Raw genomic sequence first — 72,089 nt, forward strand, 5'->3', positions numbered from 1 at the left:
AGCCACTAAAGAGATGGAAAGTGAACCACCAAGTCCTAAGTCATCCAAAGGCTCTCCACGTAAAGCTTCAACGTTCCAGGGGGAGATCTCAACCACTCCAAAGACAGCTGAAGTTTCTGTTGAGGGGGAGAATCCAAGTTCATCCCCAACATCTAAAAGTGTAGATGATAAAGATACAACTGATCCAAAAAGCACAAGTCAAAATCCAATCGAGGGGGAGACACCCACTTCAACAACCAATACAAAATCTGATGATGACAGAGACTTCACTTCGTCAGTCGAGGGGGAGAATGAAAAAGTAAGTGATAGTTCTACTGAAAAAGGCGAAGGTGATCCGTCAGATGTTGAAATAGAAGTAGAAGCTAAATTGCATCCGGAATATGATCCAAGCTATCCTCCATTAGTAAAATGGACAAATGACCATCCCAAAGAGCAAATTATTGGTGAAACTTCCGAAAATGTTCTTACTCGGTCTCAATTGAAGGCGAAACAAACTGCATTATTCTCTAAAATGGAATTTTGTATGTTTAATTCGTTTATCTCCAAGATAGAGCCGAAAATTGTAAATGCTGCACTTGATCATTCTGATTGGGTTCAAGCAATGCAGGATGAGCTCAATGAGTTCGAACGCAACAAAGTTTGGAGGTTGATTCCCACACCGAAAGATGCCTCTATTGTCGGCCTAAAATGGGTGTTTAGAAATAAGCTGGACAAGGAGGGGAATGTCATTTGTAAGAAGGCTCGGTTGGTAGTAAAAGGTTATTGTCAAGAAGAAGGGATAGATTATGAAGAAACCTTTGCTCCAGTAGCAAGGTTGGAATCTGTTAGAATATTTCTTGCATATGCTACTCACAAGAACTTCGAAGTTTTCCAAATGGATGTCAAATGCGCTTTCCTGAATGGAGAGTTAGAAGAAACCGTCTATGTTGAACAACCGCCTGGTTTTGTGAATGAAAAATACCCTGTTTACTACTATGTGCTGGATAAAGCTGTCTATAGGATAAAACAAGCACCGATAGCCTGGTATGAAACACTAAGTCGCTTCTTAAAAATGTCAAAATTTAAACAAGGTTCGGTTGACCCAACCTTCTTTCGTAAGAAGGAAGGCGAACATTTAATGATTGTTCAGATTTATGTTGATGATATCATCTTCGGCTCCACGAATCCTAGCTTAACAGCTGAATTCAGGAAGTTGATGGAGACTAAATTTGTAATGAGTGCAATGGGTCCAATTAACTTTTTCCTTGGTTTGAATATTAGACAGGGACCAGAAGGTATTTTTATAAACCAGGAGGCATACACCAATAACTTACTAACGAAATTTGGAATGAAGGGTGATTCAAAAGTGAAGGTTCCTATGGCATTCGGCACTAAGCTGACCCCATCTCTGGAGAAACCTGTTGTGGACATAACACTTTATCGACAAATGATAGGGTCTCTTATGTATCTGACAGCTAGTAGACCAGATATTATGTTTTCTGTTTGTTACTGTGCCATGTTTCAAGCCAATCCAAGAGAACCTCACATGCTTGTTGTGAAGAATATTTTTCGATATTTGAAGAAAACTTCATCTCTCGGTCTCTGGTACCCTGCTAAATCAGGATTCTTCATTCAAGCCTTTTCTGATGCTGATTCAGGAGGATGTAGATTAGACAGAAAAAGTACTACAGGTGGATGCCAATTTCTTGATGTAAAACTTGTGAGTTGGCAATCCAAGAAACAAACATGTGTTTCCTTATCCACAGCCGAAGCTGAATACATCGCTGCTGCATCTTGTACCTCTCAAGTGGTTTGGATTCAAAGTCAATTAAGAGACTATGGGTTAAGTATGAAAAAGATTCCTCTCTACTGCGACTCTGAAAGTGCAATAAGGATTTGTCATAATCCAGTGCAATACTCAAAAACTAAGCACATTGCACTTAGGTATCATTTCATCAAGGATCATGTAGAAGACGGAAACGTGGAAGTTCACTTTGTTCGATCTGCTAATCAACTGGCTGACATCTTTACTAAAGCCTTACCCGAAGCAACCTTTAACAAAATCTTACAAGGCTTGGGCATGATGGAAGGAGAGTCGGTACCGAATCTTCAAATCTCTCATTAAAAATTAGACAACCGAAATGGACAGAACGTTCGGTCTATTTCGGCTCTCGAATTTTAGGGAACAGAAATGGACAGACCGCTCTGTCTATCTCTGCTCCGTGATTTTCTGGAACAAAAATGAACCGAATGGTCGATCTATTTCGCTTCTCTCAGATAAGGTTTCGGTTGTATATTTTGTGCATATCTTTTGTTTGCGTTGCACTTTAAATATTTTATCTTTCTGTTTTTATTTTTTTTTCAGAAAATTTCAAAAATCCAAAAATATTTTATCTTTCTGTTTTTATTCTTTTTCAGAAAATTTCAAAAATCCAAAAATATTTTATCTTTATGTTTTTATTCTTTTTCAAAAAATTTCAAAAATCCAAAAACATTTTATATTTTTGTCTTTACTATTATTTTATCTATCTCGATTGTTTGTTTGGTGTTTCTCTTTATTTTTCTTAGGCTATATGGGTAACAAGAACAACCGACTGTGGATCTAAGGCAGGTATGATTTAATTTCAACATGAACTAGTTAAGTGTCCCTAGAAGCATGCTGCTGCATGTCGTCTTAAGCCTCTACGATCTTGAGTAGGCCTTAATGATTCGATTTATACCTATCGTTTCTTCCAAATCAGGCTACTTTATGCTACTCGGTCTAGAGCTACCTTACTCTTCTCATATGAGTTAAGAGTTTCTCTACTCTGTCAGGATTATCTAGTAGAAGGTACACTCGGTTCTTCAGCCACCTCTTTACATTCTCCATCTACTTTCGGTTCACCAACATAACCCTGGAGACTCTCGGTCTTTACCACTGAAGTTTATGGTTACACAACATCTGTGTTTATGATCTTAGATACATATACCATGTGCTGAGTGAAACCCAAAATCCAACACCAAAAATGAATTGACGGTGAATTATACATTCAAGATTTTACTGGTTACCAAAGGAAATCTCTTTTTATTTTTGTGAGATCTTTATGAAATTGTCTACAACCAAGGCATTTCTTCCCAAAAAGATCCAATTTTTTTTTTTTTTTTTTTTTTTTTTTTTTTTTTTTTTTTTGAGATTTCTGATTCCAAAATAGTCACTAAAATAAGATATCCTACCTACCTGTTCAATAGACCACATCAGTCTCACAGGTACTTCTTCCAACGTTCGGTTTTATGTTAAAACCCGAAGTTCGGTTGAACACAAGCTACCCTGAACCTATTATTAAAAGAAGCTTTTCAATGTTTCTTAACAAACAGTTGATCGTATTTTTCGGGAAACCACACAAGCACTTCAAGTCTATCTTGACTCTGAAGGAAGTGATTCTTGCGCGGAATCCTCTGCTTTATGTATCACAGACATCACTCACATCCAATACACATTTGATTTATTTCTTTTTCTTTGTAACACTTATGCACGGAAATTTTATTTTCCAACATTCTAGGTACTATTTGGTATGAGTTTTGGTTATCCATCGCATCGTAACCAAACAAGGTGCTATATGGAATTTCAAACGCCAATTAAAGATAAGATTTAGGCGTGTGAATTTGATCCGTTTCTAAACCCATGCGTGCTGACGTAGTCCTGGGAGTAACCATACTGTCACACATTGCGCTTTTTCAAGCGACGTTTTAGCAACCTCATCATCATGATTTTCTCTCTCCAGGCGACGGTATATAAAGGGTTGAATGAGTTATTTTTCATTTACCACTCTCAATCCTCTCAACGTAAACAACAAGTAAACACTATTCATCTTCTTCTTCATTCATCAATGGCGACTTCTTCATCTGCACATGATTAGACCACATCATCTTCTTTGCTCACCATAAAATCTAACCAAAACATGATCATTGAACTTAGTCCGTTCTTATATGATCCATACATGTTACAGGTTGTGGAATGCTTGAAATATTCCCCCTGGTTTTAGCCCTAACCCAGGTTGAAGCCGTTCCAATGTCGCTCTTATCACAAGTTTATTCTTCGGCGACATATGACAAGAACAAGGATCCACAACAAGAAATCCTCAATTTCAAAAGTGAAGTTTTGTTCAATCTTGGGCCTTGCAGTTGATTCCTCCATTATATCACCAGATTTCATCACGATAACACAACTGTTCTCCATGATGTACGAAATGGGGTACACGGATGTGCTTACCACGATTACAAAGGTGAAGAAATCATGTTTACCATCCCAATGGAATGGTTTATTAACCCTGTTGATTAAGGGTTTGGCCGAACGAAGTGGTAGTTCCGATACCACCAGCAAGGGGTTTCTTACTCTTCTTTATGGTCTCTACAATGGGATCAATCTCGATTATGGCTCCATCATCTGGTCTCAAGTGGTGCAGAGTCTAAACACTACGACACGCCATTCAGAAATCTCTTGTGGCTGTTTTTGGACTTTAATTACCAAGAAGGCTATCGATTCGTTAGAGATTCCAATCATGAAGGATGCTCTTCTTGCTACAATCGCAACCTTCCATACGAAGAAAATTATTCTTTTAGATCCACGTAAGTTTCTTCACTATGGAATGATTCCTGAAACAATGTATAGATGTGTTTCAGAATAGAGCAACATCCTAGCCGATTATAGGAAACTACCTCTTATTGGACCGAGGGTTCTAACTCCTGAACAACAAGCTGCCTTAGACGCATTGGAGAAACCGATCAACCGAGGAAAGAAACCTACAAAGAAAGAGGAGCCTGAAGAACCAAAGGTCAAGTCCTCTAAGCGAAAATCTGATGAAGAGGACTCTTCTAAACCCAAAAAGAAAAAGGTAAAGAAGATGGCTCGTAGGCCAAGAGAACACACTTCTACAAGAACAGAGCCTGATGCTGAACAACCTGAGGAAGAGGAAGTACATCATGACTCACCCCGAGAGCTCACTCCTCCATGCTTCCCAAATCCACCAGAATCTCCACAACAAGCAACAATTCCAATTCCTCCTCCATCACCAAAACAGACAGTTGACCTTTCTGCTCCTGCTGTTACTCTACCAGTTATCATTCCAACAACCGCTATGCTATCTTCATCACTGATTGCTTCTGTTCCTATCTCTACTATACCATTCTCAACTCCACTTGTAACCAAATCTACCACAACTACCATTCCCAAACCCACAGTAGAAGTCAATGTATCTGATACAAGGGCTACTACTATGCCTGAACCTCCAGTTATCAACTTACCTCCTTTACCAACCTAATCCTCCGATTTTGATTCTATTTACTACAGCCCTTATCGAATTCCATCAAAAGAAACAGCTGATGCTTCTGTTACAAGTCAGCAGATCCAAGACATTCATGAAAAGTTGGATAAACTGCTTGCTGATAGTAAAGCCTATGGTGGTGTGGTTATTAAAGCTTTTTTTGGAGATAGCTCTTCAACAGTACACTGATGCCATTGATAAATCTACAGCGACTGTGGATGAGTCTACTTCTACTTGTAAGAAGGCCACTAAGGAAGTTTCTGAGGTTGTTCATACAACTCAAATTTTCCTTGACTCTTTAAAATCTCATGCTGACACCAATGCAGCAAAATATCAAGCTTCAATGGATTCCTTCTCAAAGTCTCTTCGTGAAGAAACTGACAAATTTCAAGCTGTTCGTACTGAGCTTAAAACACAAACCACCTCTTTTTACATTATGTGGACTCTCGGTTTGATGCTCTAACTGCAAATCTGGCAACTGAGAGTGCCTTGAAGGAGGATCTAGTCAAACAGCTGGCCACTATTGACATACAGAAGGTGCAACTAGCTCAGGCAGAGAAGGGAATCTCTCTGTTAAAAGCTCAAAAGTCGGTGTACAAAAGTTGTGCAGGAGATGTTAAGGATATGCTGACCAATTTGTTGGAAGCTCATGATCCTATCCTAACCTTGACAATTCACAAACATCTTCAATCCAAATTCCTCCCTGCCATTTCCATACTTAGCGAGATGAAGGGTGTTTCGAAGGGGTTCATACCGCAAAAAAAGGGGGAGAGGGTGGTGCACAACAGGTAAAAACAGAACTGAAGGTTAATTTAGCTTCGGTTTCTGAGAAAAAGCTGAAACAGAAAGAGATTCATATTGCAACTGATAGTGATACAAAAGAAGAGACTATTGCAGATGCTCTCAAGCAGAAGAAGAGAGACAGAGAGTTGGATGAAACTATGAAAGTGGCCAGAGAGGCTGAAGAAAGGGAGAAGAAGAATAAGGAAGTTGAAGAGGCCTTGCAGTGCAAGAAGGCTCTTTTTCCGGAGTGGGACAGAGATACACTTACTAATCAAGCGATTGACTTTCCATCTGTCTATTGGTTGGAACCAGTTGCTTCGTTTGACTGTGAAAACTCTAGAGACTCGCAGTTTGACATGCCCATAACCAGAAAAGCATTCACTTTCCATTGCTTTGAGGCAACTGCTGAGGTCCCATATCCACATTCTAAGGTTGACAGAGAGCTGATAGATTTTTATTTGAAGAATGGTCAACCGCAATACTTGACATGGAGCGCACAGAAAATTACTAAAGTCAAGGTACAGAAACCTATATCTACAGGGAGATTCATCAATGTCAATTTCAAGATCAACCGTGGTTCAGCAAACACGGAGTCTTTTATCTCTCTGGCAGATCTTCCCAACCTTAATCCACATGACTGGATTCTGCTATACAACATTCTGCTCTCTAATCCCAGGGAGTATGAGCCGATTCTTGAACATATTAAAAGAATGTTGGCCTCCTATATTCATGAGCTAGCAACCATGGATCAGGAGATAGCTAAGGTTATGAACAGAAAGCCGACTGTAAAGTCGACGTCTAAGCTTAGTGATGTGAACAAAATGAAATTGGTGCAAATTGATTCTACAAATCTGATAGTTATGTTCACTAAAGGTGATAGACACAAGTTTCTGTTCGCTTTGGTCGATAAGCATCTGTTTTCAACAGATTGCTTGGAGCATATCATAAATATCATACATCGATGCAAGCAGAACTCAGTGGCTAACAAGAAGAACTTCACAGACATGCTTTGGTGGTATATTACGTTTTGACATCATATTCTGGCCATTATACCGAATGTGTTTAAAACAGTAAAGAAGCCTTCTATTGTTAAGAAGGAATGAAGTTTCTGCTCCAAGGATGCAAAGGGGGAGATTGTTGAGTATATTTGTGTTGCGTCTTGGGCTAAGTATTTTGTAATCCGGATTGGGCCTGTCCATCCGTGTCTATCTAGATTAGTTACGTAGTTATCTAGATTGATTGTTAGGGTTATAGTATATATATATATATATATATATATATATATATATATATATATATATATATATGCATGTATGCGTATATTAACAAGTTTTTCATTACGTTGATTTTTGTAACCCTAAACGCCTCTACATATTGAAGTTCTTTATCAAGCTCTTCTGAGGTGTTAATGCATTAATCATTCGACACATTCAGCGCAATACTTGTGTTCTTATTACGTTCTTATTTTATATCTTGCTTAGAATCATACGATACTAAAAGAACTTTGTTCTAACACTTCTATAAATAGAATCTGAGTGACAAAAACTCAAATTTGTGTGTTACATCGTATTCTCGAGTAAACTGTAAATTGGTCCCTATATTTGTCTAAAAATCGGGGTTTGAGTCCCTAAAGTTCCAATTTTGCACAATATGTCCTTATGGGCATGTTTTGTTGTGTTTTGGTCCTTTACTTTAACCCTTCATTATATTGTCTGTTAAAATTTGTGAAATGATGATTATACCTTCTATAAGTTACTTCAAATATATAAAAATAAAATAAAAACATATACTCTTCCCAAGACCCCACCCTTTTTTCTTTCCTTTCTAAGGCTTTAGAGACTTAGAAGGATAACAATGACTTTGAGAAGGTAATAACTTATGTGGTACTTAAACTATGTTGCGATACCTAACTATTGATACCTCACATTTTGATAACTAAACTTTTGAGAGTTTTTTTTGGGACCATTGAGCTTTTCTGCAATCTAAAACTATGAAAATGATGATTTTGAATTAAAATATTTTCAAATGATATTTTAAAACTACCTAGACGAGGAGTGTTTCATACATGATATTTTCCTAAACCACAAACATTTCCCTATACTTGCTTGCTTCATTTTATATTGTTTCAGGAATACTTATTGCAGTGGGGGTTAATGCACCTCTTCATTTATCAATTTCTTTTTGGACAATGTAACACCTCTTCATCAAATACACCCTAACGTACTTTAAACAAGTAATGATAAGTTTGTCCCTACCATAGTGCCATTATCTAGCTTAGAGTTGAAAACTTCACAATTATTTAGTAAACAATCTAAATGTGTTTTACATGTGAAATATAAATTACAATTAAAGACTCACAAATAATGTCCAGAGTAAACCAAGTAGTAGAGACCTAATCAGAGAAATGTGACCTAACTTAAAGAACTATACGAATCTTAGTAAGCCAGTCATGTGCCTTGTCACTGACAACCTTGAATTTTGCCATTACCATTTTGAAATGATTAATTGATGTACTTGTAGCACACTTCCACAAATGATACTTGAACACTCCCCCTTCCATTGATGCTTCATGTTTTTATAAATGTGTCTTAAACATCACCTATGTTATGCATTTGGAAACACATTTTCTATGGAAGGTAATACTCCTTACATATTAGTTTAAACCAAATTTAGCATAAGTAAAAGCTTCAAAAGATAACATAAAACAAAGTTAATATTTATTCAAACCTTTTTTCTATCATATACAAATCTGTAGTTGCATGATGCATCTAGATCTAAATCCTCTCCAAGGCTATCCGAAAACTATGTCCATGAACTGGTTGTCTTAGCTTCAACAATAACATAAGCTCAAGGTATATTGCATTGTTAGAACCAAGACCTACAACTGTAAGGATTTACCTAGGATACAGGCCTTTCATGAAACACTTATCCAGTTATAGTAAGTCTAGATTATAAATTCTATAATGTTAGTGTAACATCCCAAAAATACAGATATAATTTTTGTTTTTAAATTTATTCAATTCATAAGATACTGATACCAAAATATTCAAAAAAAGTCATATTGTAGCATATTATCGGAGTACAAAATCCGAAAATCACTAAGTGCGAAAAAACATAAAGTGATGCGGTGCGATCAAGTTGGGCCCTTCCCCTTCGAACTAGAAGTACCTGAAACAGAAGCCGAAAACTGTAAGCACAAAGCTTAGTGAGTTCCCCTAACATACCGCATACTAAGAAAACATATTGACAAGTATATTTGGGTGCTGGCCTACCCCTTCGGTCTATTTCAATCGGATAATGTCAAACATATCTGAGTGTTGGCCTACCACTTCGGTTTATCTCAACCGGATACTGCCAAACATATCTGGGTGCTGGCCTACCCTTCGGTCTATTTCAACTATATATCGGGTCTATTTCACCCCTACTACTACTACTACCACATAATATCATAATAATAATAATCACCGAGTCATCAAGAAAGTACAGACATGACTGACAATTATCACAAAGAAAATCATCATGCTATAACATACTAGAGGGTTGGCCTTGGTGCCTTCGACCCACAACTACTGTGAAGGAAGACTCACCTCAGACTGTGGGTATCAAATCACACTCAACAGATGATTCACGAACTGTAACGACCCAAAAATCAAGGGTAAAATTTTCATTTTTAATATAGCTAAAACATTGATACCATTTATTTCATTAAGTAAAATATTTATCATAGTTTATCCCAAAATCATTCATTGCGAAAATTATAGGCGTGTGCACTGCGATCAATCCAATCCCTTCTTTTCCAAATCGATGATACCTGAAACCATAAACAAAACTATAAGCACGAAGCTTTGTGAGTTCCCCAGAGCATACCCCACACAATCTACATAACCACATAATCCATGTCAGCTATAACAACTAGATAAACCATAACAATAACATAAGCATGCATACACACATATAAAGATGCCATGGAAACCATCCAAGGTCTTATTCACATACTCACGTAAATCATATCAACTACACAAGCCATGCATATAAACATGTAGGGAAGCCATGGAAACCCTCCAAGGTCTTACACCGGGTGCCCTGAAAACCCTCCAGGGTCTTAGCCCACTGCCATGGGAACCCCTACATGCTCTTCACTAACTACCAATCAAACCATACATACAAACGTATAAGCTAAACATGAAAACACATAAGGATGCCCTAGAAACCCTACAGGGTCTTACATCGGGTGCCATGGGAACCCCCACATGGCCTTAGCCCAATACCATGGGAACCCCCACATGGTCTTAACTAAGGATCCATGGAAACCCTCCAAGGTCTTACACCCTAGTGACTTGGGAACCCCCCCGAGGTCTTTACCTAGGATGCCGTGGAAACCTTCCATCTTATTACACCTAAGTGCCTCGGGACCCCCATTGCTGGTTGATAGATTCCCGAATAAAACTCCCATTGCTGGTTGACAGATTCCCGAACTGTCAACATCAAAATGACACCCAATTAATAACTAGATTTCAATGCATAACCATAAATCTACACTTGGGGTAAATGGACCATTTTACCCCTAACCTAGCTTGGTTCAAAAACCAAGGCCCAAACTCATACTCTCAAGGCCCAAAAGCCCAATAATCAACCAAGGCCCAATATATGGCCCGATTTTCCAAATTATGCCCAACTATATATAATGGGTATTATTCCGAAGCCCAATAATTTCTCTTAGTCCATAAATATGTTCCCAATTGGCCCACAAAGGCCTACAACAACTTAGTCCAATAAATGGCCCAACAAGCATCCAAACCCAATTAGGGTTTTTCACATAAAGTGACAATTAGGGTTAAGTGTTCCTACTTAACACCTTAAGGACTTAATCCATTAAGTCCAAACATACAATGAAATCGGGATTGAGTCATATCTTCACTCCAATGGTCCAAAATGCGGGTCCCGATAAGTCCAAATCAATAATTCCAAAATTAGGGTTTTCTAAACCCTAATTAGGGTTTCCAACCAATTACAATCCAATTAGGCCCAAAAGCTAAGTCCTTAGGCCCGTTAGGATTTCATTAGGACAATTAGGGTTTTCCTAAGTCGGGCACCACCCACTACCACCTTGGGTAGTGGTGGTCAATGGCGGCTCACGACGCCAGCCACCACCTCGCGATGGTGGTTATGGGTTTTCTTTTCATTATTCCACCACGATTACACTTTACAACACCATACACACACTCCCTAACATAAACACACACATACAAAACCACCCTAGTGGTGGCCGACGGTGGTACATGGCGGCAGCCACTACCTCACAATGGTGGTGGCTGTTCTTGTTTTCTGACTAAACAAATCATACACAACACACGTCTTCTGTTCATGAAGGAAGTCCAGCTACCTACCTGGTGGCATAAGGCGGCGACAACAGTTGTTTCACGATGACAACCACCACCTCACGATGGTGGCGATGGTTTCCTTTGGTTTCTAAACACGCAACAACACACACAAGCAAACAGGACACCCATGAACCAACGACACACGTCTTCAACGTAAACAGCAGTAGAGGCACCATTAGCCAGAGACGGCGGCAACAGGTCGTTGATGATGACGGAACAAAAGGAGAAGCGAATAGGGTAGCGTAGCAGCAACGAGGTTCTAGCTCCTCCAGCATCATCATCGTCGACACTGCTTGCGGTCGTGGGGCTCCGATGGTGGAGTAGCAACGACTAAGAGGCGATCGCCTCACCAAGGCGGCAGCTGGAGGATCTTGACGCTTCTAGTGGTCCCATGGTTCCATCAACAACGCAACTCCTCCATCAAGGCTCATTCGACCGGTCATGGTGGTTCCTCCCCATCTAAGTGCGACGTCCAGTGACATGAGTGGTGGTGGCGGCTTCTGAGAGCAAGGAAGGGGGTTGGCGGATGAAAGAGTCCTGACGATGGCGGTTGTATCCCTCTATTAGGGTTAGAGTTTACGGGATTGGTTATATATCTGGGTTCTTTAAGCTTTATCCCGTAATAACAAAAATGGTCCCTCCTTGTATTATTCCTTTCAAAAAAATGCCTAATTTTACCATTTAAACCCCGCCTTCTGAAAATCTTTCCAAATCAAGTCCGAATTTTACAAAACAGCCCCTGCTTGACAAATTCTTTTCAACTAAGGTACATAATTTACCCTTTTATCCCCAGCCATCCAAAATCCTTTCATATCAAGTCCAAATGATACCAAACACACCTTGTCTTCTAAACATCTTTTCAAAATAAGCCCCGAAACTACGCTTTAACCCCCGAATAATCCAAATTATAACATTCGGCTCTCCAAAACCAACACTCCACTAAATAATATGGATTTAGGGAGACTATTCATTCATCAATTTTATCTATTTATTTATTTAATAAACAGGATGTTACACGAACTCCTCTCCGTATCACACAAGTACAAAACCCCTAATTAGACGTTAGGTCACAATCTAACCTAAAGGTCCAAAATCCTAGTCCTTGACTTAAGGCAATAATGATCCTTTACCTTTGCCTTATTGGGCCTCTTTCTTTCCAAGGCCCAAAACCACCAAACCCAAAAATACATCAAAGCCCACCATAGGGCCTTTAAGGCCCACTATGGCTTTAAGCCCCAAAAGGACTTGCTACAATCAGGTGGGCCTGAGGCCCAACTTTCTCAAGTCTAAAGCCCAACACCAAACGAGCCCAAAATCTTCCAAGCCCACAGATCGCTTACATGTGACATACTTGGCTTGTACCCCCAACTTACATTGGTGTTGACCAAATCTGAGGCGCTGACCCAATACGCGTAGCGTACACTCGAGTATGCACGTCGTACTGGTCTGCCAACCCAAACTTAGCTCCATGTCTTAATCCGTTAAGACCTTACGTCCAAAACTTAAATCTAGAACCCTGGAAACGTCCTAAGCCATAAAGTTGCAAACTTTATGCTTTTGCATGCAAGGATGGGGTTCGAAACATGAATCAAGTCCATAAGCACACTTGGTTGGTCCCTAACACTTGCATGGTTGAGGCTTAACCATCAAGATCCGATTTTTATGACTTAAAACACCTCCAAGAGCTCAAAAGGACAAATCATGTGGTATAAAGTTCCTTAGTTCCAAGAAACCAAACTATGGGACCAAAAGGTGATATTTTCCACCCTAAAACTAGATTGAAGCATGCAATGGTCAAAGTTTGAGCTTTATACCTTCAATGTGTCAGAAATAGTGCCAAACTTCTAGATCTACAAGTTCTTCCCACGTCCTTGCTTATTCTCAAGCTTCATTCTTCTTCAAAGGCTTTAAAGAACACCAAAAATTACTCAAGAAGCTCATAAATTCACTAAGGTGGCTTAGGGTTTGAGATTTGCACTTCAAGGGCAATGGAGGCTGAAAAGGTAAGGGACCTAGGGGACTTAAGGTCCTTAAATAGAGTGCAAACCCTAAAAACTAGGATTTTATTCAGACATTAGTACGCCATCGTACACCACGTAATCCCATCATACGCGGTTAAGATCCACGACCAAACTGTGGCTAGTATGCTAAGCGTACTTGATGAATACGCCTCGTATACTAACCAAGGGACTAAAATGAAAGAGATTTTACTTTAGGGACTTAAAGGTAACTTACCAAAACTTGGGTTTTACTGTTAGTACATTGTGGTGTCCTTAGTATACCATATTTCGGGAATCATGTTGTTTAGATCGCAAACATAAAAAAGATCAGTGTCAATAAGTCGCAGTATGACAACCTTCCTTCAATGTAATTTCTTCCTAGATACTCAGTAAGAAAACTACCATGATGTATATTTATGGTGAAGAAATTTTTGGAACCATCTGAACAATAAGAGCATCAAAATACTTTCAAAAAACACATAACAAAAAATTTCAAGAACTTACTGTGAATTTGTAACACCTCATTTTTACTATAACTATAGATTGTAATAAAATACGAAATAAAGAATATATTATTCTTAAGCCAAAATATCATCATAGTTACATAGGAAACGTCGATATGATTTCTGTAGATGTATAAAACGTGTAAATCCGACTTCATATGAAGAAGTTACAAAACAGCCCCTGCTTGACAAATTCTTTTCAACTAAGGTACATAATTTACCCTTTTATCCCCAACCATCCAAAATCCTTTCATATCAAGTCCAAATGATACCAAACACACCTTGTCTTCTAAACATCTTTTCAAAATAAGCCCCGAAACTACGCTTTAACCCCCGAATAATCCAAATTATAACATTCGGCTCTCCAAAACCAACACTCCACTAAATAATATGGATTTAGGGAGACTATTCATTCATCAATTTTATCTATTTATTTATTTAATAAACAGGATGTTACACGAACTCCTCTCCGTATCACACAAGTACAAAACCCCTAATTAGACGTTAGGTCACAATCTAACCCAAAGGTCCAAAATCCTAGTCCTTGACTTAAGGCAATAATGATCCTTTACCTTTGCCTTATTGGGCCTCTTTCTTTCCAAGGCCCAAAACCACCAAACCCAAAAATACATCAAAGCCCACCATAGGGCCTTTAAGGCCCACTATGGCTTTAAGCCCCAAAAGGACTTGCTACAATCAGGTGGGCCTGAGGCCCAACTTTCTCAAGTCTAAAGCCCAACACCAAACGAGCCCAAAATCTTCCAAGCCCACAGATCGCTTACATGTGACATACTTGGCTTGTACCCCCAACTTACATTGGTGTTGACCAAATCTGAGGCGCTGACCCAATACGCGTAGCGTACACTCGAGTATGCACGTCGTACTGGTCTGCCAACCCAAACTTAGCTCCATGTCTTAATCCGTTAAGACCTTACGTCCAAAACTTAAATCTAGAACCCTGGAAACGTCCTAAGCCATAAAGTTGCAAACTTTATGCTTTTGCATGCAAGGATGGGGTTCGAAACATGAATCAAGTCCATAAGCACACTTGGTTGGTCCCTAACACTTGCATGGTTGAGGCTTAACCATCAAGATCCGATTTTTATGACTTAAAACACCTCCAAGAGCTCAAAAGGACAAATCATGTGGTATAAAGTTCCTTAGTTCCAAGAATCCAAACTATGGGACCAAAAGGTGATATTTTCCACCCTAAAACTAGATTGAAGCATGCAATGGTCAAAGTTTGAGCTTTATACCTTCAATGTGTCAGAAATAGTGCCAAACTTCTAGATCTACAAGTTCTTCCCACGTCCTTGCTTATTCTCAAGCTTCATTCTTCTTCAAAGGCTTTAAAGAACACCAAAAATTACTCAAGAAGCTCATAAATTCACTAAGGTGGCTTAGGGTTTGAGATTTGCACTTCAAGGGCAATGGAGGCTGAAAAGGTAAGGGACCTAGGGGACTTAAGGTCCTTAAATAGAGTGCAAACCCTAAAAACTAGGATTTTATTCAGACATTAGTACGCCATCGTACACCACGTAATCCCATCATACGCGGTTAAGATCCACGACCAAACTGTGGCTAGTATGCTAAGCGTACTTGATGAATACGCCTCGTATACTAACCAAGGGACTAAAATGAAAGAGATTTTACTTTAGGGACTTAAAGGTAACTTACCAAAACTTGGGTTTTACTGTTAGTACATTGTGGTGTCCTTAGTATACCATATTTCGGGAATCATGTTGTTTAGATCGCAAACATAAAAAAGATCAGTGTCAATAAGTCGTAGTATGACAACCTTCCTTCAATGTAATTTCTTCCTAGATACTCAGTAAGAAAACTACCATGATGTATATTTATGGTGAAGAAATTTTTGGAACCATCTGAACAATAAGAGCATCAAAATACTTTCAAAAAACACATAACAAAAAATTTCAAGAACTTACTGTGAATTTGTAACACCTCATTTTTACTATAACTATAGATTGTAATAAAATACGAAATAAAGAATATATTATTCTTAAGCCAAAATATCATCATAGTTACATAGGAAACGTCGATATGATTTCTGTAGATGTATAAAACGTGTAAATCCGACTTCATATGAAGAAGTTACAAAACAGCCCCTGCTTGACAAATTCTTTTCAACTAAGGTACATAATTTACCCTTTTATCCCCAACCATCCAAAATCCTTTCATATCAAGTCCAAATGATACCAAACACACCTTGTCTTCTAAACATCTTTTCAAAATAAGCCCCGAAACTACGCTTTAACCCCCGAATAATCCAAATTATAACATTCGGCTCTCCAAAACCAACACTCCACTAAATAATATGGATTTAGGGAGACTATTCATTCATCAATTTTATCTATTTATTTATTTAATAAACAGGATGTTACACGAACTCCTCTCCGTATCACACAAGTACAAAACCCCTAATTAGACGTTAGGTCACAATCTAACCCAAAGGTCCAAAATCCTAGTCCTTGACTTAAGGCAATAATGATCCTTTACCTTTGCCTTATTGGGCCTCTTTCTTTCCAAGGCCCAAAACCACCAAACCCAAAAATACATCAAAGCCCACCATAGGGCCTTTAAGGCCCACTATGGCGTTAAGCCCCAAAAGGACTTGCTACAATCAGGTGGGCCTGAGGCCCAACTTTCTCAAGTCTAAAGCCCAACACCAAACGAGCCCAAAATCTTCCAAGCCCACAGATCGCTTACATGTGACATACTTGGCTTGTACCCCCAACTTACATTGGTGTTGACCAAATCTGAGGCGCTGACCCAATACGCGTAGCGTACACTTGAGTATGCACGTCGTACTGGTCTGCCAACCCAAACTTAGCTCCATGTCTTAATCCGTTAAGACCTTACGTCCAAAACTTAAATCTAGAACCCTGGAAACGTCCTAAGCCATAAAGTTGCAAACTTTATGCTTTTGCATGCAAGGATGGGGTTCGAAACATGAATCAAGTCCATAAGCACACTTGGTTGGTCCCTAACACTTGCATGGTTGAGGCTTAACCATCAAGATCCGATTTTTATGACTTAAAACACCTCCAAGAGCTCAAAAGGACAAATCATGTGGTATAAAGTTCCTTAGTTCCAAGAATCCAAACTATGGGACCAAAAGGTGATATTTTCCACCCTAAAACTAGATTGAAGCATGCAATGGTCAAAGTTTGAGCTTTATACCTTCAATGTGTCAGAAATAGTGCCAAACTTCTAGATCTACAAGTTCTTCCCACGTCCTTGCTTATTCTCAAGCTTCATTCTTCTTCAAAGGCTTTAAAGAACACCAAAAATTACTCAAGAAGCTCATAAATTCACTAAGGTGGCTTAGGGTTTGAGATTTGCACTTCAAGGGCAATGGAGGCTGAAAAGGTAAGGGACCTAGGGGACTTAAGGTCCTTAAATAGAGTGCAAACCCTAAAAACTAGGATTTTATTCAGACATTAGTACGCCATCGTACACCACGTAATCCCATCATACGCGGTTAAGATCCACGACCAAACTGTGGCTAGTATGCTAAGCGTACTTGATGAATACGCCTCGTATACTAACCAAGGGACTAAAATGAAAGAGATTTTACTTTAGGGACTTAAAGGTAACTTACCAAAACTTGGGTTTTACTGTTAGTACATTGTGGTGTCCTTAGTATACCATATTTCGGGAATCATGTTGTTTAGATCGCAAACATAAAAAAGATCAGTGTCAATAAGTCGTAGTATGACAACCTTCCTTCAATGTAATTTCTTCCTAGATACTCAGTAAGAAAACTACCATGATGTATATTTATGGTGAAGAAATTTTTGGAACCATCTGAACAATAAGAGCATCAAAATACTTTCAAAAAACACATAACAAAAAATTTCAAGAACTTACTGTGAATTTGTAACACCTCATTTTTACTATAACTATAGATTGTAATAAAATACGAAATAAAGAATATATTATTCTTAAGCCAAAATATCATCATAGTTACATAGGAAACGTCGATATGATTTCTGTAGATGTATAAAACGTGTAAATCCGACTTCATATGAAGAAGTTACAAAACAGCCCCTGCTTGACAAATTCTTTTCAACTAAGGTACATAATTTACCCTTTTATCCCCAACCATCCAAAATCCTTTCATATCAAGTCCAAATGATACCAAACACACCTTGTCTTCTAAACATCTTTTCAAAATAAGCCCCGAAACTACGCTTTAACCCCCGAATAATCCAAATTATAACATTCGGCTCTCCAAAACCAACACTCCACTAAATAATATGGATTTAGGGAGACTATTCATTCATCAATTTTATCTATTTATTTATTTAATAAACAGGATGTTACACGAACTCCTCTCCGTATCACACAAGTACAAAACCCCTAATTAGACGTTAGGTCACAATCTAACCCAAAGGTCCAAAATCCTAGTCCTTGACTTAAGGCAATAATGATCCTTTACCTTTGCCTTATTGGGCCTCTTTCTTTCCAAGGCCCAAAACCACCAAACCCAAAAATACATCAAAGCCCACCATAGGGCCTTTAAGGCCCACTATGGCTTTAAGCCCCAAAAGGACTTGCTACAATCAGGTGGGCCTGAGGCCCAACTTTCTCAAGTCTGAAGCCCAACACCAAACGAGCCCAAAATCTTCCAAGCCCACAGATCGCTTACATGTGACATACTTGGCTTGTACCCCCAACTTACATTGGTGTTGACCAAATCTGAGGCGCTGACCCAATACGCGTAGCGTACACTTGAGTATGCACGTCGTACTGGTCTGCCAACCCAAACTTAGCTCCATGTCTTAATCCGTTAAGACCTTACGTCCAAAACTTAAATCTAGAACCCTGGAAACGTCCTAAGCCATAAAGTTGCAAACTTTATGCTTTTGCATGCAAGGATGGGGTTCGAAACATGAATCAAGTCCATAAGCACACTTGGTTGGTCCCTAACACTTGCATGGTTGAGGCTTAACCATCAAGATCCGATTTTTATGACTTAAAACACCTCCAAGAGCTCAAAAGGACAAATCATGTGGTATAAAGTTCCTTAGTTCCAAGAATCCAAACTATGGGACCAAAAGGTGATATTTTCCACCCTAAAACTAGATTGAAGCATGCAATGGTCAAAGTTTGAGCTTTATACCTTCAATGTGTCAGAAATAGTGCCAAACTTCTAGATCTACAAGTTCTTCCCACGTCCTTGCTTATTCTCAAGCTTCATTCTTCTTCAAAGGCTTTAAAGAACACCAAAAATTACTCAAGAAGCTCATAAATTCACTAAGGTGGCTTAGGGTTTGAGATTTGCACTTCAAGGGCAATGGAGGCTGAAAAGGTAAGGGACCTAGGGGACTTAAGGTCCTTAAATAGAGTGCAAACCCTAAAAACTAGGATTTTATTCAGACATTAGTACGCCATCATACACCACGTAATCCCATCATACGCGGTTAAGATCCACGACCAAACTGTGGCTAGTATGCTAAGCGTACTTGATGAATACGCCTCGTATACTAACCAAGGGACTAAAATGAAAGAGATTTTACTTTAGGGACTTAAAGGTAACTTACCAAAACTTGGGTTTTACTGTTAGTACATTGTGGTGTCCTTAGTATACCATATTTCGGGAATCATGTTGTTTAGATCGCAAACATAAAAAAGATCAGTGTCAATAAGTCGCAGTATGACAACCTTCCTTCAATGTAATTTCTTCCTAGATACTCAGTAAGAAAACTACCATGATGTATATTTATGGTGAAGAAATTTTTGGAACCATCTGAACAATAAGAGCATCAAAATACTTTCAAAAAACACATAACAAAAAATTTCAAGAACTTACTGTGAATTTGTAACACCTCATTTTTACTATAACTATAGATTGTAATAAAATACGAAATAAAGGATATATTATTCTTAAGCCAAAATATCATCATAGTTACATAGGAAACGTCGATATGATTTCTGTAGATGTATAAAATGTGTAAATCCGACTTCATATGAAGAAGTTATAATCCTTCAAAGTTTCATGATTAAACTGACACGACTCTGTGGATCGTAAAAAGTAAAATTTTGATAAATTAACTTTTAACCTAAGTGATCTAAACAAAGGTCATAGTTTTCTTCAAACTGAGACGTCTAAATTTGACTTCATTAGAGGAAGTTATATTTTTCTAAGATTTGGCATAATAGTGTACAACTCAAAAATCGAAGTTTAGATCGGTACATTTTTAGACGACATAATATAAATGAGAATTGAAGATCTCTATAATATGAGTTCAACGATATAAAAACAATCGAAAACAGACTCCAGATAAAAAAAGTTATGCATTTTATATGGGCTTTAACATTCTAAGCCCGTGTGAAATAAATAAATTTAAAATTTGCCGACTGAGTCTAAATTAAAGTTATGGATCTCTTCGAGGGCTTTACGTGGATATAAAGAACGTCAAAAACGGAGTTCGTATGAAGATGATACATAATTTTGAAAATCTGAAAAATGGTACCACACACGCTAGGAGCGAGACGCCCAGACAAGACCACACATGTAACATCCTGACTCCTAGGTACAAATTTATAATCTTTTATATTCATATTATTATGGAAACTCGACGATTTGGAGGCCCCAACTTGTCGTGTATAATCTGGTAAGCCCGCATGGATTTTAGAGTCTACTAGACGAGTTGGTAGACCCCAACTCGATGAGTAGAGGTTATGCATGGAAACCCTAATTGTTAGGGTTTGCACCATATTTAAAGGACCTTAAGTCCTTCCCTCCAGCCTCTTTACCACCTTTTGACGGCCATAAGCAAACCCTAATAGATCTAACCCTATTTGTTGAGTGTGTGTGACACTAAAGTGTGTATTTGGTGCATTCCTTGAAAAGGCTTGAAGATTTAGAGGCTTGGAACGAGAAGAAGCTTGTAGATCCAATATCTACATCGTGTTGGCATCCAGTTGAAGATAAAAAGTCTTTACCTTGGCCTTCCATTTCTTGGATCTCTTCTTATGTTGGTATATGGGAATTTTGGTGCAAAATGGAGTCACCTTCGGATTTGAGCTTGTCACAAGGGCATGGTTTCAGATCTGGACTCCTCTAGGCCCTTATGGACATAAAGCCTCAAGCTTTATGAAGCTTTGGCCATCTTCCATGTCCAAAACCTTCTTCTAAAGCTAGTTATGAGTGTTTTAGAATCTTGGAGCCTTTCATGCACGTAAAGTTAGCAACTTTACGTGGTAACTACACCCTAGGAGCCTATATCTACGGTTTGGAGCTTTGGTTTCACTTAAAAGTTTCTGAATGAGAAATTGACTAAAGGAACTCGATGATTTGCATAGTTAACTCGACACCAGGGCTGGCCCTTTATGGTTGTATCCTGGTTATAGGATTATGCTATGTTAGTGATATGTTAGATCTATATCCTGGTTATAGGATGATGTTATGATAGTGATTTGTTAGATCGGTATCCTGGTATATAGGATGATGCTATGATTAGTGATCGGTTAGATATGTATGACTATTTGTACATGCTAGCTAGCGTATGATATTTATGTGCACATGATTGTTTGGTTAGGGGTTGGGTTGAGGCGGTCATGCTTTGTGCTTTGTGCCAACATACCCACGGCGACCTAGATAGACTACAGACCCGATAAGGGCATACTAGTCAGGCCGAAGGCCTGGCAAGCGGTCCAGATAGACTGAAGGCATGCAAGGCGGTCCAGACGTGTCGATGGCTCGGAGAGCGATCTAGATAAGCTGATGGCCCTGCCAGGCGGTCCAGTCAGGCTGATGGTTCATTATGCATGTTGTTGTATGATATTGTTATGGTTTGTATGGCGTTGATATTTTGGGGGTACTCACTAAGCTTCAGGCTTACAGTTGTTGATTTTGTTTTAGGTACTTCTGATGATCGCGGGAAGGAAAAGGCGTGATTGTGCACCTCCTTATATTTTTATGATTTGATTATAGGATACTCTGACATGAAACTATTTTGAAAACAAATTTGTAATAATTATTGGTTTTAGAATGTTTTAAAAAAGTTTTAAATTGGCATGATTTTTATAGGTGTTACAATGCAGCCCCACCCACTTTGTGCCATGTTTTAGGCCAGCATTTTCCCATGTCATCCTATTCCAAAGAGAGGCAAGGCATGCCTATATGGTGCGCGGCGTGCCTGCCCCCAATTCATCCTATAAATGGCAATCAATCTCTCCTGCTATTCCTTCACCCCTTCAGCTGATTCTCTCGAGTTCTACCCTATTTTAGCCCCTTTTTCCCTTCATTTATGGCCTACGACGGAGCTCTACGACACCCCATGAGTGCTCAACTAGTTGTAACCTTGTAGAAGTTCCCGAGTTAGTATTCTGCCTGTTTAGATCCCAATTCACATCAATAGTACTTTGTAAGTGAGCTTCCCTTACTCTCCCTCCGCGTAATTTATAATTATAGTTATAATCGTTATTAGGAACCTATAATTAAGAATTATTAGTAATTCCTAGTCATTATACTGATGGATCTACTTACGGGATAGGTGACTAGAATGGTCATTTTGGCTTGGTTGTTGGATTTTAGAAAGGCTATACGCCGAAATGATCCTCCCTCCCAACTGTCTCTCCTGGTTGATCCTTATTTGATAGAACTATCGGTATTTATTGGGAGTAGTGATAGGTCTAACATACTTTACCAAGATTACCATAAGAATTAATAAACTATAGTAATATAGGTTAATCTTCGTTGATGTGTTGGTCATCAACTAAATCATCCGGTTAACTGTTAATCCTCTAAGAATCTGTCAATGTGAGTTCTTCCCACGATGTGGTATACTCCAGTATGTATCCTCTATATGTTAGGATATAGTTTCCCTATAATATGCATTTAGCCATTTAGGCAATTAGATTAGGATAGTTAGTTGTCTATTACATGGATTGCTGTTATATGTATGTTGATATATATATATATATATATATATATATATATATATATATATATATATATATATGTGTGTGTGTGTGTATGTTTGTATGTGTGTGTGTGTGGAGTTTTAGCGCGGACCAGCCCTGTGCTGAAGGCCAATAGACTCGAGAGGACTAGCTTTATGCTAAAGGCCAAGGTGCGGTCCAACTATATGTTGCAAGCAAAGATAGGGCGGACCAACCTTATGCTGAAGACTAGGGGCAGACTAACTATACGTTGAAGGCTTTATGTGTATGTATTGTATATGTGTTGTGATATGAAATATTTTGAGGGAATTCACTAAACCTTGGCTTACAATTGTTGAATAACTACTTTGTAAGTTGTTCATCCGACCGTGGAAAGGCTCACACATGACTGTATCAACATGGAAGCATCAATAAAGTTTTATAGACTTCCACTAAGATACTCTTTTATATAATAACAAATTGTAATATTTTGTATGAATTATATTTTAAATAAATAAAAATGAAACTTTTGACTTTGAAATTCTGGACGTAACAAATTTTTTTTAAGGCATGATTCAATCGTATTAGGACCACGTACATTTCACATAAAAAGTACCATGTTGATAAACCATAATTTTAGAAACGAGAGTGTGGAAATTAGGGATTTCATCTACAATGTTGACAAAGCATGATCAAAGTTGAGTGGAGACCAAGGGGTTTCTAAGAGTGTGTTGGTAATTTTTAGTTTAAGGGTTATTTATATACATTACACCTAAGTAACATTAAATGAGCGCCAAAAATTAAAATACCTAATTACCCCCACATATGAAATATGTGATATGTCTTGACGGTTGAAAAGTCACGGTGTGAAAAAAAGGACAATTCATGCAAGTTTTGAAAATCATAAGGATCATGTTCGTCAAAATAAATTTGCAGAGACGGAGTTTATGACATTTGGTAAATCATAAACACATTTTTTTTTGTAATTTTGTCTTTATTTTATATAAAATAACGAGGTAAAATTGTAATTTTATAAAAATTAACATGATCAATTCAAAAGACAAAAATAGATTTGGGTTAAATTAAGGTACCAGAACCACAACATACCTAATAAGGTACCAAAATTACAATAATTCATACATCTTTGAAAAGAAAATTTGACTTATTAGAATAATTACCTTCGTTTTGTTTACATCTAGGTAACTTTTTTTTATATACATCTATGTGACAATCCGAAATTTCCATTATGTACGAACTTTATAAGTCAACAGAAGTTATAACAGTCACAATAAATTTTCAGACTTTTCTGTATAAGTTTGAGTATTTCGGGATTTAACACTTAAGGAGATATCAGGAGAGTTGATGCACTAGGGTTTTGTGCAACACTGTTATTCCAACACTCTATTATATTAGAGATCATTTCGGGAATAAAAATATTTTCTGCCAAAAATCTCAAGACTATAAATAGAATTCTGAACCAATTTCATTCATTATTCACTTTTACAACTAGAGAAAAGCCATTTTCGCTCTCACGGATCTTTAGGTTTTCATCCCAAATCGTGAGTACCTCTCTCTAGTAGTGTTATATAGCTTATAATGTGTTCATAACATAGATTACATAGCTAAACAACTAGATTTAGGAGTTTACTCCCCAAGGTGTTCTTGGGCGGTAAACTCCCGAAACAATGCCTAGACCTTCCCTTGTGTAATACTACTACCTTAGACTCATATATATGTGTGTTTGGGACAAGAAAACAACCAAGAAACACAAAAACATGGGTGTTCACGGCCCAAGATGATCTTGGACCGTGAACTCCAATAACTTGGATCAAAGGGTGCTTTTAAGGCACCTAAAGCCTTAGACAATTACTAGTAATTGTTTCCACTTAAATCAAGGACCAAAACACATCAAAAACAACCCTCAAAGTGAGTTCACAGCCCTAATAAGGTTCTTGGGCCGTGAACATCAAACAAAGGCACCAAAGTATGCCTAAGGCCTTCATATGCTTGGGATAAAAGTCTAAGACCTATACTACATGTGAAGGAGACTTGAAAGCATCAAAAACATCATTTCAAGGGAGTTTACGACAGTAAACTCCAAAGGAATTGGCCTTGGGGCCGTAAACTCCTCAAAGGAGTGTTTCTATGCCCTAAACCCTTCCAAGAATTAAACCACCAAGTTGGAATACTTCTAGGGATCATTTAGAACTTCAAAACACCAAATGTCACCAAGCTTGAGAGTTCACGGCTGTAAACTCAAGGGTTTACAACCGTGAACTCCTTGTGTGATGGCCATGGAAGAGTAAACTCAAGTATAGGGTCCTTTGGAACCCTAAACCCAAGTGCCTTATCCCACAATAGCTTAGATGCAATCCTTAGGGCTTATAACACTTATATAAAGTGCTTATTATGTTATAGGATGTATTAACATTATCAGTTAGTAGTTTAAGACTAACTGGATACATATATGTGGTATTATATGTTAACTAGGGTTATAAAGTGTGTTCAAGACTTCACTTGTCACCTAGCGATCCTACATCTTCAGTTCATCCATACCACTCACTACAGGTGAGTTCATAACCCTTAACCAATGATTTAAATGTTTTTAAATGCTTTATGGGGGGATACAAGTTAAATACTTATAGTCATTACATCAATCACATGTGATTAATAACTACAAAACCAATGATTTCTTACCGTTCAAACTGTTTATCAAACCGTATTGTTTCAAACTGTTTTACAAACTCTTTTACTTATCAAATACTTTTACTCAAACTCTTTAATACTTATTATCAATTGCATGTCTATGTGTGTATACTTATATAATAAATGTTTAAAAGGCTTAGGAAGGCCTGCCCTATTTCCTTTTCGCACTTAAGATGTGGTCTGGTGGGATATCGGGTATCCGTCCGAAGATCATTTATATATTAATTATATATCATGTGTACATATATAGTCATAAAAGTCCTTCCAGTTCATTCAGTACCCTTGGGTAGCAAGGGTACACTTCCAGGTTCATACGTACCAGTTACATCATTAATAAGTTACCATAGGGGTAGCACAGGAGAATACTAATACTATAACTAGAACAGAGAAACATACAATGAGTCAGTTCATTCATGAGTCAGTTCGAGTAGTACACACAGTACATTACTATACATGATAGATAGAGAGAACGTACATTATAGTTAGCACACGCAGAACATTTCAGTACACACAGGCTAGATAGAGGAAGATTACACTTTCAGTTAGCACATTTATTACATATACGTTTATGCAGTTATGTGAACCATTGAGCGGGTCATGGCACTTCCTGCCACGACCGTTCTTGTATCCCAAATCTCCTTAATTGGAGAGTGTATGAGTTTGCGTATAGATCTATACTGGATTGACTATCCTACACCTTGTCGCTCGCTACAGTGGGACTTGCAAGTCTATGGGTGCCAGATGTCATTTCTTACGGCGTCTTACATCGTCGTTTTACTAGAGTCAGTAGCAGGATACAGGTCGATCACATGTTATTTGAAAACACCTTTTTGTATTAAGGTAGTTAGTACCACGATAGTCACTTATTACAAATACTACGGTACGATAATATATTCCCATTACATTCACTTCGTGAATATTCACACGATGCATGGTAATGTAATAACTATATTTTTGGTTAATGATAGTCAGAATTTGGGAAACACACACACTCTAACAAGAGACATATACACGAACACGAGATGCCTTGTTAAAAGGCTACAGTTAGTAGAAAACATAGGGTTTTCTAGGAGAGTTCAAACATTATACAAAACATTGTACAAAACATTTTACAGAAACAACTTTCAAACGTTTTCATACAAACTCAGACATTAATATACTTATGATCTCACCAGCATTAAGCTGATACTCGCTTTCAAAATAACTTGTATTCTCAGGTCACCACTAGACAGGTACAAGTGCCAGGCTTTTGAGAAGATGGAGTTCGTTCAAGACTCATCTTTTATTTTGATATGTATATTTTTGGTGTCTATAACTTTGACAGAACACACATGTATGAAATTATAGTATTAATGAAATGGATGATGTTGTTGCTTGTTTACCTATTATTCATTGTTGTGATACTGTACATGATGTCCTCCGCCCCAGAATGTTTCCGCCATTCATGGTTTTGGGGTGTGACAATCTAGCTTACGAAAATGTTGGAAGTGTTCATATATGACCATTATGACCGACTGTAGCAACTTACAGCCGATCATAATGGTCATATGTGAACATTGTCAACAAGTAAGTTATTTAAATGTGTATAACATAACAAAGTTACCAAAATATAAACAAAACGAAAAGGTAATTACCAAGTCAATTTCCCTTTTAATTAAGGCGGATGATCATAATAGTTGTAATATTAATAGATTCAATTAAATTTTCTTAAAACAATATTTCTGACCATTTATTAGCATTTAAATTGGCCACGAGCCGTTTTTTGTAGCATATATATATATATATATATATATATATATATATATATATATATATATATATATATATATATACTTATATACTTATAAAGCTAGCATTTTTTCTTGAATCTCATGCATTTGAAACCCCTTTTTTAACTTCCTCAAACCACATTCATTTGAAACTCCCTTTTTTAACTATTGCAACTCAAAAGTTTTCTTCAATACTTATAAAGCTAGCATTTTTTCTTGAATCTCATGCATTTGAAACCCCTTTTTTTTAACTTCCTCAAACCACATTCATTTGAAACTCCCTTTTTTAACTAATGCAACTCAAAAGTTTTCTTAATTATGATTTAACACTCAAAAGTTTTATAACTTATATTATGTTTAATTAGCATTTAGTGAAAAGTTTAATATAAAAAAACCAATCTTTTGTGTCTTTTGTGTTATATAAAATCTTACATGTATGAAGGATTTGAAGATATTGTGATTCAAAAGTTTTCATATAATTGAAGCATTCATGATCCAAATATGATGATTTGAAGAAATGAGTCTTTTATATTCTTTCTTTATATTCAGTTTCTCATTTAATCTTTATATGTCATTTGTATGTATTACTCAATCTTGAATGTTTTGCTTGGAATATTTTTCTAATTCTTCTTTTTCAAGGAAAATATTTTGATTGCAGGTTACTGAAAAATTGTCATCAAGTTTCTATGATTGAATGGTGTTAAGTGAAGAAAGAAGATTCATAAAATGGATATAAGTTTTTTTTGTTTGAGCAAAGTTGATGAATGTTAGTTTTTTTCTTTTGATTTAAATGTATGCATATGTAACATGTTTATATTCAACCACCTAATCCTCTTATTTATTTGATTGTAGTTTTTCTATTTTGATTATGTTTATTTTCTATTTTTTTTTGTTGGGTTATCCTACACAAAATATTTAAAAGATAATATTTAAAAGATAACATAATTTTGAACATTTGATATGTAATTATGATAGACTTATTATGATATGTTCTTTATATAAAAGTAACTTATCCATATTACTATGACAATAATTATATATGACATTTACGAATATATATATATATATATATATATATATATATATATATATATATATATATATATTATGTGATTTGTTTAACATGTATATGCATCTATGTATGTTATAAATTTATAATTAAATACCTTTATGTTTAATAATTGAAGAGATTAAAATGATGCATCAAAACCAATTATTTAGACGAATATAATAATAATAATAATAATAATAATAATAACAACAACAACAACAACAACAACAACAACAACAACAACAACAACAACAATAATAATAATAATAATAATAATAATAATAATAATAATTATAATAATAATAATAATAATAAATATAAATTTCTAAGTACCACATCCATTTGAAACTCACGCTACAACTTAAAAGTTTTCTAATTTATGTATATTTATTAGTTACAACTCAAGAGTTTTTAACTTATGATTATTAATTAGTAATCACTAATAACTTTTTATTTTCTTTTCTTTTATAAGGTAGTAAAGTTTTGCTCTCTAAAAACATTAATGTATTTGAAGAAATTTGTGATTTAAATATGAAGAGTTAATATAAATGTTATAATATATGTTTTAGTGTTTTTATATTATTAAAAGTTACAGTGTTTATTTTTCATATTTTTTATTATTCGTTGTATATATATCTTTTTTAATACAAATGTTATAATAAATGTTTTTCTATTTTTATGTTACTAAAAGTTGCAGTTCATATTTTTGTTCATACGTTTTATTACATGTTATATTATCATTCATTTGATATACAATTTACACAGTTTTAAACGATTTATAAAATTATCAAATAATTGTATATATCACGACTTAAAAATAAAGTTATAATATTTAATAAAACTAATATGTGAACTATATGTTTGTTTTACCACTAACATTTTATTTCAAAGTAGAAATATTATATAATAATTTGGTAAAAGTTATTATTTTAACTATATAATTTTATTCTCGCGCAACGTGTGGGAAATCGCCTAGTATACTTATAAAGGAAGCATTTTTCCTTGCACTACATTCATTTGAAACTCTCATCTATATTTTCTTTCACCACATTCATTTGAAACTCCCATGACTTTTTAATTTCTTTCTAATAATAATTATAATTTGGTTAATTAGGTTAAATAAATATTAAACCTAAAATGTAATCATATATAAACTAAATTTCAATATTAAAATAATATCTTTACTTCTATTAATAAAGTTATGTTTTTCAACTTATAACATATTATACTTAATTTATTAGTTTTAATATATTGTTGGATGTAAATGATTATCATTTTAAAGATACAATTTTGGAACAATTTGTATAAAATACTTAAATTAATAATTTAAATATAATATTACAGGGTCAATATAAATATAAATTTTAGTTTAACTTAAACAACCCAAAGAATATTTTGTAAATAGTTAAAAATGATAAATTGTTGTGTCTTTCTAATAATGATTATAAGTTGGTTAATAAGGTTAAATAGATATCAAATATAAAGTGTAATCATAAATGAACTAAATTTTAATTTTAAAATAATATATTTACTATTACTTATAAAGTTATGCGTTTAACTTTTAACATATTTAATTTTATTCATGTGTAACTCGCGGGTAGAAATCAATCAAACGATTGAGATTATGAATTTATAATAAATATATATATGATCATATAATTCAAAATAATCAATATATTATATCAATTTAGTATAAAAATTATTATATCAAATTTAACAACAACATTATTATTATATTTAAAAAGAAAACATATATTTGTATAGACTTCAATTATATAAGTGTTTATGCGCATTACAATGTCAACTTAAATATAAATTTCAGTTCCACTTGAAAAATCAAATAATATTTTGTAAATACTTAAAAGTGATAAATGAATAAAAACTAAATTGTAATCTCAATTTAACTAAAATATTTTCTCTCTCTCTCTCTCTCTCTCTCTCTATATATATATATATATATATATATATATATATATATATATATATATATATATATATATATATATATATATATATATATATATATATATATATAATCCTTAAAAGTTTCCAAATAAGTAGTTTAAAATAACTTACAATAACAATTGTTAAAAATAACTCTATATAAATGATTATATTGTTACATTTAAAATCAAAAAATAATGTTTGATGTTTTAAATAATTATAATAATAAAAATAAAACATTAAGCAAATAAATTAAAAAAAATAATTAACAATAACAACAAATATAAACCACATTAAACCGTATATTATATTTAATTTTATTCATGTGTAACTCGCGGGTACAAATCATTCAAACGATTGAGATTATGAAGTTATAATAAATGTATATATAATCATATAATTCAAAATAATCAATATATTATATGAATTTAGTATAAAAATTATTATATCAATTTAACAACAACGTTATTATTATATTTAAAAAGAAAACATATATTTGTATAGACCTCAACTATATAAGTGTTTCTGCACAACGCGCGGGCAGTCGCCTAGTGTATATATATATATATATATATATATATATATATATATATATATATATATATATATATATATATATATTATGTTGCAATATGATGTTGTTTTTCATATTATTGGTCAACATCATGCTTTTAGTTTTTATAAATTTTAATTTTTATTTAATATCTTAAAAATAAAAATCTGTAAAAAGACAATGTTTTCCCTATTAAATCTGGAGTTTGTTTTAACCAAAGTAGTGTATTTATAATAATAATTAAAACGCTTATGGTTCCAATATTGATTATATTTCGGTTTTGATTGGTAGTATTCTATTTCGAAGAATACCCCTACCAAATAAAAAGATGATATTGACATAAATTTGTGGTAAAAAAAAGGTTGTGCGATCAAACCTGATTCGTTTAGAATAGTTTATCTCAATTCTCAAGAAGGATATGGATATCTTTGGAAGAATGAATTTGGCTTATTAAAAAATATACTTGCACATGTATATCATGAAAAATGATTAACTGAAATTTCTAGAATGTGGATAAATATAAAAATATATTATAATAATGCGCACCTACAAAAAGATAGTAACTACTATTTTCTCTTTTTTATTTCATATTTCTTTTCTTTTGCATTGAGTGACAGTTTCCCATTTTTCCAAATTCTATGATTCTAGTTCAATTCGGTAAAAGGGAATCTTTTGATTTCGATTAAGATCATACCCTTAATCGAAATCGAAAGATTCCCATTATCTATTCGATTTTTTCGGATATCGAGTAAATTTTTCCGAGTAATCGGGTTACCCGATTTTTTTCGGGGCGGGTAAAGGGTAAATTTTTTGGGTTTCGGGTATACCCGAATTACCCAAATTACCCAAATTATTTTAAAAATTTCTTTTTTTGTAGAGCTTATATTATATAACAAGTATTAGATCACGCTTAAACTAACTATCATTATTGTAAAACATAAATATATTTATTATGATAATACGACACTAACAATATTAAAAGTAATTTTTATATATCATAACGTTCTTTAAAACTTAATTGTTTTCTAAATTATAGTTTTTATTGCAACTAACAAACTCATTATCTTGACAAAACTTCAGAACATGACAAAACTTATGACTACATTTATCTTAAACATTTTAAACTTTTAAATTAAGATCTTTAGGTATTTGTTTTTTTAACATCTTAGTATATTATATTAAGTTATTAAAAAATTACTTGATATCTCATGTATTATTGACTAAAAAATCTCAATGTTCAAAACTTGAGTAACTTCGTTTATGTCTCGTTTGTTTATATAAACAAGACTAATAAAGCACGACGTATTTATTTCATTAAATTTATTTTCAGGTGAAATTAAAAAAAAAAATTATATATTTCGGGTAATACCCGAATTACCCAAACCCGATCCGATACCCGAATTACCCGAATTTAGTTTGGGTAGGGTAACCGGTAATTTTTCTAACATGAAAAACCCGAATTACCCGACCCGAATTATCCGAAACCCGAAAAAATTACCCGTTCAACACCCCTAGGTATGATTGGGTTAGCTTTATGTTAAAAATTGATTTTTAAGAGAAGTGTTTATTTATTTATTTATTATTATTATTATTATTTTAACCAGCAAATCTAATCTACTCCTAATTAAAGTGTTTATTAACTTATGGTTTTTTAGAAATACTAGTTTTAAAAGGTGTTTGGATGCGAAAAGCTCTTTTTCAAAGTAAAATGGTTAAAAAACTAAAAAGCTAGGATTTTCCAATTTTTTTAAAAGCTTTAGTTTTTCCTATCTAAAAAACTGTTTTAAAAAGTGATTTTTAAATAGACAAATACTTTATTAACTTATTAGCTTTTGAAAAAGATAAAAAAAAACTAATAAGCTTTTTTTAAAAGCTATCCCAAACACCCTCATGATAAGATATAAATTTAACCAAAAAAATATCACCCATTAGGTCCTGATAAGATATAAATTTAACCAAAAAAATACCAGCATTTTCGTGTAGCTTAACCTGAAACACCTATTATTCAAGTTTAAATTTAAACTTGTTTAAAAATAGTCAACATATTAAACATAAATAAATAACCAAAAAAGTAATATCTGGTATTCTATCACGAAATAGCCATATTTAAACATTTATAAGAAACTATTTTGAAAAATAATACACTTCACAAACAATTCCTTTATGAATTATTTTTCATAAAAACTAAAAGAATAATGTGTGAAAACTCTTTTTCTTTTTGCAAAATTCTAGTAGTAAAGATGATTATAAAGCAACTCCACAAAATCCTCTGCCTTCGCTTTAGTCATTTTAGTAATTATCCCTAAATATATTAATATTTAGTGTTATTGAAATCTGAAAACTATATAACTTTTATATGTGTTACCGGAAACTTTTTAAAAATTTTAATTCACATAAAAACTAATGTTAAATGTTTTCATTAGATAAAAAAAAATGGTAATCGTAAAATCCGAGCAACCCATCTAAACTTTCGTCTACATTCCACTCTTCAACCATTAAACTCTTATTGCTAAAACATAGCTCCAAATAACTAAAAGTTCTTTTGAAATATATTTGATTTATAATTAAAATTTTAAATTCATGAAATGGGATTGTGACATTTGTTCATATTGTAGAAAATCTAAAAGGGGAATGATTAATGAGAAATTTTATGAAAGAAGAAACACGTTGATGATTATGTCTTGTAGTGTTGGGAAAAAAGTATTATATGCGTTTTAAGCAAAGAATACCCACTTAATCATATCATACCTTAACTATTTTCATCATCATCTTTATGCATACATACATTACATGATACATACATACATACAAAGAGGCTATTGCTTTTGTTCCAACAACCTCTAATTGTAATCCACTGTTTCAAAATGCTCACTAATTTCTCTACCTATTCAAGGGTAAAATTGTCAACCCATAAATTTAAGCCTAAAACTACTAAGTATAACATTGTGATTAAAAAAACTACCCACTTACAAGCAAGTTAAAGAACATATCAATGGAAACACTAAAGGAAAAAAAACAAACGAACATCTCATCTCATATTTAAAACACAACTCAGTGATCAAAGTTTGATACATAAAAAACAGAATAAACAAACATGTTATGAAGAAAGAGGCGAAGTGTTTGAAAGCTTTAAGCACTCACTTTGGCATCTTTTGAGGCAAATATCATTCCAATTTGGGACTTGATGTTGGTTGACACAAACAGTTCTTGCACAAGCATCAGCACAAGCATCGAGTTCAGAGACACCACAAACAGTGACACATGTATCTGGATTTGGATCTTTTGAAAACGCTCCAACTTTTTTCAACATTCTTTTTGAAGTGCATACCCTTTCACATACAAATATATCATCAGAACTCTTTTCACGACCTCGAGCACTCTTCAATCTTTGCTCTTCTGCTCTTCTGTTCTTCATTCTTAAAGCTTGACCTGCCACCAATGCAGGAACTGCTGCCCCCACCAAAGATATCCACCAATCTACCATTTCTTCCTGAAAAATTACTACATTCTAACATTTTCATCACAATTTGCTCGATGCAACAAGATCAAAACTTTTTTCCGTGTTCGAAATGAGAAGAAACTTAACAGAAATTGGAACTAGAATAAACCCTATTTCCAACTCACAATTCAATCCAAAACAAAATATTTGAAACATAACATTGGAATTTCAGGTGAAATTAGTTTTCAAGTAGCTGTATAGAAACTGAAACATGGAGTAATCATATAAACCCTACAAAAATCTCCCCGAATCGAATTTATGATTACTGTAAAATCAGACTGGTTCTTTGAAGGAATAACTCAAAACGCACAAAAAATCATCAGCATTTAGAATCATTATACAGGATAGAACACGTACCTTCGTAATAGTGTGAGTAGATAGCTAGGGTTTGGGTTGATTTCTCCTAATTTTGGCGCTCAGAGTAATCGGCGTCCCTTATTTGTCAACTAATTGGAATGTTAAAGTTGCACCCTTATAATTTGATTGTCTTCCAACTAGACTCCTGGTGTTTTCTAGGTGATGTTTTTCTTCTATGAAGTTTCGGAATTAACATTTTAACCCCTAACTTTCTTATGATGTGTTTTATTAAAAATGGGTCAAAGCATACCTTAAAAAGCTAAAAATGAAAAGACAAAATTGCAAAAATGTCCTTGTGGTATGCATTTTTTTGGGGTTTTAGTTCAAATCCTGGTTTTTTTTGGTTTTGTGGTCCTTTTGAGCTAATTTTATTATGTTTTTAGTCCCTTTGAATAGTGAAATGACTGTAATACCCTTGGAGTTTTTATTTTTCATTTTTCTTTCATTTCAATACTAATTTATTTATTTTAATAATTAAAAAAATAAGAAAGTTCTCTCTCTCTCTCTCTCTCTCTCTCTATATATATATATATATATATATATATATATATATATATATATATATATATATATATATATATATATATATATATATATATATATATATATATATATATGTCTACACCTACACCAGAAAAAATCCATCTAAGAAATTATATCTTCATTTCTTCAATTAAATCATCTGTTTACAGCAGCGCAAAAAGAGTTCCCAAAGAGCTTCTTGCAATTCCTCATTTATTGTCTCTATAGTTGAACAAAAAGATTTTTCCCGGTGTTTCAATTTTTCAAGTTGTACGTTCTTGTGTATCAATTTGGTTGTAAATGCTTCATCTGTTCTTGAATTCAATAAGGTCCATTTCTGACATTCTTACAAATTAAACATGGTCCTATGTTTTTGGAATTAATCGTTGTTACACCCTCTAGTAACCTCCTAGAAGTGCAACTTTCCTTCAGAAATTATTTGTAGAATGATAAGCTTTTGTTATCCTTTCGTTTACAAGAAGCAAGTCCCGAGGATTCCATTTTCGGAATTAGAACAACTGCAAGTCTCCAGGATTTTCTCTTCTTATAATTGATTTGGGGGTTTGGGAATTTATGAATTTGGTATTCCTGGAATGATTTTGTTGAAGGCGAAGAGAAGGATGGAATTGGTGATTACCTTTCTGATATAGCATTCCTAGCTGTGTTTAGATCCAATTTTCTCTTTAAAACTGGGATTTTGCTAGAGAGATTGTTGTTGACGAGGTCTAATTTTTTAAGATAAGAAAGAGCGGTGAGCTCTTCAGAAATCGTTTTAGTGAGACTGTTGTTAGCAAGGATGTGTCTTTGGGTGGTGATAGTTAAGCTATGGCGGAGGTTGAAATGATATTGGCAAAGTCGAGAAGATCATAGCTTTGATGAATGGCGACAGTCCAGCTTTGGTGGGTGTCTAACTATGGTGGATGACGACGATCCATAAGTGAAGTTTGCAGATTAAGGTTTGTTTTAGAGAGCGTATCAGACATGAATTTGGAGATTGGGAAAGTTTGAAAGAGTTAAGATTAAGGATGAATGAGTTCATCTGAAGCCTCCAAATGATCCTAATGGATCTGTGTGAGTGTGGAGAGAGAGAGAGAGAGAGAGAGAGAGAGAGAGAGAGAGAGAGAGAGAGAGAGAGAATGGGGTGTGGGCCCCATTTTATTATCAATAAAACATTAAATTTAATAGAAAAATATATAAAAAAATATATGAAGAGGGCAATTTAATCATTTCAATTTCCAAAGGGACCATTTTCATATACAAACTAGTCCAAAAGGACCACTAATTCAGAAAAGTCGGGGTTTGAACTAAAACCCCAAAAAATACATACCACAGGGGCCATTTTTGCAATTTTGTCAAATGAAAATTGATGGTCAGTTTAGAAGTTTCACATGCATACCCAAAGTATATACACACTCAAATTATTAATTTATGGCACATCAATATAAAATCAAGATTTTTGACGTGCAAACAAATAAATGATACAATGTGACCTTATTTTTACTTGCAAATAAATGAATCGTTTATCTTTGATTAAAGGTAAAGGTAGTTATTTTGAATTTTCTTTATAAAAACATCAATCTTTTCATAGGTTATTGAAAACAGGTTAAACAATTGAATGGTAAGAAACAAAAATAAAATAAAATAATGGGCAAGTTGACTAAAATATATCAAATCCTCTATTCTAATAAATAAGAGCATTTCGGCCACGTGACAATCTTTTAGACTCCCAATTGAGTTTTCCCGCTTATAGTATCTAACTGAATTCTCCATACTGCCCTTTCACTCTTTATTCTCGACAAGTTATTATTCTCAGCAAATACGTTATCTTTTTATACGTTATCTGTTTATACTCCCACCGTATAATATTATTAGTAGTTTAATTTTTCTTATCGATTTGGATTGAGTTTCAGTGTCTTATGTTCTCATTCTTCGCTTTCGTCCACTTCAACCCACCGCCATCAATGCCGACCTCCACCCGGTTATCAATCGTGGGCTACTGTCGAAGCATTCCAACCCTAGATGTGTCAATCGATTCTAATCTTATCCCAACTACCAATATACTCGATCGAAGGTATTAGTATTTCATTTATTCTACAAAATTTAAATGGATTTTGATGTTTCGCGTTTTTGCTTTCGGGTTTTGATTCATCTGAAAAAATTTCTTGATTTATGGCATCAAATTCGATCTAGGTTTTTTGTTTAAATCTTCTTCTCGGGCACATTTTTGCTTGATTTCTTTAGACGATTCGATGAGTTACTTAATCTACTCATTACAACTCCTCAACTTTATGCATTAAATTTATAAGCTTTTGGCATTTGATGTTGCTCCTTATGATATGCTACAGAAGTAGATTTCATGATAATTTTGTTATCAAGAAAATTCAAGTTTTAAATTGATGGAGACCCAAATGGTAAAAGAGGAATTAACAAACAAGGTTTAAATTACTTGAAGATTATATTGAAAATAGGACAAGTGTACCTGATAAGATAACCTTGAAGATCTGTCATGTGTTTCTTTCTATACTCTTTTTCTTTCTTTTCTCATATTATTATTATTATTTCATTGTTTCCATGGATAACGGGCTGATTGTTGTTTGTTTGGAGTTATAATGTTGTATACACAAAGTAGAATGCAAATAATTGACTGTTTAAAAAAAAAACTATAAATCTTTTGACTGTTTAAAAAAAATATCATATTTCCCGTTTAGAATGGGCAAATAGCGAAAAGGGCAAAGCCAAAGCCAATCAAACAAAAAAAAAAAAAAAAAATTATGTCACGTTGCAGCGAAAAGGGCTGCTACACTAATTCAAACTAAAATTCAAGGTTCATTGAATCATCCGCATAAACTTTGCTTACTAGTTTAAAGTAATTTTTGGTAATTTAGTGTACACAATTTTTATCAATCTAATACAAATTCTAGAGTAACCTGATCGGCAATATGCAAATTCAGTGTAATTTGAAAAAAAAAAAAAATCATGATATTTGAATACAAGACAATCATATGTTAAAAAGATTAGAAGAAGAATCATGGAACTTAGAAGAAGTAATATATTACCGTTTATGGAGATTGGAGAAGGCTTCAATGGCGAAGGAAGAAACGGCTTCAATGGAGAAGGAAGAAGCCGAAGAACAGATGGAACTTTCAACTTGGAAGCCTTGTGCAGTTGACCAGTTGTGTCGTGAATCAGAATTCGGAACTCAGAAAAAGAAGATCAAAACACAGAATCCGAATCCGTGTAGAGGAAGAAGCGTCGCTTTTTTTCAGCCGTTTAGCGCCTTAGGTAGGGATATACTACATGGACTTGTGTGTTTGTGGACCTTTGTTTTAATATGAATAAGGCCGACCCATTTGGTTTGGAACTAAAACATTTTGTGTATATAAACTCAATGGAATCAATTATAAATTAAAATGGTATACGAAATGTGATTTACTAAAATTAAGTCATTGTTATATGACAAATTGAATTAATTGAAAAGAAAAAAACAATCATTCATCAAAATGTCATTGTTATATGGAAAAGTATAAAATAAAGTAATGTAAGAAACATATATATGAACAAAATTAAAATAAATTACAAATTAAAATAATGAATAAACTATGTTAAACTAAAAATAAATAAATAATGTTTTAAAGATTGAAGTTAAAAATATAAAGGCTTAACAATTTATATGGATGTATAGAGTATTAGTTGAGGTTAATGGAAAATTACATAGAACATTATTATTTGAAAAAATAGAATAAAACATGATAATATAAAATTTTCAAATAAAAATATTAATTAAAGTGTAATTATGTTATCCTTAAAAACCAATGTTTTAAAACCCGGGTTTTTGGTTGACCCGGTATGATGATCGGTTCACGGATCAACCGGTTCAACCGGTTGAACCGTCGGGTCAACCCGATTTATGGTCTTTCTCTATTTTTATATATTTTTTACTTTCATGCATAATGCATAAACATATAAAACCAATAATTTAATGTCCACAAAGTATAAATATTTAAAAACATTGAAAAACATTGAAGAAACCGCAAACGGCTCGTTGTTTTGGTCTTCGCTACTTGTTTTCAACTATCCAAACCCTATTAAAACGGGTCAATCCGGTTTTAACTGGTTCGACATAAGCGGTTGAACCGCGGTTTAGAGGAAACCCGACCGGTTCGATCCGGTTCGTATTTTTACAAAAAACGGGTCTCAATTGACCCGCCTTCTACCCCGGGTCACGGTCCAACCGGTTGAACCGGCCAGGTCAACCCGGGTTTTAAAACATTGTTAAAAACTTCATATTTTTACAATTCAAAATGTTATGTATTTTGGTAGTTAGTAACCTATGATATTTAAGTTGATTCTCAAAAGAATATGTGATATTTACTTTACTAAACATAAACATGTTATATCTATATTTTAATAAAAAAGAGTAACAATAAAGTAAAAATTAAAAATAAACATATATATATATATATATATATATATATATATATATATATATATATATATATATATATATATATATATATATATATATATATATATATATATATATATATTAAAACTACAAGGGGCAAAGTTGAATTTTGGTAAAAGATGATTAAATGTTCGTTTCAATTCAAAGCCACAGTTACCACGACATATCGTCTCGTTAATTGATTTATGGTTTAATCTAACCATCAAATCAAATTGTTTCTACAACCAATCGAGTTTAGGATTTGTTGATGTTGTGTCTACAAACAGGGATTCATAAAATGGAAGCTCAATTTTTTTTTTTTTTTGAAGATAATCGTGAGTTGAATTCAAAGCTACAGCGGAAATCAGAAGGGAATTTATTGTTTCTGAAGTTGGGGTACAGTCATGAAATTAAATTATCAGTGCCCCCTATTGTTCGTGTATTTTGTTTCAAACCAAATATCATTTGTTGCACCAGAATCGACAAGCAAAGGGTGCACCAGTTTGTCTTCGCCGTTGTAGCTATTAGTCGTTGGAGGATTACAAAGGCATAGGTATTATGTATGTCGATGAAGTTATAAAGAAAAAATAGTGCAAGAAATCTAAATATAAATAGGATGCTATAGTTACAGATAAAATGAAGTTTAATGAAATTAAGCTATATTTTTAAAGTTTTACAAATTATAACAATTGTCTTTTTGAAAATAATATATATGATTAAAAATTATACCCCTAAATCAGGATTCTATTTACCTCTTTAACACATAGCACCGATAGTGAAGTAAATTATTAACTACATGCTATTGTAATGAGTTTTTCAGTTAATTTTTTTATTAAAAAGTCTTGTTTCACCACCATACTTTTCAATAATGTGATTACTCCTTATCCAATAGTTTTGAAAGCTAAATATAAGCATATAGTTAATGAATTCTGATTAGGTGTGAGAATCTAGTAAAACCGGAGAAATCTTACCAAATTTAACTATTTTTGACTGTTGATGCTACTTTCTCACAACTTGTTGAGTTTGTGCGTTGGACGCCTAATGGTATAAAGCATTTATGGCGATGAATTTTCTATTTCAAGTAACTCTTATTAACGCTAATGAATATCTCACAATCTCACTGGATGAGAAGATTTTGCCAACTACATATTATGGTAAATTGTATCCTCGCCGAGGGAAACTTTGTCTAAAAGGTTAGTACCCCAAAATAGAACAACTTGTATAACATTCAACAAATATTCACTGAGGAGATTCTACTCCGTTTTAGCAGATTAAGCAAATCCTCAAGTCCTATAAAATAACATGAAAGTAGAATGATGTTATGGATAAAATATGAAAGTAAGATATTGTAAAATAAAATGACAGTATAAATAAATAATTGAGAGATTTGAGGTATTTACAATTATTGAAGGTTAACTTCTAAAGCATATTGCTATTTGATGCATTTAACACAAAAACGTGGATAAATAAATAACAATGTACTTTAGTTTTGTGATAAAAATAAAAATAAATAATCAATCAAAACAAATAGATATAAACTCAAAAAATGCAATAAACATAAAACATTTATAAACTAAAAAATAGATATGAATTCAACAAATGCAACAAATATAAAATATGTATAATGTAAAAGAAATAGCATCAACCAGAAATAAATAGATATGAATTTAGAGTACTTTTAAACATTTTGGGAAATATAGTCATACTTTTTATAGATTATTCAAAGTAGGATGCCTTAATGTGACCATTTTAAAAGTACACTTCCATATTTTAGTTTCATAATTATTTTAAAAACGAAAATGTTTAATATTCTAAAGTTCATTGCTATTAAAAGTACATTTTCAACAGTAGGATGTTATTATAGTTGTATTATTTGGTTAAAAATGATCCATGTAGTAGAAAAAACTAACAAAATTGATAAAAAGTTTTTTTTAACACAGCCAGATAGTAAGATTTTTTGAAATGACACACATTATGTGGTAAAATAATGTCAATAGAAGAAAAAAAGGGAAATTTTTAATTCACTAACCTGATGAATATATGTTATGTGAAGCAAAAAGATATTTATTCTATGTGTAGAGGCTCGATGAGCTGAAAAATAATGAGTATTATTCCGGGGATTTGATTGGTGGAATTCGAAGGTGCTCTATAGAATTCAAGAATCAGGAATCCGGAGGTGCTCTATAAATTGTTACTATGAAAGGCTTTTATAACTGCAATAAAATAATGAGTGTATGCAGTAATAAGGAATAAGAAATTGATGATATACTAATTTGATTATTGTGACAACCCGAAATTTCCATTCTGTACGAACTTTATCAAGTCAATAGAAGTTATAACAGTCACAGTAAATTTTCAGATTTTTCCATATACGTTTGAGTATTTCAGGATTTACACTTAAGGAGATATCAGGAGAGTAGATGCACTAGGGTTTTGTGCAACTCTATTATTCCAAAACTCTATTATATTAGAGTTCATTGCGTGAATAAAAATATTTTCTGCCAAAAATCTCAGGACTATATATATGATTCTTAACCAAATTATTTCATTAGTTACATTTCCAACTAGAGAAAATCCATTTCTCTCTCACGGATCTTCGGGTTTTCATCCCAAATCGTGAGTACCTTTCTCTAGTTGTATTATACAGCTTATTAAGTGCTTAATAACATAGAAATCATAACAAAAACACAAGATTTGAGATTTTACCGCCCAAGAACACCTTGGGGAGTAAACTCCTTTACAAGGGTTAAACGATGCCTAGTCCTTTCCCCGTGATATGTAACCACCTTAGGCTTGTATGCTAGTGTTGTTAAGACTAGAAATCATCCAAGAACACCAAGATTTAGGTGTTCACGGCCCAAGAAGTTCTTGGACCGTGAACTCCAAACTCAAAGGCCAAAGAGTGCCTTAATCACTCCTAAAGCCTTGGACAATAGCCTTGACTTACTTCTAGTGAATTAAGGGACTTTAAATCATTAAATTCCCATCCCCATGAGAGATTGCGGCAGTAATCTCTATGGGAAAAGGTCTTTGGGCCGTGAACAACAAGAAAGGGCACCAAAGTGTGCCTAAGGCCTTCATTAGCCTTAGATAAATGTCTAGAGCCTATCCTATATGAGCATAGGACTTGAAAGCATAAAAACACCCATTTCCATATGAGTTTACGGCAGTAAACTCAAAAGGAAATGGCCTTGGGGCCGTAAACTCCTCAAAGGAGTGTATTAGTGCCCTAAACCCTTACAAGAATTAATCCACCAAGTGGGAATGCTTCTAGGGATCATTTAGAACTTCAAAACACCTAAGGACATTAAACTTAGGAGTTCACGGCCGCAAACTCCTTGTATGGGGTTTATTGGAGAGTAAACTCATGTATGAGGTCCCTTGGAACCCTAAACTCACTAGCCTTGTCCCACAACAACTTAGATGCAATCCTTAGGGCTTATAACACCTATATAAAGTGTTTATTATGTTCTAGGATGTCTTAACATTATCAATTAGTAGTTTAAGACTAATTGGATACATATATGTGGTGTTATATGTTAACTAGGGTTATAAAGTGTGTTCAAGACTTCACTTGTCACCTAGCGATCCTACATCTTCAATTCATCCGTACCACTCACTACAGGTGAGTTCATACCCCTTAACCAACGATTTAAATGTTTTTAAATTCTTTATAGGGGGAATACAAGTTAAATACTTATAGTTATTACATCAATCACATGTGATTAATAACTACAAAACCAGTGATTTCTTACTGTTCAAACTGTTTATCAAACTGTATTGTTTCAAACTGTTTTACAAACTCTTTACTTATCAAATACTTTTACTTAAACTCTTTTATACTTATTATCAATTGCCTGCCCGCCCTATTTCCTTTTCGCATTTGAGATGTGGTCTGGTGGGATATCAGGTATCCGTCTGAAGGTCATTTAAATATTAATTATATATCAAGTGTACATATATAGTCATAAAGGTCCTTCCAGTTCATTCAGTACCCTTGGGTAGTAAGGGTATACTTCCATGTTCATACGTACCAGTTACATCACTAGTAAGTTACCATAGGGGTAGCACAGGAGGATACTAATACTATAACTAGAACAATGAAACATACAATGAGTCAGTTCATTCATGAGTCAGTTCGAGTAGTACTCACATTACATTACTATACATGCTAGATAAAGAGATAACATACATTACAACTAGTACACACAATACATTACTATACATGCTAGATAGAGAGAACATACATTACAACTAGCACACGTAGAACATTTCAGTACACACAGGCTAGACAGAGAAAGATTACACTTTCAGTTAGCACATGCATTTCATATACATTTATGCAGTTATGTGCACCATTGAGCGGGTCATGGCACTTCCTGACACGACCGTTCTTGTATCCCGAATCTCCTTAGTTGGGGAGCATATGAGTTTGCTATAGATCTATACTGGATTGACAATCCTACACCTTGCTGCTCGCTACAGTGGGACTTGCAAGTCTACGGGTGCCAAATGTCATTTCTTACGGCGTCTTACATCGTCATTTTACTAGAGTCGGTAGCAGGATACATGTCGATCACATGTTATTTGGAACACCTTTTTGTGTTAAGGAAGTTAGTACCACGGTAGTCACTTATTACAAATACCACGGTACGATAATATTTTCCCATTACATTCACTTCGTGAATATTCATACGATGCACGGTAACGTAGTAACTATATTTTTGGTTAATGATAGTCAGAATTGGGAAACACACACTCTAACAAGAGACATACACACGGACACGAGATGCCTTGGTAGAAGGCTACAGTTAGTAGGAAACATAGGGTTTTCTAGGAGAGTTCAAACATTATACAAAACATTGTACAAAACATCTTACAGAAACAACTTTCAAACGTTTTCATACAAACTCAGACATTAATATACTTATGATCTCACCAGCATTAAGCTGATACTCGCTTTCAAAATAATTTGTATTCTCAGGTCACCACTAGACAGGTACAGGTGCCAGGATTTTGAGAAGATGGAGTTCGTTCAAGACTCATCTTTTATTTTGATATGTATATTTTTTGTATCTATAACTTTGACAGAACACACATGTATGAAGTTATATTATTAATGCAATGGATGATGTTGTTGCTTGTTTACTACTATTCATTGTTGTGATATTGTACATGACGTCCTCCGCCCCATAATGTTTCCGCTATTCATGGTTTTGGGGTGTGACAGATTGGTATTAGAGCATTGTTTATAGTGAATTGAGTATATCAACCCATAAAAGATATACTAACTATAAATACATTGGGATTAAAATACTCTGACCAAGAGTTTATACTTATAAATAATAAAATATTTAATTAAGTATACGGGCCTGCATTCATACTAAAATCAGTGTCACTAGGACAGTACAAAAGAATTACGATTGTTGAACAACACAGGTGGACTTAGAGACATATAGTAAAAACTGGGAAGATATAGCCTAATCAACTATATTATCCGAGGGTTGAGTAGCATGTGCCTAAGTGTAGTTGTGTGGTTGCAACAAGTCTACAATCTTACCAACAATACCACAATGAGAACACTAGAACATAACATTAAACTTAAAATACTATAGGAGTATTTTACAATTACTATGAGTTACTTATGTGCTAGATTCTTATACCTCCCTTCTCGCGTAGATTTAATGACTGGATTCCACATTCCCAGAGACCCGTACTTTCCACCCAACGGAAATGCTGGATGGTTTGAGGCAGAGTCCGATGATGAGCATCAAATCCCTTTGGATGACCATCAGGCAGAAGGCTTCTCGGATGGATCTGACTCCGAGCCTGAAGTCAATAACCTACCTCAAGTAGGTCAAGCCCCGAATAACAACCCTCGACCCGTATTTTAAGGACCCACACCTCTGTGGGCAACAAACTTGAATACAAGGAGCCATGAACAGGGTCAACCCATTCCCTACAATGGAGACAGAAATTTCTACAACCTCACTAATGGAGGTTCTGCTGACAGAGTCCTACCCATCATGGTTCGTAGGATTTATCGGAACACAATACTAGGTCAATCATCTATCAATCGAATCTTGGAGATTGATGCCAACACTGGTGTTAACACTGGCTGCATTCGCCAACTAGATTCTACTTATGAAAGGACTCTGGTCTATAATGGAGCTCTTCAGAGGGAACTCACTGAAACGCAAGCTGAATTCAGAGAACTTCGAGCTCAGCAAGCAAGGGTTGATAGGCGTATGAGGGACCTAGAACACCTTCTGTCAGGATCAAGGACTCACTCTGGTAATTCTCGTCGCTGATAGATCCTTATCAACTTCTCTTTTTGGATATAACCTAGTTATGTAAAACTTTGGTCTATTTTCCTATCTTGTAAATCATAGGCCTATTAGGTCTTGGTTAGGTTGTAATTCTATCAAAATTTTCCCATTTTGGTTGATGAAAGGCCTCTTACTGTAGGATGTGAAGAAGTAGACCATTATCCCGGCAATAATGAGCCAAGCTAGTATTTGCAGTGAATCCGCCTGTTAGGTAGTCATGCATTACGATAGGAACTCCCAATTCTCTGGCAAATATATCCCTTTTCATCATTTCTTCGCATGTACCCGCAGTAGCATTCAAGTAATGCCCTTTGATTTCACCTGTTTCAGCTTGTGATTTACAAATAGATTCGACACAAAATAAGAAAACGGTCTCTCCAACGCATAAATGGTAATAGGTGTAGTTTAGGAGAATACTATCATATACAAATATTATAACAGAGAATACTATAATAGAGAATACTATAACAGAGAATACTAGACAGAGAATACTATACAAAGGATACTATACAGAGAATACTATACATAGAATACTATTACTATAACAAGTATAATATAACAAGATTCAGAGATAACATAATGTGAGATACTACTTCATGACACATCGACCATTTTGTTATGTCACGTTTTGTAACCAGGATCTCCTGGAGGGAGAGCGTGAGTTTGTGTATAGATCTATACTGGATTGACTATCCTACACCTTGTTGTTCGCTATAGTGGGACTTGCAAGTCTACGGGTGCCAAATGTCATTTTTCTGACATCTTTCATCGTCGTGTTATAGTCGGTTTAGTATGGTAACAATCATATCACATTTTGCCTTAATTAAACCATTGGTTTTAAGCTACTGCAGTACACATACATTTTCCTATTATATTCAAATTGTGATCTTCTCACATAAAAGGGTAATATAAAACTATATTTTTGGTAATGATAGTCGTATTTGGGAAAAGCATCCACTTTTACAGAGAAACAAACATACAAAACAATTGGGTCTTAGTAGAAGACTACTTTTTATACTAGTAGAAAATAAAGATTTTCTAGGAGTTTTCAAACATATATAAACAATTACATTGAACATTTACAAACATTTTCATCAACCTTATTCAAACATTGACACTAAATACTTATGAACTCACAAACTTAAATGTTGATCTACGTTTTCAAAATAACTTATATTCTCAAGTCACTAGTACACAGGTACCGATGACCAGGTTTTGAGAAGACGGAGCATGTTCAAGACTCGTCTTTTATTTTGATTATTCATTTTTCGTGTCTTATTACTTTTAAAGAACACACTTGTATGAAATTATACTATTAATGTAATGGATGATGTTGTTGCTTATTTACTACTTTGCATTGTTATGATACTGTACATGACGTCCTCCGCCCCAGAACGTTTCCTCCATTCTGGTTTTGGGGTGTGACAGATTGGTATCAGAGCATTGTTTATAGTGAATCGAGTATATCAACTCATAAAAGATACATAAACTATAAACACAACGGGATTAAAATACAAAACAAAAGTATTACGATTGTTGAACATCACAAGTAAGCTCGGGGATGTATGGTCAGTTTTAGGAGTGACATAGCTTGATCAACTATGTTGGTCCGAGAAGGGATTAGCGTATGCCCAAGAATGGTTGCGAGGTTGCAACAAGTCTAAAAACTTACCAACACTACTACAATGATAACATTAGTGTTGGATTAATGTCTAAGTCCAAAACTATATTTGGTATGTACTTGACCCGACCCGGCATGGTCCATTTGGGTTGCACTTCACCGACACAATTTATATAGTTAGTCTTTTGAGAATAGTATATTTATGATTTATATTAATATATTATAAGTTCTAATATATTAATATGGAATCATATTATTTAATTAGTATTGATCAAAAATTAATTTATAATTAATTAAGTAATCAAAAGGAACTAATTAAATATGGACTCTTATATATATATATATATATATATATATATATATATGTGTGTGTGTGTGTGTGTGTGTGTGTGTGCATTGGGCCAAGTTCATTTAGGTTGGGCTAAGTCTTCATGGATAGTCCATGGAGCTTTAACCCATGGATCCTAGTAAATGAAAGGTCGTGGGTATTAGGGTTTAACCCTAATCCTCCACACTATATAAAGGGTCTTATGGTTCATGAAATTGGGCTAGTGGCTAGTGAGGCCACACTAAAGAGGGCAATAACATATTTCATAAGTGTGAGCCTAGTATCTATATTCTCAAAAGGTTTTCCAAGGTGTTTTGGTGATTTATGATTCCACTTGAGGCTTCCACACTATTGGGGCTAAGCTCTTAAAGCTTGAAGACATCAATCTACATCAAAAGGTATGTCATCTAACTAGAACTTTGTAGTATAGGTGCTTCATAATATGCTAGTTAAGATGAAACCTTGGAATATTTAATATTTTCATGTATAATAAAGAAAACATAGATCCAAGGTTTCTAGTGTTGCATGTACACTTAGGAGTGTTAGAATGCTCAAAACCTAACAGTGGTATCAGAGCCTAGGCTTGTTTTCTTATATACTTGATGCAATTGCTGAAAAATTGAAGTTATCTTGCTGTCTAGACAGTGGACTCGCCAAGTTCACTAGTGGAATCGATGAGTCCAAGGAAAAATGCAACCAACTCGTCGAGTTGGTTCATGCACTCAGCGAGTTGGACCCATGACAACATATCTTTGAGTTTTGGTGTCAGAATTGGTCTAGAATCATTATCTTAAACTGTTTTGGACTTATAAAAACTATTTTTTTGATGTGGTAATGATTATGGTAAACCAATTTCAGAGTTGTTATCAAAATTTCAAGTTTTATATGGTTAATCTTATGATTCTTGAAATTGTTGATATGCATGTTCTTGAACTTATGAGCTTAGATGATCATAGGAATTATTTGTAACCTTCTTGGTAGTTTAATTCTTGATTATTATGTGTTTTAATGGAGTCCATAACTTGTCCTCAAGTTATGGATAACCAAAAGTCACAAGTCATTAAATCCATTAAAAGAACACAATGGTTACATAAAATGAAAAGTCACTTATTTTAATAAGTCATTAACTCATAAGTTATGAGAAATGAAAAGTTTTGAAAGTTTACAGAACTTGCCCTCAAGTTTTGGAACATGTAAAGTCATAATTAAAACATTAGTTCCAATCCCTATAATTTTAAAAGTTAAAATTCAACCCTTATACTTTATCATATTATAAGTTTAATAATATTTATATATGTATAAGAACAAAAGTCATCTTACCATTAGTAGGCCTCATTCACGAAGCCGGTCTATAAGGGGGTATAAGGTTACTGCCTATAAAATGACAGTTTAATGGGTGTCTACTCTCACCCACCGCATCCTTGACTGGTGGAGGGTCGTTAGCCGAACGGGTAGTACAAGGACTATAATTCTCCCTTCATTAAAGGTATTAATGCTAAATACTAAGTAACTAAACTCTTATTAATACCCAATCGTAGTTACTTAGGAAAATGTGAATAAAGGTGATAATCCATGAAATTACACTTTGCACTTTATTTAAGCCGTTAGTGGAGTGTGTATGGTTAACCGACACACTAACCTGGATTTAACAAGGAAAACAAAGGGTAACTTAATATTTATCATAGTATCGGTGGAGCGTGTGTGGTTAACCGACACATCGATTGAGGGGTAAATATTAAGGGTACCAAGTATATTAGCATGGTTACTTCACACCTTGTTTTGTGATCCTCGACATCCCAACCACAAAACCTGAAGGGCACACTCGAGACGGAAACATGCCATTGAAAAGTTCAATGAATCTTAAAAGAATCTAGGAGTTTCAAAACCAATTAAAACCTAATAATACATTTCGTTTATCTTGGTGGAAATTGGTGAATCGTCATTCAACTACCTTCGAATATTTTATAGCTTGGATTACGGCATCCCTCTTCCAAGTTATAAAATAGTTTGTTGGGTCCTAGCCTTAATATTTCATATTGGGAGTTATATTAAGGACTTAAATCAACTTTACTTGAATTTCTCCCATTGTTGATGTCTGGTTTAGACAACAATGATCTTTCAAATCAAGCTTTCCTAATGAATATGACTTCCCGAGCTTGGCTCATGGAAGTCATACTTCTCTTCCTCCAGCTACTCCAATTATTCTCCCTGGCCCACAAGTTTAAGGACTTGAAAAGTTCAAGATCACTCAATCCCTACTCACGATAAAACATAAAATTGGAAGTCATGTGTGCACTCATGTCTTAGGACTGAAGTCACACAGTGACAGGTTGAGATTGTCAGGTGTCATTGTCTCAAGGAAGTTGGTTGTTGACTGGGTCTTTCAGTCACTTCCTGAGTCATATAGAAAGACTACTATGTGATAGATCACAACATGACCCTAATGGATCTTTCTTATTTGCTTATTGATGTTGAATCAGAAATGATTTGGTGCAATAGTCAAGCAAATATGGATGGATGGTCTATTTCTCAAACCTTCCATGGACAAGGACAATGGTGACATTGCAAGTTCAGAAAAACTTTCTCTTCCTAATGGAAAGGGATCGGCCTTTGTCAACCCGGTTGACCGAAAGGTAAAGAGAAAGTCTAAGTCTGAAATAGCCTGTATGCCATTCCCAAAGAGTCTATATGTTCTCAGTGTGAAGAAAAGGGGCATTAGAAGCGAAGCTGCCCAAGCTACCTGAAAGAAAGAAGAATCAAAAGTTTGACTCTGCTTCATGTAAGTCCACTATCTAACTATGTTAAGTTCCCAATTGATGATTCTTAATACAAAATGCGACCCGGTTGCATTTTGATATTTATCAGGATCAAGCAAAGGGAAGGAAACTTAAAGAAAGAGTATGTTGAATTTGATCAAGAAGATGGATTTCTTTCTCTTGGTTGAAGATTGAATTCTTGAGCTACTTCTTAGGAGTTATGATAGATTGCTAGGAAACATGTAATCGCATAGTTTTCATTTCAAGTTGCATTGTAAGGAAAAGTTTTTCCGTATTTTGTTAAATAAATAAAAATTTGTTTTAGTTTATTTTATATCTCCTTACAATGGCATTTATGAAAACTTGATGTTTGTATGTTTCTAGCAACATTGGAAAAATGAATTTGATTCTTTCATTTGTGGTAGTGTCTAAATTTAACAAGGAAAGATTCTCATCACCCAAGTTTCAATTGGACCGAAACTTGGAATCATGCAAGTTGGATAGTATGATGAATGAGAAGTTTCATTTTTGGGGAATTAAGAATAGTTCCTTGTTCACATGTATATGTGACTCAAGTGAAGGACTAAGGTATCAAGTACAATTTCTTCTGCACTTGTCAAAGTCCAACACAAAAGATGGATAAGACTATTCGTCATGATTTACTAAGGTTTAGTAAATATGATTATACTTACAAGCTTAAGTTTAATTCTGAGACATTGGAAAAGTTCCCAATGTATGGTAGAGTGAATAAGAAGAATCAAATTAGGCAGAAGGATAAAAGTTTATCAAATCTGAAAAGATGGGAGAGTACTTTAGTATCATGTATATATGATCAACTTAATGATTAAGAGAGCTTATCACCATTCATCCTATAAGTGCATTATCATAACTAAGAAGAGGAGTTATGAATTGTCTAAGTGGTTAAATTAAGAAGATGAGTCATACTTTGTTCCAAAATAAATCTTAGAGTCATACTCCAAGATTGTAACTTGAGTGGCATATCTTAAAGAAGGTTTTAAAACACCTCTCAAATGTAACAGTAAAAGTTCTCTACTCTTGTACATTTGAAATTCATAAGTTGTGATGTTTTGGATAAAATAAAGACCAACTAAGGCCAATTGTGTGAAGTGTTTATCTTGATTAAAATCTACACTATCTCTTGAATATTTGACAAGAAAGTCTCATTGGTCAAGAAGACAGTGGGAGTCTAAAAGATCTTGAAAGGGTTTCAATAAGTACTCAAGAATAAAACTTGTATTTCATCACTAACACACAATTAGAGGTTTATAACCTATCGTGTTGACATTTATGTGCCCATTCCAGTTAAGTTTTCTATATATATATATATATATATATATATATATATATATATATATATATATATATATATATATATATAAGTTCTACATGTTCTCAATTGTTTGCATAACTTGGTTGATCGGTCGTGCTGGTGGTTTACAGTATCAAGCGATATGCCCCTTCCTGTCGCAGTTTTTGCAGTGCATTTCCCGATAAGAACCAGTGTGGTGGAAGTTGCACTTGTTGCACTTAGGGAGATTTCCAGCGTATTGCTTCAGTGGTGCTGGAGTGGTAGCAGTAGTGGCAGCACGGACAGCCACAGTATGTTGCTTCTTGGTGGGGTCCTATGTCGGTTGCTTCTTTCTATTGTTCCAGAACTTCCTATTGTTGTTCCCCTCTTTTTCTTGGTTGGTGGTGGCGATCTCGATACCACGGCTGGCCTTGTGATCGATAAGTTGGTGTGCTAATTCCTTGGCACTTTCAAAGGTAGCGGGTTTCAAGGTCAGTAAACTATCCTGAATCTGGGATGATAGCCCCCAGAGGTATCGTTCGACCCTTTTCTCCTCTGGAGTGACCATTTTTGGACAGAGGAGTGCTAGGTCATTGAATCGGGCAGTGTAAGTTTCAAGATCTGTGCCTGACATTCTGAGGTTCCAGAGTTCTTCTTCGAGTTTCTATATTTCACCCCTCGGGAAATACTCCTTTAGCATCAATGCTTTTAGGTCTTCCCAGCTTATGTTGTTAGCCACTGTTGGAGTAAGTGATTTAACTTGGCCATTCCGCCAAGTGAGAGCCCTACCGATGAAAGTGAATGTCGCGTACTTGACCTTGTTCGTTTCGGGACAAGCACAGATTCTGAAGACTGCTTCATTCCTTTCGAACCATTACATCAGTGTGATGACGCCCCTGCTCCCATTGAAGGTATTAGGTTTTCCATTTGCAAAGTCCTTGTAGGTGCATTCCTTTGTGCGCCCCGAATTGTCACCCTGGTTAGAGGGTGTAGCACCAGATTCGGATCAACCATTGTCATTTGTGCCGATTTGTGACATAGTTGCCGCCACAGCTGCTGCTACTGCAACCTTGAACATTGCCGGATCAAATTGTGGATGCGGCGGAGGAGAAGGTGGTGCTGCGCTGCTGGAAGGTCTTGTCTTTCCTTGGCGGCATAGTTCTATCATAAGTTTTAAAATGACAAGTCGGTAAGACTTCAATAGTAATAACGAGTCGAGTGTTACTTGTTTTATCTCATTTGTATTATATCCCGACTTTATTTCATTAGCAAGTAATTTATAGAAAAAGTCTATGCAATTAAACTTATGAATTAAATAGTGGTGACTCAAACGGAGTCATGTGTTCGATTCTGCGTCTGACCCACTCCTAAGATTCGCTCGATGTGCCCCACTTATGTGTAATTAAAATTTTAATAAGCTGTTGATACTAATGAGTCTGCCCTAAGTCCACAATCAAACAAGGAACAGGTCCTTAAGGCGGACTCACCATTTCTGGGTCGATTACTTCTTTAATTACACATAACGACGAGGTACACTAAAAAATCTTAGAGTTATCAGTTGTAAACTGTTTGTAATACCACATAGTAAAATCTCATGTCAACATCCAATGAAGTAAAATGCATGCCAATTTCATTGATAAACTTTTAATACATATTGTTTTGGAGAAAATTTGACCTCATAAGGGTCTACATTACATCAATGTAAAAGATAGTTTTGACAGCACAAAAGCCCTTTGAATAGTGTACTCACTTAATCGCAGGGTCAACCTACATACAAAAGAGTAGCACCAACGCATGCTCATAAACCTATACTACGTAGATGTGTGAGTAGTAATGAGTCCTACTCACGACGATCCTTCCCTGATGGAGATTGGGATGATGTCGATGCGCCTTGCAGTTCTGCTAATCTCCGTTCGGTTGCAACCATTATCTCCTCAAGCGCCAAGTATCTTTCCTGATACTCCCTTGCTTCTGCTCGAGCAACGAGAAGGTCCTGAATGAGTTGATCTTTGTAGTGGGAGTCTCGTTCTAGGTCTCTGGTTTGAGTAGTGGTGGAATTTATGATGGAACTTAGTTCTCGGACCTGATCGATCATCATCCTACCGCGATCATGCATAATCGCTATCTGTTGATTCATGACTGGGAGGGCTCTATCGGCTGGTCCTCCGTAACTGAGGTCATAGAAACCTCGTTGACCTCCGTAAGGTGATCGATTACATGTTCTATAATATTTATCCTTTCTGAATTTTCCAAATGCCTTGGGGCATTAAGGGGAACAATGTCTAGAATTGGATATGACTAAAGTGATAAAGCAATTATCGAGGAGAATCTAAGGTTTACCAAATATTGGTTGCTCAAGGACAATTGGAAGTATAATGTCAATATTGGAAGGACCATATTGACATAGTCTGAAAAGAGGGAACTCTTGTTCAGAAGTGGTAGTCAAAATGAGAATATAGAGTTGTCTTCATAGGTGGAAGCAATCTGTGTAAGGTTAAAGAAACTTAATGCAAGAAGCATGTTCAAAGCAATGCGCTTTGAATATGAGACATCGTTTCCATGGAATTTCTCTCCATTGTGATACTCTGTAATGATTGTTGCCAAGCCTTTGTGGCTTTGTGCATAATCATTACAAGAGGAACAGTGCATATAAGTTTAAAATCTAAACATATTTCGATAAATGATAGGAATTTGGAATTCTTACATTTAAGACAAGGATTTGGGAGTGTGAAAAGAGAATCATTGAAATTATGTTCAATTGATCTAGTTCACAAAGAAAAGGATCATAGACAAACATAGAGTTCATACTTAGTGTATAGCAAAGCTATTGTTTAGAAAACATAGTGTACATGCTTGGAGCATGGGACACATAGTGTTTTAATTCAAGTATAAAGTTGATAAAACCAAAACAATGAATAATGAGTAATCAGTATGGTGATAAATAGAAAGTGTTTTATCTATATTCATTGGTTTTGATACCATATTAGATTCATTTATTCTTGTGTTTCAGTTTACATGTTTTGACTTCCATAATAACCAGGTTATTCTTCCGGAATGACTAAGTTATTCAAACCATCCACAGTCGGTCATATGTTGGAAGTTGTCACACCCCCAAACCAAGGATGGCAGAAACGTCCGGGGGTGGAGGACTTCATGTATAGTATCATAACAACAATTGCCATAGTGATTAAAGTAAACACAACCAACATATATATATATATATATATATATATATATATATATATATATATAATTGAAAGAGTTACATCATTGTATGAATTACATGTTTCCAAATCAATTACAATATGTTGACAAAATGTAAAATGTTTGACGCCCTACGTCCCATCCTCAAAAGCACTTGATTACCTGTTTAGTGATTTCCTGAGAATACAAGTTGTTTGAAAAAGGTGTCAACACAAAGGTTGGTGAGTTCTTAAGTTTTTGTATGCAATTATGAAAACCTTATCTTGTAAAAGTGATATTCGTTCAAGAAAATCCAATATTTTCCTTAATATGTAATTGTAGTCTTAAAACCCAAAGACCGTAATGTACAAATAATTTGTCATAATTGTAGTAAAACAATGCAAGTCTAAATCGACATAAACTCGTTTGATTTCAATGAAATCCCCGTAAATTCTATGTTTGTTAATACTTAATGTGAGTTATTATAACCATGCTATGACTTAGGTGGCCTGAAACGACGTTCTTCAGGCGTCGGAAATGTTATGACATTTGTCACCTCAGACCTGGCGGTCTAGCTGTTGCATGCAACTCAGGTGTGAGTTTGTTAAACCCAATATAGATCTATATACAATTATTATGCTCTCCCTCCAGGAGACTCTGGTTACAATATAGGACTTAGTGGTAATGTGAAGCGAATGTTTCACAAAAGTCATTAACGAATTTACGTGTAATGTAATGAAAATCCCTTTTGCATAAATGTACCCTTTTTGTATGAGTGTGTTATGTAATGTATCATAAACTATACCTATTATAGTTTATCAAAACAAGGGTAGTACTGGTAATGTACATAAACTGTACTTAACATAGTTTATTCAAATGTTTGTATGTAATGGATGCACTTTGATTATAACAATTTGTTATCTTCTATGTTCTATATATATCAAAATTCATTTGTTAACTGATGCATGTCTATATACTAAGAAAAATTCCATTTATTGCAATAACATATATTCACATAAAGATATACACCTTGCTTGACATGTTACAAGGTGAAATGAAATTGATAGCATTTTTCTGTTGTTAACATTTTCTACTACTCTTCTTAGAAAATTTATAGAAAATTCATAACAGGTCCAAATCAGAATCCATAAATTCTGGGAGGTTGGAAAACTTGTCTAGTTTGTTCATAAGTTTTCTCATGATTTTTAATGGTCTCCAACATGTTTGAACGTCCATAATCACATACTGGTCCGGATTGGTTCTTGAAATGATAGACAGTTTTGTAAAAATCACCATAAATTGTAGAAAACCCGTATGGGGATGTGCAAGTAACTATTTTAAAGCTAAGAACTGGAACTACTTTCACCTAAAACATTTTTGAAAACTAAAATGTTTAAGTTGATCAAAACAGTCCGTGAATGGAGCCTAACTTTTCTGATGAAAGCTGTTAGAAGAACTTAGTGGTGTTCTTGGTATTTTAACTTGTATCCCCCCCCCCCCTTAAAACTCAAGAAAGCATAAAATATAAGGGTATGAACTCACCTTGTGTGATTTCAGTGGATGGATGTTGAAGGAGAGAAGTGTTCAACTCAAGAACACTTGAAGGATTGATTGAAGATTTGAGAATCTAACACCCTATTGATGCAGTTTGTGTAAGGAATCAATGATTTGAGTAAAATAAAATGTAATAACCATAACGAGGGTGATGATACTTACCAAATGAAGGAGAAAATGTGGAAAATGCCTTGGAAATCTCGAATTTGTGTGAGAGAATTTGAGAGAAAAGTGGGTTTGATCTTTGGTGGAAATGAGAGAAGTGAGTGAGAATGAGGAGATATAGATAGAGAGAGAAAGGGGGGGGGGGAGTTGTTCCAGCTCTAAGGACGTGGGGAGGGTTGGGAAATGAGTGGAAAGTACATTGAAGTGACCTAGGTAAGGTGGGGAGGTGTGCCTGGTCATAGAGTGGGTGAGGGGGTTGGTTGCTTGTGTCATAAAGTAAAGCAAAGTCAACACTCCACCTTAATTACTCCAACCACTAAATCTTGGATAAGATTTGCATTTAAAAACGTGATTATTTAAGACATATGGGTCTTAATATATTAAAATAAAGCTTTGGGTGAAAATCCCGCTTTAAAATAATGAAACACGGGCTTAAAACGGAGTCATGGTTGAGATTCGGGTATAAAGATGGGAAATTCAAAGCCTGGGCGAGGTCTCGGTCTCAGCAGCCTAAAATCGGAGTGGCTGGGCTGCTGGTGCGGATCCGAGGGAGAGGGGACTACGGTCTGAGCAGCTACCGCAGGCGGCTTCGCCTGATGAAAGTCCGAAGGTGAGATTCAATGCTGGGGGGGGGGGGGGGGGAGGGCTTGGTTGCTTCGGGCTTGGTGGTTGCGGGCTTGATGGTTGCGGCTCAGGGCTTCGACTCGGTGGCTGCGGCTACCCAAGGGCCTCGGTTCCTGCTGCTTTCGGTCCAAGAGGGTTCAACCCTAAGAGTCTTCGGCCCTATAAAGGGGTTTCGGGTCTTTTAGGGTATTTTACCCGTTCTACCCCCGTTTTAAGCGATTTTTGACCAAGTTAAGGGTCGGGATGACCCAAATGATTACTGTAACGCCCGTAGATCCGGGCTAGTCAATTTAAAGATAATAGGGGTCGAAAATGACTTTTGGATAAAAGATTATCTAGAATAAATAATCTTAACCAAGTTGTAGAATATGTCTCAAGGGTTTCGTACGTATAAAGAATGCCGAAATCCGAGTTATAACGAAGAAGTTATGGCCCGTCGAAGTTTTACAGCAAAACCGACACAACATCGGGAGACGTAAATAGTGAAATTTTGATAAAGGACTTTTTAGACTTAGTGATCTAGATAGAAGTTGTAGTATACATTAAACCGAGAATATACAAAAAAAGAATGCCCAAATCTGACTTCGTATGAGGATGTTATGAATTTTCTAAGATTTGGCATAGCAGTGCACGACCCGAAACTCGAATTTTAGTTCGAGTGGTTTTTGGCCTACCCGAGCTAAATGAGAATTTAATATCTCATTAATATGAATTCAACGGTAAAAAGACAGATGAAAACAAAGTCTGTATGTAGAAGTTATGAATTTTACGCAGACATTTAACAGTATAATCTCCTCGTACTGTTAAATTTAAGATCGGTCGAGAATTAGCCGACAGAGTCAAAATGAAAGTTGTAGATCTTATTTTACCTACGCGTGGATATGAAGAACATAAAAAACGGAGGTCGTATGTGAAATTTATCGGAAATGTGCTTTGCGAAAATGGGTGATGTGACACAATCTTGGCCATTGCTTTCTCCCCAAGTCTTGCCACTAGATGGTGACATGTGGCACCAAGTTCAGCCATTTTCATCCTATAAATAGAACCTCTCTCACCCTCATTTTCTTCACACATTTCCTATTCTTTCTTCTTTTTACTCTCTCTCTCTCTCTCTAGAACCTCTCTCTAGCCCCAAAACCCCCCGAAAAGCCTAGGGAACCTCCCTAGCACGAGGCGGAAGCCCGAAGTGCTCGACGGCTCCGAGAAGAAGAGATTTTCTGCACGGGAATGCTGCTCCAAGCAAAGCCCGGTTTTCTATAAAACCCGCTGTAAGTGAGCTATGCCTACGCTATTTTTAATATAGCTTTTATTTAATTATAGTAACGTTATTAAGAACTAATAATAAGTAATTGAGCTATTATTATGGGTTATATAAGTATTGTTTAACGTTTATATAATTGTAATAATAGCTAGACTATTAATTAGTCGGCGAATAATAGACTAAACTCTAGTGGTAATAATACTAGGTTTCGTCGAAGGAAAATAGAATCGTTAAAAGCGAAACGCTGCCCGAGTTTGGAATCATCACTTTAACAAGTGAGTGCATAGTTACTTTCATCTTACACGTAGATATGAAGTATTTTAATATAAATTACGTGTTATATGTGCATATTGTCTGAATACTTGTTGTCTATGCTGGTGAAAAAATTTTATACATGTTTTAAATGATTTAAACTTTATACGTATTTTATATACACGAATATGTTGGGTATGACATGGGTAGATGAATGGTGAGAGATAAAAGATGATGTGAGTAAACATTGGCAACTATAGACTTAGTGCCTAATAAACATCGGTAGCTATGGACTTAGTGCCTAGTGGACAAATACTGGTAGCTATGGACTTAGTACCTAATAGGAATTGGTAGCTATGGACTTAGTACCTATTAGATAAACACTGGTAGCTATGGATTTAGTACCCGATGAATAAACTATAGCAGCTATGGAATTAGTGCTTTATGAACGAGTATTGGCAGCTATGGATTTAGTGCCAGTCCTATAACCCTAGAAGCAAGGGACTTCGGAATAAACGAATAGATGACTCTTAGGATAGATCCTTAAGAGTAAAGAAAATAATGGGGATGGGTAATTGGGTTGATTGTTTGATTGTTTAAACATAATAATTATATTATTGTGGGTTGAAAACCCTATGTACTCACCATGTTTCCCAACCTGACCTACTCAGTTTATTTATATCACAGGTGTTGATATGAAGTCACATTACACTGAGAGATTAAAGAGATGTAGATCACTAGTGTAAATAAATGTAAGTTCCATTTATGCTTATGTTTCTGTATTGATGATGACATCCCAATGTTTTAAAATGATTAAAAATATTTTTCTTCGGAATTGCTTTGATAACGTATTTATCATGTTTTACTGGGAACAAATTCCACAACATTTTTATTAAAAGAGGTACTCTGATTTTTATAAAGCATAAACAAAATCGGTCTTTCCTGGCTGTGAAAATGGGGATGTCACAATTACGAAAAGTTACGGGAACTTTTGAGAGAGATTTGGGAGAAATTTGGAATAGAGAGAGATACAGTGAAAGAGATTTAGAGAGGTTCCATTTATGACCTTTTTGAGCATCCGACTTTGCAATGCAAGGTCCGTAACCCCGTTAAGTTATGTTTTTAGTGTCATACACACTCCCGATGAGTGTGCAATAGTGTTTTATCTCTTTGGTTCATTGCTTAGCACTATCAAGGCTAAGGAAAATTAAACACACGAATTTTCCAAATGATGTTTTCTCATTAAAATAGTGAGTTGTACAGTAATTGCATAACGTAAACCCTAATATACAAGGGTTAATTGAGTCGTCCGGTTGGACTTGTTAACTTTGTTTGACTTTGACTTGACCTGAAATTGACTATTGTCACAGAAGTAGATATGAATCAAGAATGTCATGGGTTGGCTTGTAGAGGTCCAAGTTGGTGGACAAAGTTGTGCTACAACACTCATGAGTGCTCATAAGTTCTGAGTATTGGATTCAACCCGCGCTCATTTGAATCACTTCATGGAGTTTATCACGAGTGATCATGAGATGATAATATCTTATATTCTTCAAACCTAGAGATATGAGTTGTTACTATGAGTTGGTTGTACATTGATTGCACGAAAACGCATTCGGTAACTCGATATTGCAAAATGTGCCTGTGTGTATGATTCAACAAGTAGTAGAACAAGCCATATGAGTCGAAGTTTATCCATTCCTTTTACCTTCGGAATAAACGCGATATCTGTGGGCCCCTTGATGATTTAGCAATCACACATGTGAGTGCTTGACCAAGCCAGGACTGATTTGATTTGTTTAATCAGTAAGTCATCATAAATTGGAAATCGGGAAAAAACAAATTGACTGACAGAATGATTATAATCCATGTCTCAATCCATATAATATCTAGAATGGAGGAATATATGATCCCTTATCTAATGGACAAGTCATTGACAAGGTCAGAGTTAGACAGCGGTTTTAAGAGCTACGATGGCTAGTTAGGTTTTGAAGTCATACTCAATAATAGTTTTAGACTTATCCAAGTGGGAGACTGTTGGATTAACTACAGACTACGACCGACACACATTGGTGCCACCCATTATTACTAACTAAATCCCAATTGACTTTGATTACTATTGATTATCGACCCGTATTTATTTACTTGGATTGATGATCGGCCTAATAAATGAGGAGAAGAGGATTACAAGATCCTACTATTCCCGCGTGTTATTTATGGCTATTGATTATACGAAGGACATGCTGGCCCATTTTGCATTTAATTTACATGGACCTTACTAACAATGCTAACGGACCACCAAGGCCCAATAGCACTTAAAAGCCATTGAGGGTCCCTTAAATATGAAATTGGGTCATAGAAGGCCCAATAACATTTATATTTACCTCTTGGGCCCAAAAATCATGTTAATGGGTCACAAAGGCCCAATATGCATGTTTGGAACTTTCAAGCCCAAAGGATTTAATGTTTACTTGTTTTAGGTATAGTATAGATGTCGGAAATGTTTAATTGAACAATTGTTAAATTTGTATCGATACGAGACTGGACGGTTGTTTATAACGATATTTGAAAATTTATGTATATTCATCTTGTCATTTTTCATAAGTTGTGGTTTGGAAATTTTGACTCAAATATCTTAATAATAAAATAACTGACTCAAAATATTGGTTTGACCTTTTCAGCCCTTCATTAATAAAAATAAATATTTTAGTCCCTTATATATAAAAAGATATTTTAGGCCCTAAAAACCATTTTCTTGTCATTTTTGACCCATAGACTTTGTTTAAGTGATGTTTTAGCTCAAATTTTACTTTTATCAGTTTCAGCCCTTCCAGAAAAGTGTTTTTCGGTTTAAGCCCAACTTTTTGCAACTTTTACAAATTTGGTCAAAATCCAAAAAGTTCACATTTTTTATCCTTGTTTGGAAAATACATCATTTTGACCCCTGAAATAGTTTATTTACCCTTTTTACCCCTTATTTGAGAAGTTTAACATTTCATCCCCTTGAGAATTGGGATTTTCGCAAATTAGGGCTTAATGGGCCGAAAAGTCCAAAATTTGGCCCATTAAACTACAATTTACACTTCTAGCCCTTAAAAGAGTATGATATCCATAAAAACATTTATTTTTACTGATTTGACTCTTTTAGCCCTTAAGAAAACCGTGAATGGAAAATTTTCAACCCAACTTTTGTTTGTTTGATAATTTTAGCCCAAAAATGGGTTTTATGTTGCAGTATGTACATTTTAATCTTAGGGGGTAATTTTTCTTGACTTGTTTTAGTGTAATACTTCTTAGATCATGTTTATCTTCCTCTTAGAGCCATAGATCTCGAATTTATATTCTTTTTGTTACACATTTACCACATAAACACATGAAATCACACATAACATACACATACACATAGATCTACACATTTTACTTGTATTCTCCCCCATAAAACACATGAAAACCGAAAATAGAGGGGTATGAACTCATCTTGAGTTTGTGGGCTTGGTTTTGATGAAGAAATGAAAGAAGATTTTGATCCTAGCAACTCCCTTAAGTAGATCTCGAGTTTAAGAAGATTCTAGGAGTATAAACACAAAAAACTTTGCTTAAAAGAGTGATCTAACAAGAAAATGGAGTTATAAAACTTGAATGTGTAAGGACTTACCAAGAAGTTATGATAACATTTTGAAACCCTCTTGATGCACTAGTAAAATTTTGAGACTTTTGGAGTGGGAAGGAGGAGAATTTTGAGAGAGTTTAGAAGAGTTTTGGTGTTGTATGTGTGTGTGGTTTGGCTCGCGGCCGATCTTAAGAAAAGAGGGGGAAAAGAAGAGAGAGTGGGGAAAGGATGGAGTGCATGGATGTATGTGATGGTGCATGGAAGTCCATGGTGTAATAAGGTGGTGGCTAACCCTCCTTATTTCATGAGTTTTGTTTTGTTTTCCTCTTGGGCCGAGAGAAAGGGAAGATAGAAAAAGAATTTGGTCCTTTGGTACTTAAATCCATATAATGGGCCCATTTTGATGATTTTTGGCCTATTAGCCCCTTTTAGAGAAATTCACGACCCAATTTTTATCAAGTATGAGTTTTTATGGCCCATTAGGGCTAATTAGGTTAGTTATGGCCCAATAAGGTCCATTAGAGTATTTTATTTCATTCTAGGCCCATTATGGCCCAAAATGTTAAAATAAATGGAAATGGGTCCAATTAGAGCCCATTTAAGTGTTCTAAGCCCAAAATAATCAAATTGGAAGCTTATTGGCCCATTAGGCCCAATAAGGAAATCCTAGTCCATAATGGACTTAAACCGGGATTTCTAGGGTTTCCAATCCTTTGTTGACTATTTGAAGTGCTTGCATAGAGCGTTTAATGTAAAATTCATTGTTATTGAATAAGCATCATACATGCTTTCACATTTTTGGTTCACAAATGTTATCATTGTTGTTGTTACATGTCATAGAATTCCTAGTTGTGACATCATCCCCCCGTTAGATGGAATTTCGTCGTGAAATTCTTTCTAAAGCTAGGTTCAAGAATGAGAGAATAGGTGAGGGTACTTCTGCTTCATCTGGTCTTCGCGTTCCCATGTGAATTCTGGCCCACGCTTCGCGTTCCACCGTACCTTCACAATCGGAATGCGACTTTGCTTAGTACGCTTCACCTCCTTGTCCATGATTTTGACTGGTTCTTCGACGAATAGGAGATTCTCGTTGATTTCTATTTCTTCAAGTCGAATGACGAGGGTTTCTTCGAATAAACATTTTTTCAAATTGGAAACATGGAACACGGGGTGTACACTGCTGAGCTCAGCATGTAGCTGTAGTCTGTAAGCCACTGGACCGATTTAGGCAAGGATCTCGAAGGGTCCAATGTATCGTGGGTTCAGCTTTCCCCGTTTTCCAAAACAAATAACCCATTTCCAGGGAGAAACCTTTAACAACACTCGATCCTCGACTTGAAACTCCAAGGGAATTCGCCGTTTATCAGCATAGCTCTTCTGTCGGTCTCGTGATGCTTTTAGTCGAGGTCTGATTTGAATTATCTTCTCCGTTATTTCGCATATGATCTCCGGTCTCGTTAACGCATTGTTTGATGTCAGTCCTCTTGCTAGCTGGGTGTCACCTTCCTTAGCCCAACACAACGGTGATCTACATGTACGTCCATACAACGCCTAGAAGGGAACAACTTTGATGATCGAGTGATAATTGTTATTGTACGAGAATTCGATTAAGGGCAAGTGGGTATCCCACGACTTTCCAAAATCTATCGCACACACGTGAAGCATATCTTCAAGAGTTTGGATGGTTCGCTCACTCTGACCATCCGTTTGCGGATGATAAGCAGTGCTCATGTAGAGATATGTTCCCATAGCCTTTTGAAGTGATTGCCAAAAATGCGAAGTGAATTTACTATCTCTATCTGAGATGATAGATACTAGCACTCCGTGGAGTCCCACAATTTCCATGATGTAGATCCTCATTAATCGTTCCATTTTGTATGACTCTTTGATTGGCAGGAAATGAGCGAATTTTGTCAACCTGACGACTATTACCCATATGGTATCCAAACCATCTGTCGTCTTGGGTACTTTGGTCACAAAGTCCATGGAAATCCTTTCCCATTTCCACTCGGAAATTACTGGTTGCTGTAATAATCTCGAGGGCTTCTGATATTCCACCTTCACTTTAGCGCACGTAAGGCATTTGCTAACATAGGTGGCAATATTTGCCTTCATATTGGGCCACCAATAATGTTGCTTGATATCCAAGTACATTTTATCTGAACCCGGATGGATGGAGTATCGTGTCTTGTGGGCTTCATCCATGACCACTTCTCTGAATCCCCCAAGTTTAGGGATCCAAATGCGGTTCATAAAATAATATGCTTCATCCTCCATCACTTGAAATTCTTTTCCATCCCTCGTAACGCTTCGGTTGCTTTGTTTTCCGTCTTCATGGCATCGAAATGGGCTGCCTTGATTTGGGAGGTCAGGTGGGATTCAATGGTTATGGAGAGAGTCTTTACACGATGATTTGAGTATTCTTTGCGACTCAAGGCATCAACTACCACGTTAGCCTTGCTTGGGTGGTACTTGATTTCACACTCATAATCGTTTAGTAGCTCAACCCATCTTCGTTGCCTCATGTTCAATTCTTTTTTATTTAGGATATGTTGGTGTAATGACATAAATTTTCAAAACAATTTTTCACATTTAAAACACACTTTCATTCATAATAGTTGTAAAAGTATCATTTGTATCACATATCAATCCATAACATTACATCCCAAGATCAAAACATATCCAAATCCATCGGTGTGTGTACGAGTCAAGCTGACGCTTTCTTGCGATTGTCACTAGTACCTGAAACACATAACACAACACTGTAAGCATAAATGCTTAGTGAGTTCCCCAAAATACCACATACCACACATACGCCTTTCCAGGACATACTCTATGGGATCTTCCGATCCAGGTGTCTCAGGGGACTTCCATCCCGCACTCCGGTAGACCTTCCATCCCTACCCGTATCGACCTTCAGGTCCGTATCCTCTTGACCTTCTGGTCCATATGGTCTTGACCTTTCGGTCCTTAGCATACATAACATACATAACACATAAATGGCATCTTAAACTTTTGGTACTTATCATACATAACATACATAGCACATACATATCACATAACTGAATATAGCACACACATCATATCATACAAGACCTTCTGGTCACACATAGGTACCCTTCCGGATACAGTATAGTGAGAAGACTCACCTCGGTATCTCTGATAATCTTGAACTCTGTGAATCGGGTCTAGCCTCCGCCTAATCATAACAACACTTCACATTAACACATTTCCCCAAGGCTAGACTCCTTCCCTTCCTATCATTCTCAGGAGGGTAAAAGGCCATTTTACCCCTCTCATGGCTTAAATACCCTAAAGTTGACCAAACCCTAAAAGTCAACAAAAGTCAACCCTCCGGGTTATGCTGCGCGTACCAAACATGTACGTTGGGCGTACTCGGTGCCTTCAGAGAATCGAGGTGCACGACCCCTTAAGTCGCGCGTACTGGGATTACACCCAACGTAAGTCCCAGTTCAGCTATTGTATGGATTTTGGTCTTAAACGGTTAAGCCACTTCTCCAACTTCCAGATCTGACTCCCTCAAAACCTCTTATTCCATAAACTCGGAACCTTTAAGCCTTTGCATGGCTGTAAAGGCCCTTACACCCTCAAAACACCTTTCCTCTTTCCACATTAAGTCCATATCTCATGCATGACTCAATATCCATGACCAAGATTGGATTTTTATGAACTTTCATCACATAATACACTGGGAAAGGACAGAACTAAGCTCATGGGGACCCTTTGCACAAAAAGTCTCCACCTTTGAACCAAAAACCCTAAAAAAGGGTCCATAAACAAAACTCATGAAATGCAAGGAAAGCTTTGAGCTTTTTACCTCAAAAAGGAGCTCCAGCCTGTATAGAACTCGGATCTACTCTTGCTTTCCAACTTCTAGCTCCAACAATGGCTTCCTTTTCTCCTTCTTCACCTTAAAAAGGCACCTTCAAGCTTAAGAACACACACACCAGCTCAAAACGGGTTTTCTGCTCTCTTAGGGATCACTCAGAGAAGTATGGTGGCTGGGTAAAGGACTTAACATTCCTTTTATAGTACACAAGCCATAATTAGGGTTTGCATCTGGGCACATTACGCCCAGCGTAACCCTGGGTACGCCCAGCGTACCCAAGCGAGTCCGCGTCCAAAATAAGCGCGTGAGTACACGCGGCGTACACCTGATTACGCCCATCGTACTCGTAAGTCCAATGTTCAACTTAAGGGATATATCTTGACAACTTGCAAAAGTAGAAGGGTTATAAAGCTTACCTGAGTTTCGGGATGTTACGATTCTCCCCCACTAGAACCAGACTTCGACCTCGAAGTCTCATGTCAAAAATAACTCCGGATGCTGCTCCCGTATCTCCAACTTCGGTTCCCAAGTCAGCTCGGACCCTCTCCGATGCTGCCACTGAACCTGAACTAAGTGCACCTCCTTATTTCTCAGAACCTTGATCTTCCGATCCACGATTGTGATTGGCCTCTCGACATAATTCAGAATCACATCCACCTGGATATCCTCCAATGGTACCACTGCTGACTCGTCGACTATACACTTCCTCAATTGCGACACATGGAAGGTATCATGAATCTTGTCCAACTCTGCAGGTAGCTCCAAGCGATATGCTACTATGTGCACCCTCACGATCACCCTGAACGACCCAATATACCGGGGCCCCAGCTTGCCCCTCTTCCTGAAATGAATCACTCCTTTCCAAGGAGACACTTTTAGGAGTACAAGATCCCCGACCTGAAACTCGAGCTCTGATCGATGCCTATCCGCGTAACTCTTTTGGCGACTCTAAGCGGTCAATAACCTCTGTCTAACCTGTTGTATCTGCTCTATTGTATGGAGCACTATCTCTGTACTACCCATCACACGCTACCCTACCTCACCCCAGCAAATGGGAGTCCAACACCTCCTCCCATACAACGGCTCAAAGGGTGGCATACCAATGCTCAAATGATGGTTGTTGTTATAGGAAAACTCAGCCAAGGGTAAATACATATCCCAACTCCCTTCGAAGTCCAATACACATGCCCGAAACATGTCCTCAAGCATCTGAATCGTTCGCTCGCTCCGCCCGTCAGTCTGTGGGTGGTATGCGGTAGTAAAGTGCAGCCTCATACCCAATTCCTCATGAAATTTCTTCCAGAATCTAGAATTGAAACGCACATCTCGATCTGAGACGATCGAGATCGGTACTCCATGCCGCGATACCACCTCCCTCACGTACAACTCTGCCAACCTCTCAGCAGAAGAGTTCTCACTGATAGCAAGAAAGTGAGCGTTCTTCGTCAACCTGTCCACAATCACCCAAATTGCATCGACACCCATAGCAGTCCTCAGCAATTTGGTTATAAAATCCATGGTACTTTGTTCCCACTTCCACTCGGGAATCTCAAGTGGCTACAACAAGCCATGTGGTTGCTGGTGCTCAGCCTTAACCCTTCGACATGTTAAGTACCTCTCAACAAACCATGCTACATCCCTCTTCATACATGACCATCAATAATCCTTCTTCAAATCCAAGTACATCTTAGAGGCCTCGGGATGGATCGAGAACCTCGATCTACGCACCTCCTCCATCAAGATGGTACGCGTTCCACCCACAAACAGTACCCAAACCTGACCCTGAAAGGTTATAAGCCCTCGACTATCGGTAACGAACTCCGATACCTGCTCGATCACCCTCTCCCTTTTGCGGTTTTCCGGTCTCACGGCCTCCGCCTGGGCCCTTCGAATGGTGTCCAACACCGGAGTCATCACTATCATTTGCATACAAATATCGTGAATCGGGGTGCTCTCCACCCTACGGCTCAGGGCATCAGCTACGATGTTCGCCTTGCCTGGGTGGTACAGGATCTCACAATCGTAATCTTTTACCACGTCCAACCATCTTCGCTAGCGCATGTTCAGATTGGGCTAGTCCATCAAATACTTCAAACTCTTGTGGTCCGTGTAGATGGTACACCAAACCCCATACAAATAGTGACGCCAGATCTTGATGGCGAACACCACCGCCCCTAACTCTAAATCATGGGTGGGATATCTCGTCTCATGAGGCTTCAGCTGCCTCGACGCATATGCTATCACATTCCCCCTCTGCATCAGTGTTGCACCCATCCCCAATATCGGTGCGTCACAATACACCACAAAATCCTCCATCCCTTCCGGGAGTGTTAACACCGCGGCTTAGCACAATCTCTGATAAAGTGTCTCAAATGAGGCTTGCTGCTTCGGACCCCATGAAAAAGCAACACCCTTCCGGGTCAACTTGGTGAGAGGCACGACGATCTTGGAGAAATCCCGAATAAATCTCCGATAATAGCCAACCAACCCTAGGAAGCTTCTAATCTCAGTGGGTGATCTCTGCACCTCCCATCTCATAACTGCCTCAATCTTGGCCGGATCGACCAATATCCCTTCCTGGTTAACGAGGTGCCCCAAGAATTGGATCTCTCGTAACCAAAAATCACACTTGTCGAATTTGGCGAAGAGCCTCTCCAACCTCAATACCCCGAGAATCTCCCTCAGATGTTCCTCGTGTTGCTCTCTAGATCTCGAGTACACCAAAATATCATCAATGAACACGATCACCGACCGATCCAACATCGGCCTGCACACCCTGTTCATGAGATCCATAAACAATGTCGGTGCATTGGTGAGCCCGAAAGGCATCACCACAAACTCGTAATGCCCATAACGAGTTCTGAACGCCGTCTTCTGGATATCTTCATCCCGAACCCTCATCTGGTGATATCTCGACCTCAAGTCTATCTTGGAGAACCAAAACGCTCCCTGCAACTGATCGAACAGATCGTCGATCCTCGGTAACGGATAACGGTTCTTGACCGTCAACTTGTTCAACTCCCAATAATCAATGCACATCCGGTGTGAACCATCCTTTTTCTTGACAAAAAGGATCGACGCTCCCCAAGGTGAGCTACTCGGTCTAATAAACCCTTTCCCCAGCAGCTCCTGAAGCTGCGAAGATAACTCCTACATCTCTGGTGGCGCAAGGCGGTAGGGCGCCTTGGCGATAGGTGCTGCCCCCGGAACCAACTCAATACGGAACTCTACTTGCCTCTCGGGAGGCACACCTGGCAATTCCTTAGGAAAAACATCCGAGAATTCGCACACTATTGGGACCTCATCAATAGAACTCGGCCTCCCAATGGCCACTCGCGTGTCCATCACATAGGCCACAAACCCACTACAACCCTGTTGTAGACTCTATCTCGCCCTCGCAGCCGAACAAAATGCTGACTTAGGATGGGTACTCTCGTCGTACACTGCAAGCACTCCCCCACTAGGGTCTCGTATCATCACCAGCTGACTCTCGTAGTCTGTAACAGCCCCAAACCGGCTCAACCAATCCATGCCCACTATGACACATACGTCCCGCATCGATATCGGGACTAGATCAATCGGAAACTCCACACCGACGATCTCAAGTCTACATCTTGGAATCACATCCGTGGCATACACCGCTCGCTCGTTAGCTATAGAGACTCACAGAGGACGACTCATCACCTCTCGTCGGATACTAATGTGCTGACTAACTGCTAAAGAAACAAATGACTAACTCGCACCCGAGTTAAATAACACCAAACCAGGTACAGAATTCACAAGAAAAAGTACCATCCATGACATCGGGCGCTGCACAGACCTCCTCCACTGTCAACTGGAAGGCTCTCCCGCAAGCCTTCGGTGCCTCGACCTTTTTCGGCCGAACCTCAGTAACCTTAGCAGCAGGTGCTGATCCCTGTGCTGATTACTGATGCAACTGTAGGTACTCGGCCTTTCAGTGATCCGTCTGGTTGCAATGAAAGCACACCATAAACCCCTTGGGGCAATCCTTGGCGATATGCCCCTCCTTGCCACATTTGTAGCAAGCACCAGATCGACAAACCCCATCGTGTCCCTTGCCGCACTTCCCGCAAGTGCGGCCCTTCTGGCCCCCAGATCTCGAATCGGCAGGCTTGGCCCGCTTGGCTGTCGGCTGAGATTGTGCCAACCGTCGATCCATCCTCTGAGACTCGGCCTCCTCCCTGGCCTGCATCTCCAACTCAATCTCCCTCTTTTGGGTATTTTTCTGAAGCTCAGCAAATGTCCTATAAGTCGAGTTCGATACGAACTCCCGGATATCCCTCCTCAAAACGCCTAAATACCGGCTCATGCGTGCTTGCTCGGTGGACACCTACTTAGAGCAGAAAATCGCCCTCTCATGAAACTTCCTTGTAACAGCTGTAACAGAATCAGTACCCTGCTTGAGGGTCAAGAACTCCTGAATCAACCGTTCCCTCTCCATCGGGGGAACATACTCGTCCCTGAACATGGCGGTGAACCTCTCCCAGGTCACCTCAGAAATCTCTGTTAGAGTGAAGCTCGCCGTCACGAACTTCCACTAATCCTTCACTCCCAAGCGGAGCTGGTTCAGAGCGAACCGTACCCTCAAGTGCTCTAGATAAGAACATGTGTAGAAACATGCCTCGATATCAGAGATCCACCTCATCGCAGCAATTGGGTCCTGCATTCCATCGAACTCTGGTGGCTTCGTGTTGTTGAACTCCCAAAACAACAACGAGTCACCTCCCTGAGGTCTGGCAGCAGCAACAGAAGCAGTAGCTGCAGCAGGCGCAACCTCAGTCACTGTTGCATACCGCTTGTCAAAGGTCTCAATCAATGTGGTCTTGATAGACCCGAACATCTCTGGAATCTTGGCCTGGATGGCAGAAGCCACCTCTTCATGAATCAGCCTGCGAATCTCCTCCTCGCTAACAACTCTGCTCCTAGGTGTGTGGTGTGTTCCGACCATGATGTCTCTCTGAAATACAACATAAAATATCAGAGAACCGCTCGAGCATACTCACACTCGATAACACATTCCTACTTGTTCCCCAGTACCCAAAGGATTCTTACTTAAACTGCGTATTGATACGGTGCCTTCAGTAGTACGAACCCTTATACTACCGCTCACACTGCATCAGTATTCATCCCAAGACCTCCTCCTTTGATCCCGAATCACAAGTGCTTATACATCTCATTAGCATAGGCTACCATTCGGTAGATCTCTCATGAGCTCCTCGTTGCTACCTATTCGCTCTCAAGCATCACATAACAACAAAATCCTTCCTAGGCTAAGGCATCACAAAATCAGGCCACTCTAGTCCTAATATGAATACCTAGCTAACTCTAGCATGCATATCATAACATATCTCATAACACATAATGTAAGGTTATCTTGGGAAATCACCGTTCGGGCGCTGGCTGATCGTACACACTGCTCCGTTCTGTATTCTTCAAAACCTTTAATTTTTTAGAAAAAATGTTTATTTTATGAAAAACTTTCTCAATTCCTCAGTTTGAGTTCATATTCATCCAAAGATGTG

At 36.3% G+C, this 72,089-nt stretch overlaps 1 protein-coding gene across 5 annotated transcripts; it reads right to left on the minus strand.

Moving 5' to 3' along the window:
• Window positions 1–33,888: 33,888 nt before the first annotated feature.
• LOC145009213 (thionin-like protein) lies at window positions 33,889–38,561 on the minus strand. 5 transcript variants are annotated; one of them, XM_078967904.1, is made up of 2 exons: window positions 38,317–38,561; window positions 33,889–34,372 (listed from the first exon to the last, which is right to left on the minus strand). In XM_078967904.1, the coding sequence occupies exon 2, from the start codon at window positions 34,364–34,366 to the stop codon at window positions 33,980–33,982; it is 387 nt and encodes a 128-aa protein (XP_078824030.1). In that variant the 5' UTR covers window positions 34,367–34,372; window positions 38,317–38,561; the 3' UTR covers window positions 33,889–33,979. The 5 variants fall into 5 exon arrangements, with proteins under 5 accessions (XP_078824030.1, XP_078824028.1, XP_078824029.1 ...); XM_078967902.1 differs by having other exon boundaries at window positions 33,889–34,383; XM_078967903.1 differs by lacking the exon at window positions 38,317–38,561 and adding an exon at window positions 34,739–35,165 and having other exon boundaries at window positions 33,889–34,390.
• Window positions 38,562–72,089: the final 33,528 nt, after the last annotated feature.

Source organism: Lactuca saligna, chromosome 8, assembly GCF_052625555.1.
Source record: "Lactuca saligna cultivar CGN05327 chromosome 8, ASM5262555v1, whole genome shotgun sequence".
Taxonomy (NCBI): domain Eukaryota; kingdom Viridiplantae; phylum Streptophyta; class Magnoliopsida; order Asterales; family Asteraceae; genus Lactuca; species Lactuca saligna.

What these genes read in the sequence shown, in the direction of transcription:
- LOC145009213 (XM_078967904.1), bottom strand. Translation starts at nt 34,366, where the DNA reads ATGGTAGATTGGTGGATATCTTTGGTGGGGGCAGCAGTTCCTGCATTG.